The following is a 71,507-nucleotide window of genomic DNA, read 5'->3' on the forward strand; positions in this document are numbered from 1 at the left end:
AAGAAGGGAATCAGTGAGTCCTTTTTTTTTTTTTTTTTTTCTCATTTAGGAAAATCTGCTGCTTCTTGTTTGGGGAAGGTAGCTCTCTGGTCACATCCACATCCAATTATAACCCTTTGTATTAAATTTGGAAAAAGACAACACATTTTTTTATTACCCTGCTTTCTCTCATTTTTATTGTGTTTCCTGTTTGACTGAAACGTTCGGTCTCGAAGAAGCCTTTGAAATGAGCTAATATTGTCGTAGTAGAAGCTCGGGTACTTGCCAGAGGACACCCACCTGGTGAGACCTGAGCAGCCATCTGAACTGGTATGAGCTTTACCTAAAGTGACAGTCTCGGGGACTGCTACAGCAGTCACTGATCTTGTCGCAGAAATCCTATTTTTTTCAAATGAAAGCCCTGCTGTCAGTTTGAAGCAGGTAACTTTTGACAAGCTGGGGACAGGGACATTGATAGACTGCCAGCCCCTGAGCCGTGTGACCTGACATCATTGAATCCCTGACATTCTTACCACAGCAAGCCACAGGCCAGCCATACAGCATGTGGCCATGGTTTGAAGTTGACTGTAGAGGGGACTCTCTGGGACCCAGACACCAGAGGGTCAGGTATGTGGTATGAGTAGGACCGACCTGAGCCACAGGGAATGGAGTGATTTGATAAGGACAGTGCTTCATTCTATTAGAAATGTCCCTATGAAGAGAAAGAATTATGCACCTGGACTAGCCAGCACCCTCCACTCTTGCAGAGTCAAGCCTGTGCCAGCACACCATGGAGCCACTCTGGCTTGTGAAAATGCTCCCGATATGCTCGGCTGGGGAACAGGGGCTATCTCTGAAGATGAGATGTTTGCCTCAGAGCGGGCTCTCTCCCCTCATCTGAACAGCTGTGGATCCTGGCAACAGCCTGAGCAGGAAACACAGCGAAGAGAAGAGATGACCCTGGGAAGGCACTGGGATGCAGAGCCTTGTGGCTAGTAGGATGTGGGTGAAGCTCCCTTTTTCAGTCTTCCCTTCTGCAGGTAAGCGGTCGGTCCGTTGGAATTCCTTATTCCCTTGACAGCACAGCAGCCATGGGCTGTGTCAAATGAGCCCCTCACACTTGAGTATGAAGCAGTTTAATCAACATGCACAGTCAACAATGAACTAGATCCAACACCCAGGGGCAGTGGAAGGTATTAGGGTTATTCAAATCCTGCTACTCCAAGTGCTCAGCCTGTCTGCTTGGGTTTCTTCACTTGACAGGTGGGAAGGGTAACCGTTGTCTATCAGTTCACTGTGTTCGTGTCACTGTGTTAGCTCCCCCCATATGCCGTGACAAAGTACCACGAATCAGTGGCTCATGGTTTGAGGGCCTGGGAGTCCAAAACCATCATCTGAGCAGGGCCATGTTTCCTCTGAATCCTCCTTTGCCTCCTCCAGCTGGTGCCCTCCCCCGCTCCCCCCCCCCCGTCCCCGCCTTCCTCCCTCCCCCACCTTCTCGGCTCACGACAGCATCACTCTAGTGACCACCCCATCTTCTTACGGTAGCCTTCTCTCTGTGTCTTCTTCCTTTCTCACAGGAACCCCAGTCACTGGACTCAGGACTCACTCTAATCCGGAATGCTCTTTTTTTTTTTTTTTTTAATGTGATACATATGCAAAGACCCAAAAAAGACCAAGTTCTCCAGTTCCAGGTGGATGCGGATTTGGCAGGCACTACCATTACGCCATGGCTGGTTGAGCGGATCCGTGGAAAGGGACAGTTAAAAATACTCCATGCGGTACTTGCTCCTCATCAGTCCGCAATAAATAAGACGAGATCTTGCTGCTTTTGTTACTTTGCTGGTGTAGACACTGTTAGCGTCTTTTTAGGGAATATGGGGGTGTATTGGTTTGAATGAGAATGTCCCCCATGATCCCAAGCATTTGAATACTTGGTCCCCAGTCGGTAGCACTGTTTAGGGAGGTTTAGGAGGTGTGGTCTTGCTCCAGGAAGTATGTCACTTTGGGTGGACTTTGAAACTAAGAGCCTCAGCCAGCCCCCGTGGGCCAGAGTAGCAGGTGCCGCTATGATGAACAAATATATAATGGAGAGATGGGAAAGACAGAGTGCATGGTGGAGAGATGGGAGATGGAGAGAGGTGGAACTGAGGATGCAGTGGTGAAGAATAGGTCGATCTGAAGAGCCTGTGCTACCACCTGGGGCCATGGTGATGTCCAGGCTCAGGCTGCCACCTAGGGCCATGGCTGGGTCTGTGGCCTTTATGGTGGCTGGAGTCTGTGTTGATGACTGTGTCCTGTGTTGCCACCAAAGGCCAAGTGGATGCCTGTGGTCTGTGCTGCCACCTGAAGCCGTGTTGATGTCCAAGTGCCTTGCTTAACCGGTCCCGCCCCTCACCGGCCACAGGAGAGCCTGTCCTGCTTCGTGATGTGGGTGTGGAAGAGTTGGCCCTGCCCCTCATCAGCTGCAGCACCTGGGAGAATGGGCCACGCACCTCACCTGAGCGGCACAGTAAAGCTGGCCCTGGTGGTGTGGGTGCAGGAGAATGGGCAGGCTGACCAGCTCAGCTACCACCCAGGCCCAGATCCAGTGCTTTGAGTTGGTCCTCCCCAACATCTACACCATCTCTGAACTGCTGGAGCACATGAAGGGGCCAGTCCTGCAGAACCATAGCCACAGGATCTCCAAGACACAGGGCAACAACAGGATGTCCAAGAGGAGTCCCACTGACGACCCAGTATTGATAGCGCAGCAGAAGTCAGAGGCTTTGAACCAGACCAAAGGGTCATTGCAAGAACATTTTCAAGTAAAGGTGTTCGGGCAAAAGGGTATATACTGTGTGACACACCGAGACACACTGCAGCTTCTACAGCGTGGTTGTTGTTGTTGTTGTTGTTGTTGTTATTGTAGGTTTGCAAGGGCCAAGGGTGGATATGGAGGGATGGGGAGATGAGTTGGATTGGGGTGCATGATATGAAATTCACGAAGAATCAAAAAAAAGTTTTTTAAAAAGTTACACACACACAAAGAAAGGAAGAAAAAAGAAAGGAAGGAGGGAAGAAGAAAGAGAGAGAGAGAAAGAGAGAGAGAGAGAGAGAGAGCCTAGTGAAGTTTCCGGTTTCCATCTCTCGGTGCTTATGGCTGCAGTTCCGGATGTGAGGTCTCAGCTTCCTGCTCCTCTGGCCATGCCTGCTGCTTCTTGCGTGGCTCCTCTTTGCCGTCTGGGACTGTTATCCCTCTGGAAGCCTGAGCCAAAACAAACTCTTTCCCTTAAGTTGCCTTGGTCGGCTACTAGATCACAGCAAAAGACAAGAAGCCAGGAGCTTCCTTTGAAGCGGGAAGGGCAAGGCTGGAGAGCAGCAGGGGACAGAGACAGTAGGAAGGCCCGGCTGGGAACAGGTTCAGAAAAAGGGAAGATCACAAGAGTTAAGTAACATTCCTCCAGTGGACGTGTTTGGTTCCTGTAGTCTCCATGACAACACTCAGGATAAAGTTGCTGGAAAAGAGACCCTGCACCTGGCCCCTGGCTGGACCTGCCTGATCAGTGTGGTTTTCCTTACTTGGGAGAAAGGAAACACAGAGACAGGAAAAGAAAGTGTGTTTAAGATCTCACGTCTTCCTCTCCTGTTAAACATATTTCAGAATTTCTTCAAGGAGGAGGAGGAGAACAGATTCCTGAAGCAACGCCGCCAGGGTGCCTGGGGCTTCTTGCTGAAAAGGAAGCGGTTCTCGGTGCCTTTAGGAGATTCCTGAGTCGTGGCAATAAATCAAGTGCAACAAAAATGTGGAAGCAGCTGCCGGAGTGGGGCCTCTTCCTTCCCAAGGCCAGACTTTAGTTAGTAATATGATCTGAATATACCCAAATCTCCGCCTGAGGTAAACTGTGCTCTGCCAGGCACCATGGCTAGCAGTTTTGATATAGGTATGGCACATGCTGTTGGAAAAGACAGAAAGATAAGATCTGAGTCACAGTTCCTTCTCCAGAGACCGATCGGGTAGCCTGGTGACTGGATGCTCTTGATACTGTTTGTAAATTTTGGATCTGTTGACAGTGTGGTGAGGTCCATGGATTTCTTCTCATAGAAATGCTTCAAAGTAAATACACTTAAAATGAAATAAAACAGCTCATAACGATTCAAAGCGAGCCAGTGATATGAAAAGGTAGTTATTAAAATGTCAAAACAAAACCAACAGATTTGTGATACGGTTCTATGTGTACTTCTGTATTAATGTCCTAAATAACAAGAACCAGCAGCGAGGTTTACAGCTACTGCAATTTTAAAGCAATGAGAAGTGCGAGCAGTATTTCTTGCTGTCCAGAGTGGATCTGCAAATATCTGTGACTTGCCACATTCACAATTGAATCAAACTCTAGATTTCAACTGGAGGTGAATGAAAATCAGCACGGTGTTTTTTCCCCAGGTGAGTACTCAGAATTCTGTCCATGGAGATTTGTGCCTCGCCCCAACTTAAAAGCAGCCCCATGGTAAACTTCCCAGGCAACCAATTTTCGGTGGAGTTCTGCCAGAGAGGAGAGCACCAATCATTATGTTAGCAAAGGCTGCCCTCTGCTGGCTAAAAGATTCAGGCTGTTCATTTAATTGGCTGTGTTAGAAAACAACGGATCAGGCTATTAATTCCCATCAAGAAAAGGAGCGGGAGGCAACTTGTCAAGCCGGGCCCCATGGCATCCAATCAGTACAGATTTAAAAGCTCCCTTTGGCTTAACGGGCAAGTGCTGGTGGCTGGTACTGCTGGTCATTAGCCAAGTGAGCCAAGGTGCCAGTACGTCGGGCTGTTTCTGAGGAGGCCGCCCTCCTCAGTTCTGAACAGCGAAAGCACAGCTTGCTTAAGGTTAGATTTCCCAGTGGGCTTGTCTGACCAAGGTCTTCAGGATCTGCTTTCTGTGCTTGGGGCTTGGGGCCATATGGAGAGGAAGGAAAATGAATTCCAAACTAGCCGAGTGCCAGAAACCAGCTAAGTATTTTCACGTGTGCTGTGGGGCTTAATTCCTAACCGAAGGCTGCTTGTTACTGTTATAATGAGGGTTGAGGGCGGTAACGAAGGCTTAAGGAAGGAAGTGGGCATGGTCACTCTCGGTGGCTGCATAGGTTGGGGAGCCTGGCTGCTTCCCAGTCTCTGCACTAGTGGGTAGGCCAAGATTCTCACAGCAATGCCCACTCCTGTTTGCACAGTGTTCTGCAGCCTGTGGCCTGGTTTGAACCCCAACTTTACCAATGGCACGAACCTAGACAAGTTTATAGATCATTTGACGCTCCCATTTCCCTATCTGTAAAATTAGGATAACGATGACCCCTCTGTAAAGGTTGTTGGAAATAGTGAGTGTAAGTCCCTAGAGCACTATAGGCACTCGCTGCACGGTGACTATTATTATTATAAGACAATGTTGCTCCCTAGTATTGGGAAAAGAGTAATCTCCCTGTCATATAAAAGGAACACACTGACCCAGCAGAGTAATTCAGCAAAGTAATTTCTTTTTGTAAAAAGGGTGCTAACTAACCAACACTCTTGGCCAGAATGGCTTCTGTTATAACAAACTTTTATCCCCAAAGTAAGTAGTGACTGTGTCTCACCACATTGGTGGAAGCTGGGCTTCACAGTCAGACATGATTGGCTAATTGCTGCAGAGAGGAAGGGGGAGGTTGAGGAAATGTGAGCCCTTGTTTGGGCTGACTACCTCTCTTTGTTTGGTTTAGTTTAGTTTGGTTTGGTTTTTCGAGACAGGGTTTCACTGTGTAACTTTGGCTGTCCTGGAACTCACTCTTTAGACCAAGGTGGCCTTGAACTCATAGAGACCCACCTGCCTCTGCCTCCTGAGGGCTGGGATTAAAGGTGTGTGTTACCATCACCTGGCAGAGGCTGACTACCTTTAATAGAAAAAGAGAGTTTCTATTAACAGCCACAACAGCAGCTAATGTTAATTTCACTGATCCAGAACAAGACCATGGGGCTGGAGAGATGGCTCAGCAGTTAAGAACACTGCTCTTCCAGAGGACCCAGGTTCGGTTCCCAGCACCCACATGGCAAGTCCCAAGTGTCTGTAACTTCAGTTCCAAGGGATCCGAAAACCATGGCAAAACACTAATGCACACAAAATAAAATAAAGTAAAATAAAATAACAAAGAGAATAAGAACACTACCATAGTTTAAAGCCAAATTTGAAGCAAGCTTTAATTAATACTGGCCAGGTGGATGGGCTCTGGCCAGGTCCATACCCAGGTTCCTGGGAAATGGCCTAGATTCATGGTTTGCATTGGCTTAAGAAGGAAACTCATAATTCACAGTATTTCCCATACATCCTGACATATTTCCTGCTCATGTACCTCTCGCCCACATGTGATTAGGCACATTCAGTCTAGATGGGTCAAATAAACTCGTTTAGGGGAATTGTGGGAGCCCACAAAGGCGTCTTAGTGAAATCTACGCTTGCTTTACCCAGCAGGACTACATAAGAGAATGATTGGCCCTCAGGCCTGGGTACCAGGTGTTTGGAAGGGTCGACACTTGGTTCTGTCAAGCAAGGGGGAGGTCTTTTGCCTTGTCCTTTGGCATTGTTATAAAAAGCCCTTTTGAATAAAGTTTTGGGCCAGTGGATAAGGATCCAAGCCCTCCCAACCTGTCCTGTGTTTCTATCTGTCTCTCTCCCCTCTAGCCTTCTATATTTCTCACTTATCTCTCCTCAAGAGTATCCTGGAGTAAAAGTGGGAGTGGGTCTCCCACAAGGAATGAAGCCATGTGAAAACATATTTTATCTCCCATAAACAGTAGCCTCCAGCATTTCAGGAACCATCTGTCCTTGAGCAAGGTGCTTGCAGATCAGAGGCATTTTTGTTTTATCCATCTCTAAAGCATAGTAATTAAAACTTAACATGTAACTTTGGCTCTCATACTAACTGTTCAGACAAACACTTCTTAACATTTAGGACTGTCCGGTCTGGAGGTTTTGGTTGTCGATAGAAAGGTATCTAATGGTCAAAGACTAGAACACTGTTAAATATTTTACAATGCACAGGACAGCACTCCCTGAAGCCCCCAGTGAAGATTTATTGAAGGCTTCTAGTAGGTCTGAGCTTGGCAAACATGGCTCTGGCAGGCCTTGCCCTCCCCTATTCCCTCTCCCTTGCTAAACCATAGATTACATCCCTAAAGCTAGCCACCAAGGTCTCTTTCCTTATTTGGCCACTTCCTCCTCCTGAAGCTGACCACCAAGGTCCAGCTATCAAAGTACTGAAGTCCAGCAATCACAAGTCCCCCTTTGGCTGCCCTAATTAACATGCTCAATTAAAACAAACCAACTCATCCTAACACAGGTTTCCCTTTATAAACTGCCATTTGCCTATGGGCCACATCGATCTCCTTTCTATCCAAAGACAGACCTTTGTCCCTCTGGGGCAAATACTCTTCCCTCCCTCTCCCCTGTTCCTTTTTCCCTTCTCCCTCATCCGCTGTCTCCTGCCTTTGTCTCTTATTCCCTGGCCTTTGTCCCTCTAGGGCAAATAAATCTCCTCTGCGCTGAGAACTTGGTCTTGGGGTGTCCTGCGCCGACTCTGGTCCTTTCAATGACGTATTCTCCAATGTCAGTAGTCTGAGGCCAGGTAACCCTACCCTGATGGAACACTAGTGTAAGGAGAACGTACACAGTGAGGCGCTGAAGTGAAACCCTGATGGGCACAGGGCAAACAAGGCTAGACAACAGACAGAAAGGACAGACAGGTGGACAGACAGGTGGGAAGTGCTTCTGGGTGTCAGCATGGAATGATGGCTGGGGTTGCTTTCTCTTGGATGACCAGGGAGGTCTTCTCAGAAGAGGTGGAAGGACAGGAAGTGACCAGCCCTTGAAGCCCTGGACAAAGGGCAAGGGGACATAGTTCCCTGCCAAGGAGCCCAGTAGGGACCCGATCTGATTGAGGCCCAGAAAGAGGGAGATGAAAAGTCAAAGACACTTCCAACAAGGCCCGTGCAATGGCATCCATTGGACAGCACTTCTGCTTGACGTGGGTCCAAAGACAGACTTGATATAACTGTAAATTTTTTTTTAAGTTTTTTCATTTTGGTTTTTTTGTTGTTTTGCTTTAAAAAGCAATCATTGGAAATCTCTTTCTTAGCAATGGATTGACTGACAAGGTCAATCTTTGAACTACTCAGTTGAGGTTTACTAAACAAGTAATTAAACTCTGACAGATGTGCAATACACTGAAGAATGAGGTTTCCTTTTCTGTTCGTTTGTTCCTTTTCTTCTTTTGTTTTTTTGAGACAGGGTTTCTCTGTGTGGCCCTATTTGTCCTGGAACTCACTCTGTAGACCAGGCTGACCTCAGACCCACAGAGATCCCCCTGCCTCTGCCTTCTGAGTGCTGGGATTAAAGTCACGTGCTACTGTCACCTGGCTGAGGTTTCCTCTTCTGAAGATGGAATGAACTATATGGTGCATTTCCAGCCAAGAGGTGTTCTTGGTGGGAACAGAAGAATATGAACCCCCAGAGCTCTGGCTCTGACACTGGGAATGATATTGAAACAGCTCTGGAAGGAAGGGGCTCTCTTTGGGTACTCTATTTTATCTTAGCTTTACAAATTATTTGGCTATATCAGGACTCTGCTATTGGTGAAATTATTAAGGCCACTCCACGTAGTTAAAAGGAGATTTATTTAATGGTGTAACTTACAAATTAAGGGATAGGTAGGTCGTGGGGTCTGGGGAAGGTGTATCACAGTCCAGCAGTGTTCTCTGGAGCTCTACTTGGTCCACCTCCACTATCCAGCGTCCCGGAACCGCCAGAGCGCCCGCCTATCCAGATCTTGGGTCCCCAGGCGCCTCCCTTGGCCCCGCCTTGTAGGCGTGACAGTTGCCGAAGTCTCAATGGGGGTTGGAACTTCCAGATCAAAGCTGGAATGGCTACCCACTACACTCTGCCCAGACTCCAGCTAGAAGACACCATGGGATCTCTGCAAGCTGCTATTAGTGAAACTTACGGACACAAGTCTGCTAGCCGGAGGTCAGGATCTGCACTGACTCATGATTCAGCCAGCCCAGGCTGCCAGCTGTCAATGCCAGATAACTAATCTTTTTCCTTCCTTCCTTCCTTCCTTCCTTCCTTCCTTCCTTCCTTCCTTTCTTTCTTTCTTTCTTTCTTTCTTTCTTTCTTTCTCCCTTCCTCCCTCCCTCTCCCTCTCCCTCTCCCTCTCCCTCTCTCTCTCTCTCTCTCTCTCTCCCTTTGTTTAGTGTGTGTGTGTGTGTGTGTGTGTGTGTATGCACATGGGGTAACCAGATGAACAACATTAACTATAATTCTCATAACCAGCAGGATTATCTGGCATATGACTAATCCCTAGGATTAATTATGGAGATTAAGTATATGTTTTTGGATGGATTCTAGTCAGTATCTTACAAGACAACTGGTATCCTTTCTTCCCTTGCCTCTGTTATACACCCTGGACCATGGGGTTCTGTCTGTCATTTTGTACTATGAGAACAGGGGTCCTACCCTAAGAAAGACTACAGTTACTAAAGGGAGACGGGGTCCCTGAGGACTCTGTGGAGTTGGTACACTAGCCCAATGCATCTTCTCTCTGGACTTGCCCTAGTACCAGAGAATGACTTCTATGTTACTTAAATCACCATTGTGTGTGTTTGTGTGTGTGTGTGTGTGTGTGTGTTTGTGTGTGTGTGGTGGCGGTGGTCTTTTGAGATCAGGTCTTGCTATGTAGCCCTGACTGGGCTCAAATTCATTATGTAGTCCAGGCTGACCTTGAAGTCATAGCAATCCTCTTGCCTCAGCCTCCTGAGTGTGGGATTCCAGGGATGAGCCAACATTCCCGGTTTCGGTCACCAGTTCGAAAAGCTTCAGTTTCGGGCAGTCACAGCTAGCACCAACTCTTTGTACAATCCGCCCATATCGGGAGAGTAAGTGACTAAGATTAAGCACTCACATAAGGTCTAATTTACCTCAGTTTCTTAAATCATTACTTTGAAACAATGAACAATTCACGATCAGATTGACATTATGTAAGATGTTACATGAACAATTTTTGCATCATATGGTGCTCCGCAAACCCAAGGGTGGGATTCAAGTTGCTGCGGCCTTTTCTTCAAAGCGTTGAGGAACTGTAGTGCCTACAAATTATCAGCTGGAATTACCTAACAGATTTAGAAGGTTCCTTTTGTTCCTGAGACTCTTGCTACACCTGGGGCAGTGGTAACTTCCCAGGAATGTGGTAAATTGTTCTTGGAACCTCCTGGTTGATGGAGTCATGCTCTAGTCAGGGAACTTCCTCACTGCCCAGTTCAACACGTAATAACTCATGGGAGACCCTTCAGAGTCGGATGTTTCATTTACTGTGGTGCCATGTGGTGACTGTCCTTTAGGCTGTGTTCGCAGTGGCAGATAACTACTGTACACGGGCCCAGGTGTCTCTTCCCAGACATACAGTATGGCAAAAAAAATAAACCTTTACTTTTGTTTTGATCCATTGGTTATTGTTGTATGTGTACTGTTCTGACATGCTTTACAGTCCAAAAAATAGCTTTCTGAGAGGGGGTGCAATGAGAGAGATGGAATGCTATAGACTTCGTTTCCAGCCACCACAGAAAATGTGAGGAAAACCTCCTCTACTTCGCCTCATGCCAACCTTTTCACATGAAGTTAACTTTCATCAAACCTTTTTAATGAAACAAGTTATTACATATCTTTGCTACAAAAGACTGTCAATAAGCAAAGCAAGCCTCCTTTCTTCAGTGACTTAAGATCTTACCAAACTCAGTGCCAGTGTCGATATTTAGATTCCACACACAGTTAGCTCCACCATGTGGTTATTTGGAATAAATGACATTTATTACCAATCATAAAGACAAGATCATGTATTCAATACCACATGCTCTTTGAGAAGGGATTGCACATAATTAAAAAAAAAACATCCAATTTTCTAGGACACCAAAGCAAGAGTGAGAGGGAAATTATTCCTCTTATGTGAACTAGGATGTTCAAGAAATGAAGGGTCATAATCTGTACACTCAGCTAGCATCTACTGAGTTCTACTCTGTAGGGCCTGGCAATACAGTGGTTTACAAGTTCCTGCTTCTCAGTTAAACAGACAATGGGATGATAAAATCAGGGTCAGAGTATAGGGAATGATGGAGGAGGGGTTATTCTAAATAAAGTTAACAGAAATACCATCTGTCAGTCCAAACTAATAATTACAAACTGTTAGTTAATTGCAAAGGAGAAAAATGGCTTTCACAATTAAGGATTCTCACTATTACCACCTTAAACAATGCAATAATGAGAAATTATGTAGCACTTAACTTGATCTAGTATAAGGTGCACAAATAGCTTGCAAGATATTCTTGCCAGATTTTTAAATGTACAAGTTAGCTTTAGGTCTAACTTCCAAGTAACAGAAATGGTTTCATAACAGAATGATCATGTGCACTTATTCAGGAAGTGAGGCATGCCGTAGGCCTGCAACTCCAGATTCCTCAAAATTGTAAAGTCATAGAAAAAAAGATGAATATTCTGAACTTGTTAAAAGGACTGAAGGGACATTGTAATTAAATGCAATACCTAAATCTTCCATTTTAAGTCATTTTAAAGATAGTGTAATTTTAAATGACTTAAATATTAGGGAATATGGGATTATTAATTTTCTTATGCTATGCAGGATACCACCCTATTCTTGGGAAATACAGGTCTAAATATTCAGAATTGAAGTATTTAACAAGATTCTATTGAAGTCAGGCAGTGATCAACTGTGAGAAATCCCATTGTTCTGGGAATTTAATCACAATCTTTTCTAGTTAGCATAGTCTGCTCTATTTGATCCATTGGGGCATCCAGAAGAGACCTCAGAAATGCTATTTCTTAATAATGAGACCATCTTAGTTACTTTTCTATTGCTGTGATAACACACGATGACCAAGGCATTTATTTGGGGCAGTGGGGCGTCACCGTTCCAGAAGACGGTGGAGTCCACGAGCATCATGGGCAGGGAGAACGGCAGCAGACATGGTGCTGGAGCAGAAGCCAAGTGCTTACATCTGATCCAGAAGCCGGAGGCAGGGAGAGCAAACCGGGGATGGCCTGAGCTTCTGAAATCTCTCAGCCCACCCCTAGTGACACACCTCCCCCAGCAAGGCAACACCTCCTCATCCTTCCCAGACTGCTCTACCAACCGGGACCAAGCATTCAAACATGTCCCCACAGGGGCCATTCTCCTTCAAGCCACCAGAGAGATTAAAATGCACAGGGTGAGAGCTGGCTACTCTAGAGCCTAACAAACAAACCGACTCAGATGCCTAACGGGTGAGTAGAATGAATGGTACCACCTTAAGTGTCCAAAACACGGAGCAGTTATGTGTGATGGTTCGCGCTGTCAGTGTGATAGGCTCTGGAATCACCTCTGAGGGATTGTGTTGCCAAGTTATTAGGGTGGAAATGCCCATCCTAAAAGTGGGCAGAGCCACTCCCGGCTTGGGTCCTGGAGCGAATGGAAAGGAGAAAGTGAACTGAGCACGGGCGTTCATTCTGTTGGCTTCCTTCTTGTGTTTGTACTGAGACCAACTGCTTCAAGCACCCACGAGAGTGATAATACCTGTGGCTGTGATAAAATATTCTGACGAAAGCAACCGAAGGGAGAAACGGTGTAGTTGTTGGCTGGTTTTGTTTGTTTGTTTGTTTGTTTTGTTTTACTCTTTGGGGGCCCATCACCTAGCTCCCAAACAAATACATTGAGTCTTATTCTTACTTATGAGTGCCTGGCCTTAGCTTGTCTTATTTCTACCCAGCTTTTTTTAGAGTTATCCCATGTACCTTTTGCCTCTGGGCTTTTATCTTTCTATATTCTCTATTCCTTTCTTTTCTTTTTACTCCGTGGTAGTGTGGCTGGGTGGCTAGCCCTTGGCATCCTCCCTTCTCCCCTTTTCTCCCTTTTCTCTTCCTTTTCTCTTATTCATTCTCTCCACCTGCCAACCCTGCCTACTTCTCTCTCCTGCCTTGCTATTGGCTGTTCAGCTCTTTATTAGACCAATTAGGTGTTTTAGATAGACACAATAACACAGCTTCAGAGTTAAACAAATGCAATACAAAGGAATGCAACATATCTTTGTATCCTTAAACAAATGTTCAACACATAAAGGAATGTAACACATCTTAAGCTAATATTCCACAACAAAAGGGTTTATTTGGGTTCACAGTTCAAGGGTATGCTTCACCACCATGAGGCTGTCGGGAAGGCAGAGCTCCGGTCTCCTGGTTACATTGTATCCACAGTATGAAAACAGAGGACCCATCCCACTCTCTCTTTATTCCGTCTAGAACCTCAGCCCAGGGACTAGTGTCTTCCCACCATCATTAGTGTTCTTTAGAAACTCCCCTACAGGTGTTCCCGAGGCTTGTCACCTGTGTAAGCCTAGATTCTATCAAGTCCACAACCATGTTAACCAGCACAAATGCTTCTTCATTCTGATCATTTTCTATAGTGAAATTAAACACCAATGGTGTCCTAAGTATTCAAAAAAAAATGTTCTTGTGTTTGAAGAAACTAATGGCTTCCAAAACTGATGTGTTGCCGTCGGTGAGATCCCTGATCTCACTGATGCTCACACTGGCCCATCTTATCCAGTAGCAACCCTTTCATGTCTGTCCTTTGAACATCATTCTAGGTATCTTTGATGTTTTTCTCATACAAGACTATCTCGGGTAATCTTATTTTCTGCACACCAGGAATTTATTGATCCTAAAGAATTCTTCATTTCCTTGAAAACACAAAGACCATGATCTAAACATCAGACATTGTCCCCACCCTGTCTCCAGCTTTACTGAAGTATAATTAACAAATAGAAACCCATGATTGTAACTCACTTTCCTCATCCATTTTAAAAATCTTTGGGGATATATCTTAAAACTTGATAGCAAGTGATAATTGGCTGCAATTTTTAGTCCTATCTACTTTAGCTATTATCTTTTCCATTTCATCTAGGTGTATTTCATCTATGATGTATTAAATGAAATTACATGAAGATGAGATCTAAGTTTAGAGGGAATATAGATTAGGTTTTTAATACTTTACAAAAATAGAATCATTTCATCTTAATTTTGTATAAAACACGTTCTTTCTATAGACTTTAGTTATAATCTGCACAAACATAAAATAATATAGCACAATTCTCCCATTTTAAGCTGACTTTGAGTCATAATTGTATAAAATCATGTAACCACCACTAGCTGATATGCAACATTTTTAATCACATTCCCAAACCTCCTTTGGATACATTAGCAATCAAAGCTCCACACTTACCCTTGCACCCCAACTCTGGTTTCATAGTTCCAAGAACCCACTGAGTTATGGTTTTTTTTTTTTTTAAACTTTTTGCAGGGCCCAGCTCCAAAATAAATACATGGAGTCTTATGCTTACTTATGAATGCCTGGCCTTAGCTTAGCTTGTTTCTAGCCAGCTTTTCAAAACTTAAATTACCCCATCTACCTTTTGCCTCTGGGCCTTTACTTTTTCCTATTTCTGTATATCTTTCTTTACTTCTTACTCTGGGGCTTGCTGTGTAGCTGGGTGGCTGGCCCCAGGAGTCCTCCTCTCCTCCCCCTTTTATCACTCCTTCTCTTCTCTTTTTTTTTCCTATTTATTCTCTCTGCCTGCCCCAACACCACCTATCCCTTTTCCTGCCTAGATATTCATTTCAGCTCTTTATGAGACCAATCAGATGTTTTAGGCAGGCAAAGTAACACAGCTTCACAGAATTAAACAGATGCAACATAAATGAATGCAACACATCTTTGCATCATTAATGTTCCCCAACATAAACGAATGTAACACATCTTACACCAATATTCTACAACCCTGTCATTATAGACTACCTTTGCTAAAATTCCTCAGAAATACAACCATACAGTTGAGTAAGTAGTCCTCTTTGGCTTGTGTAGCTCTCCACTTGTTGTATACTTGAGTATACAACACATTTGTATACAAACTTTCCAGTTTGGAGGCAATAAGAAAAACAAAACAAAACAAACAAAAAACCCTATACAAATCATTGCGTAGGAGAGTTTTCACTTTTCTGGGGTAAATGTCTGAGAATAGAATTGAGGGATCCTGCATTACTTTTCGTTGTTGATATGAAGCACCAGAGCCAAAAGAGACTTCTACAGGAGTTTATTCTGGCTTACAGTTTCAGATGGAGAGTCCATAATGGCAGGGGGATGGGGGCATGACAGCAGGCAGCCAGAGCAGGAAGCTGAGTGATCATTTCCAAACACGACGCAGAGCGAACTGGAAGTGGAATGATGTTATACTCTCAAAGCTGGCTGAGGTGATGTACTTCCTCCAAGGCTCCACACCTCCCTTTGTTCCATAATCTTTACAAGCATCACCAATCAGGGACCCAGTGTTTAGTGTGTAAATCCATGGTGCGGAGACTTCTCATTCAAACTCCCACAGATCCTATGGTAAGTCTGTATTTAATTTTGTAAGAAGCTACCAAGCTCTCTTCCAAAGTACCTGCACTATTTTTGCCCATTGATCAGCAATGTACAAGAACTCCAGTCACTCCCTGTCTTCAACAGTTGGTAGCCGTTTTGTTAGTTGGCGCACGGTCTGAATACTCGTAGGTTGTATGAATGACAACCCCATTGCTATTGTGGTTTATGAAGAGAGTTTAATCTCTAGTGTTTGGAGGCAGGGCCTTGATTAAGGACTTTGGGTGGAACCCCCATGACTGCCTGGTGGCTTGTAAAGGATCCACACACACCTGGGTGCTTCCGTATCTCTTGACAAGGTCCTCTAAGCAGGCCATCACCAGGTGCAGACACCTTGTACCTGCCAAACTGACCCCAAAGTAAAGCCTGAGGACTCAGCCAGTCTGGTGGCTGCCACCCACATATCAAGACTGAAGGAACAGTTGTCACTAGCTATCCTGGGGAGTTTGTGGTGGTTTGTGTCTTTTTGTATTCCCAGTGCCTGGGGTGCTGACTTAACTTTCAAAGAGTAATCCACTTCAAACCGGCCACGCTGTTCAGTGTTCTGTGGTGGTATTGTGTTCCCCAAAATATTGTGAACCCTAATAAACTTATCTGGGGTCAGAGACAGAACAGACACAATATTAAACATAGAAGTTAGGCAGTGGTAGCACACGCCTTTAATCCTGGCATTCCAGAGGCAGAAATCCATGTGTTCAAGGATACAGCCAAGCATGGTGACTCACCTTTAATCCCAGAAAGCAAGCCTTTAATCCCAGGGAGTGAGGCAGAAAGTAGAAAGATATATAAGGTGTGAGGACCAGAAACTAGAAGCATTTGGCTGGTTAAGCATTCAGGCTTTGGAGCAACACAGTTCAGCTGAGAGCCATTGGGATGAGGACTCAGAGGCTTCCAGTCTGAGGAAACAGGATCAGCTGAGAAGTTGGCCAGGTGAGGTTAGCTGTGGCTTGTTCTGTCTCTGACCTTCCAGCATTTACCCCAATAACTGGCCTCGGGTTTGATCTTATTAATAAGAACTGTTAAGATTCATGCTACAGCGTTCTGTTATTGAACTCTAAGGATTATTTGCTCATTCTGGTTACACCTTTGCAAGACACAAGTATTCTGAGCATCTCACAACCTGGGAACTGCTTTTTGATTCTTACTGTCTTCTAAAGAGCAATGTCAACTTCGTTAAATTCAAGATTAAAAATTTCTTTTCTGGTTATGTTTATTGTCACACATTCAAAGAAAAAAACCCAAAACCAAAACAACAAAACAAATTCTTCCTATCCCAAAACAGCAAAATTTTCTCCTGCTTCTTACTAGAATTTCTACTTTTGGCTTTTTAGCCTATCACCCATTTTTTAATCTGAACTTTGTACCAAAATTGTGAGCCAAGAGCTTAAGCTCCTTTCTTTGTTCCATTTGTTGAAAAGATTCTTTTCCTTATTGATACTTTTGTAAAATCAGTTGTCCAAGTATGTGTGGTTCAGTTTCTGAACTCCATTTTGTTCAATGGTTCATAGCAATTCTTATGAATTGTGTCTATGAGTAATAAAGCTTGTTCATAGTTTCTCTCTGAAAGCCTTTTGTCACATTTTCTATAAAGGTCGCATGTGTGTCAGTGTTTAAAGATTTTATAGATATCTACCACTGCAATTTGAGAGAAGTCTGTATTCACTTTCAGCTCGGCCTCTGTGTAAGAAACATCCATCCCCAACCCCCAGCTTCTGCATTCCAGATGTTTCTGCGATATTGCCTGGCTTCTGATAATTTTATTGGTGTATCATATGAGGTTTTTAAAAATATACTCTCTCCTACACAATGATATACAAGCAACTGAGAAATGCTGAATGGGAGAAACAGCCTTCTCCAAGGAAGAACCCATCAACTGGCTGTCCAGTGCCAAATGGTCAGCACTGAAAATATACATACACTGCAAGTAACAACAATTAATGAAAAAAAAAAAGACCGTGAATTTGAAAGAGAGCAAGGAGGGGTATGTGGGAGAGTTCAAAAGAAGGAAAGGGAAGAGAGAAACAACGTAATTCATCATAATCTCAAAAATAAAAGAAAAAATCATTTAAAAAATGTGTTATCTTGCTTGTTGAGTTTCTTGGCTCTGTTGGTTTACAGTTTTCATCAATTAGGAAAGCCTTTAGCCATTTTTTTCTTAACATGTTCTTTTGCCCCCTGACCCAGCCTTCAGGAGTTCAAAGTCAAGCATGTAAGACTGTCTTCGTGCAGTTGGCTGGACCCACTCCTGATTTTTTAGTTCATCCCTATGCTTCAAGTTCCCTAAGGAACATTTAGTTCATTTTTTTTTTAATTAATTTTTTAAGTTAACATACCAAGTATTGAGTTTCACTATGGCATTTTCACACACACACACACACACACACACAACTTTATTCGTACTCATCTCTGTCCCCCACTACCCTGATGTGCCCTCTCTAGCCCTTTTTTCCCCAACTTAAACCTCCCTTTCAGTATATCCCACGTCATGTGTGTTCTATGATCCTCCTCCCAACACCTCCCTCCCGTCTGTGAGGACCCTTTCTACTTTCATGGTCTATGCTGACACACACAAATTTCAATATAGACTCTGCATATAAAACATGCAATTTTTTTTGTCTGAATCTGACTTATTTTACAAGACACAGTGATCTCCAGTTCCATTCATTTTCTTGCAAATGTCATGAATTCATTCTTCTTTACAGCTACATAAAATCCCATTGCATGTATGTACCACATTTCTTCATGTACTCTGGTGTCGGTGGACATCTAGGCTGGCTCCATTCATCACTGGTGTCAACAGGAACAAACAGGGATGTTCTACAGAGGGCAGACTGCTATGGTTCTACCCAGTCTTTCTTATCCAGACAGTGATGGAAACAAGTCAGGCAGCAGCAACTTAAAATCTCATAGAAAATTGGATTGTTAATTTAGCGATATATAAGTAGTTTCAATAATTCATGTCTATAAAATTAGTTCATAATATATACACATACAAAACACGAGAACAACACCAATGCGGTGCTGTAGTTCTGTTTTACTTTGACCTCCTTTAAAGAACACTATCAATTTGTGAAAATGCTTTATTGTATCATGTTGATATACTACAAGGAATATTTCCAAATAATACAAAAGTAATCCACAGACTTAATTAAGTGAAAATCAAATGATCCAGAAACGTTTCTTCCTTAGTTTTTCACAGCAATTATTAAAAGTTCACACCCTGATTTTCTTCCAAAAAAGATTATTCTAGTAACTTTGAGTGTTCAATCCGTGCAATAGTCCAGTCAGGCTTTACTCCTTGTGTGAATTCCCTCTGAAATCTAGGAAAAACATAAATACTGTGATCTTTCACCAACTCAAATATTCTCAGATAACTATACAACTGCCAAGCATGAATTACAAGCAGTATTTAAAAAGAACCTAATTCAATGGTTAATGGTTTACTCTTTTAATTTAATCAGAATACCATAATACTGAAGTACACTCTTAACTCCCAAATTTTTAATGGTCTGATCTATATTCAACACCCACTAGCCCCTGAAAGACACTTGATCTTGTTACTAACTACTCACTAAAGTGCATGCCCACTATGAGCAGAAGGGAACTGGACTCTGGGTATACAGATAGAACTTTAGATATCAGCACACAGGGCAGACTGTAATATCACAGTTACCAAGTTAGTGAAAAATCGTGGAATTTGGTTCAGTTCATATACATTAAATCAATCTTTTAAGTATCAGGTTTTTGAAAAGGATTTATTTTTATTTTTAATTGTGTGTGTGTGTCTGTGTGTAAGTATGCGGATGTGGGTGTGGGTGCACATGGGGGCCAGAGACATTAGCTCCCCTGAAGTGGATTACAGGTGGTTGTGGGGCCTAGAAACTGAACTTGGATCTTCTACAAGAGCAGTATGTGCCCTTAACCACTGAACCATTTCCCCAGGCCCCAGTCTTAGCATTTTGAGCCACCCTGGTCTTACAAGGAATATTAGAAGAGACAAAATTTAGTACTGATGATACAGCTCTTAACTATAAACAGACATTTTAAAAGAGGCAATTAATAGATTTAAATTAAACAAGTATTGAGTATCTAGGGAATATTTTGGATAATTATAATCAAAGCATAAAAACAAAACAACAACAACAACAAATGTTTCCCAGGCCAGAAATGATGGCAAGCTAATCCCAGCACTCAGGAGACAGAGGTGAGTGGAGCTCTGTGAGTTCTAGAGCGGCCTGGTCTACAGAATGAGTTCCAGACTAGTCAGAAATACATAGTGAGACCCTGTCTCAAAACAAACAAGCACTCACAAACAAAAAACTTTTAGACAGGTGAAAAAAAGAGGATATGATTCTTGTGAGACAGAATACATCTTCCTTCCTAGGACATTTTGGCATTTGTTTTGTTACTTTAAAATAAATGTATATATTACTGGCAAAATAACAGCAGTATTCTCTTACAAAGTGTGTCTCCACTGACTTGCTTTAGCTGCTCATCTTCCCAAAAATTACAAAATAATGTCTCTTCTAAGTCTCTTTAAGGGCAGGCAGCATCCCTTCAATTCTGCATCTGACTTGGAGTGTGTAGCATATGAAAGGTTATAAATAAATGTCTTCTGAATGAATAATACCTATGCCAACTATGGCAGACCTGAAGTTCTAAAGATGGGGGCATCTTATGTTTCCTCCCATACACACCTCTGTAATGTGACACTGCTATTTATTGTTCATCAAAATGGGGACTGGGGTGTCTCTAGACACCCTTTAAATTGAACCAATCCTGGGACTAAATGTTGCTTTAGTTCTGTTTATGGGCCCATCACTTTCCAAGTTCTACCTCTTGGTATCCAGTCACCAGGCAAATGGTGTCATAAGCTAAACTGAAGCTGCAAGCCAAGCTGTGAAAGTCCTGGAGAAAGAGCTGCCAGAGAGAACAAGATGCCACACAGGCCAGCTGAAGCCACCGTGGGAATCAATCCTCCTGTCCCCGAGACCCTCCCTGATGCGAGTGAGGCAGAGGCAGCCCAGAGCTCATACAGCAGTGGAGTACAGGCAAAAGAATGGCTGTTAGAAGCCACTGACTGCGGGTTAGTTTTTTCTTCTGAAACAGTGTGTAGTCCTGTGTAGCCCTGGCTGGTCTGGAACTCACTGTGTAGACCAGGCTGGCTACAGAGATCCACCTGCCTCTGCCTTCTGAGGGTTAGGATGAGAAGTCTGTGTCATCATGCCCAGTGAAATGCTACCACTTTCCACTTTTAACAATTCTATTTCACATTCAGTTTTTCTTCATAAAGAGCTTGTCAAATTCCAATCCTTTTCTTTCTAAAGCTCTCTTCAGTTTTCACACTTTTCCAGTGCCTTCCATTTTCTGGACAATGGAAACGAACCGCACGATCATACTTACTCATAGCTTGCACTAAGCAGTTGTTTAGTCTCCACGTTCTGGTCCCCCAGCTTCACCTGAAACACACTGGCTCCACTTAAAGTCTCACTGGGGATGTCGGCACTAGTCAGATACCAAAAGCACATCAGGATGTTAACGAACTTCCTTCCTTAGAGAGAAAACACACACACACATACACACACATACAAATCAGAATCATCTATCAGCTCCATATCCAAAACAAAATCAGAAACAGGCAGTCTGCTTGTCGCAGATCAGCCTTTGTGCATATTCCGGAGTAACTGAAAATACATGAATTAACGCCATTTTCTTCTCCAAAAACTGTCTTAGGGCTCTGTCCTCTTTGCATCTTGGTAACCATCTACTGTTTGTTAGACACAGACTTTACAGAGTGTACTACATGGATTAGTCTCCACTTACACCATTTCCTAAAGTCGAAACACTCTTAAGGCAAATACCTGCCCCCCCCAACAAAAGAGAGGCCACACCCACAATTCTGCCCCTGCTCAACTGTTCCAAAGAAAGGCCTTTCTTCTCTTACTGTTGTGCCTTAAGTCTCACAACGTAAGTATAATTCAGTTAATAACTAGGGTGCTAAAATGGACTCGGAAATGTTAGGGAAGAATAAAGTATCACCCAAGATAGCTTCCAATATTTCAAAGTGACTCGCATGTGAGCGTATCTATTCAAAGTCCTCCACTGTCACGGCCTTAAGGATATAAGCAGAGGCTACTGCTCTCGTGTGCCCGCCTTGTGATGCACACATACGAAAATCTGTAAATGGATTGAGTGAGCAATAAACTTTTGGTGTGCTACTGGAAAAGGACCAGATAACCAAAGTTCCTTCCAGCTTTACACCGTTACCTAATGCAACCTGGGAGCTTTGTAATCTTCTTTCTTAGCCGTCTTTATCTGATACTGTTCTGGTTTTCTTTTATACTTTAGTCCTTCTTTGTACCACACAGCTGGGAATGTAAAATACTCAAGTTTTCTACACTTTAGGAAATCTGATATATAAATATTCTTATTTGAAACATGGGAGCAGCCTGTTCGAAACAAACTATTTTCATCAACATTTGTGAGAATTTTCTTTTTGTTTTTGAGATAGGGTCTCTCTATGTAATCCTGACTGGTCTTGAACTCAAGAGATTCTCCTGCCTCTGCTGGGATTAAAGGTATGAGCCATCACACCTGGCCTTGAATTTTCCTGCTGTAAACAGTAACCGGGCAGAGATCTAGCCAGAACTCACTACCAGGCACCAACTCTTGCAGAGTTAGGTATTTAAACAGCAAATATGGTATATTTTTCTTTCTTTTTAAATTCATATTTTTTATTTATTGTGTATATTGGGCTGGTTTTGCAAACTAGAAAAATGATACAGGCTTTGAAGGGCTACAAACGTCAGCTCACACAGACATAACTCCTCTATCCTGCGGTACTCACTGCTTTGGTTTTATTTGAACAATTAATGGTCATGTACAGTTGCCTCGGCCAACATTACCTTTCTCATCATAGTAAATGGAGATGTCCCCTGTTGATGTATAGACAATGTCATCTATGTTCGCAGCAAGGGCACTTTTATGGTTATCAGACAGTGAAGCGACCTTTTCTTTTAATACCTGCAGCACCTGAGTAGGAAAAAGAAGACCAGCAATTTACCCATTCAAGTTTTTAATTATTTTATTTTTTATTTTTTCAATTATTAATTTTTTCATTTATTTTGCATACCAACCAGTTTCCCCTCCCTCCTCTCCTCCTGTTCCCTCCCCTTTAAAGTATTTTAAAAAGGGATGTTTATCATGGGATTTTCTAAGACCTATTTTTAAAATATTTTACCTTATCTACTCATCCTAAAAAATAAAAGTTATTCAACTAGGTAATTCCTGACAGCACATAAGTGAGACTATGTTTGTATCATTCTATTCCAAGAATCATACACTTTTGAAATGAAAAGAACACTTTACCTCTTTGGCTACAAGTTCTTCCAGTAGATCAAATTTACACTGTGACAGCAACTTAGATACATGAGCAAAAGCCTTGAAAAAAACAGAAGGGTAAAGATGACAATTATACCATACAACATACATACGTCAACGGTTAATTTAACAGAGACCTGCTTTATGGCAAATGTGATATTAAAAACTATTATAATAATGTTGACCATGACTGCTTTTAAGTTGGTTGACTTTTTTCTGATAGCATGACCACATATACAGCTGCAAACGAGCCAACTACTAATTATGAATCCATTTTTAGGTCCTGGGGAATGACAGTGTGCGGCATGTATAGACTAGATACCGCAATAAAAAATTACTGTCTATTTTATTTTGAAATGATGATGTAAATAACTATGATCTACCTCTTAATCATTTCTAGACAACAATTAGAAAGGAGGACACTTGGGAGGAGGGATGAGAGGGGGATCTGTGGTTGATATGTAAAATGAATAAAAAAAATTTTTAATAAAAAAAAATAAAGAATGTAGGACAATCTAGAGTCTAGACTGTACTGGAAGTTTAGAGAGCTGGATTATAGACAGCACCTCTCTAAGAGATATAAGGTAGGTTTAGGAAAGTGGGAGAAAAGAGGAAGAGTTTATCATCAACAGTGATCTCCACCTGAAGTATGATGTCTTATTTTAAGGAGAGGGAAGAGAAAGCACAATTCTCCACATTCCCAGCAATGAGGAAAAAAGTTGGTACATTTTAATCCTGTGTGTATTTCAGGAGCTCTCAGTCTGTTGAGAGAAGACAAGTTCAATAAGCACTGGATGGTAAGAACAGTGGGGTAGAAGAAGTGCACAAAGAGCCATCTACTCTAATCTGATAGGACCACAGAGGGTTCCCTAAAGGAAGTAGCTGAGATCCAAAGAACTGGCCGGAGAAAGGAGATACACAGGCATGTCAGAGAGAGAACACTACAAATCACTGGTTCAACTGCCCTCTCTGTCATGCTTCTGTTGAAGCCCAAAACTGCTTTGGAATGTGATTCCATTTGGAGACACCCCTTTAAAGAAGTAATTAAATAAAAAGTGAGGTGGTTAGTGTAGGTCCTAATCCAGTACCACTGGTACCTTGATGACAGTAGAGATGCTGGACATAAACAAATGCAGAGGCCTCGGGAGAAAGCAAAGCTTCTGATACCTAGACACTGAAGTACTTGTGTTTAAACTATTCAATCTGTGGCCTCTGCTCTGATACCTGGCACACAACTACAATACAAGGCAGATGACTTTTGAGAGAATGCGCATCTACAAATGGATTCAAGGTCTCCCTGAACACTTACAGAGGTGCTTAGGGTCACAGATCTTATAACGCGTGGTGAGCTCTCACATGCAATAGGAGTGACAATCTGGACAGAAGGAACTATAATCACTATGCAGAAACTGCATCTCTAGTTTGTGTGGTTGAGATCATACCTGAAAAGTTGCCCTAAAAAGTAATCATCATGAGGCCACCCTGGTAAGATTGCAGTGACATAGGAATGTCTACCTCAAGACACTTCTGGAAACAGCCTTCTTTTTTCACAGGAAATGCTGAACAGCTGTACAAGAAAGCTCTAAGAAACAGTACATGGCTCAAGGGTAGTTAAGAAGATAGTTATACATACCAATGGCAAGTGGGTGCATTAGAACATGTACGTCCTTATCTCATGATAAATATTTGCCTAAATTATCTGTACCCATTTCAACTGCTGGTGACTCTGGAGCACCAAGGCTGCTTTTATTGTTAGAAATTTATTTCTTATTTTATAAGTGTTTTGCCAGAATGTATGTCTGTGCACCACATGAGCACAGTGTACCTCCTGAGGCCAGAAGACAGGGTGAGATTCCCTGGAACTAGAATCACAGACATATGTGCTGCCATATGGGTACTGGGGATGGAACCTAGGACCTCTGGAAGAGTAGCCTGTGTTCTTTAACCACTGAGCTCTCTCTCCAGCACCAAGGCTACTTTTTGTGGTTACTAGAACACTAAATTTAACCTTTTAAAACTTGACTTCATCATGTCCAATAGAGGATTAGATAAGAGGCCCTTTCAATTGCATGTGATATGATGATTTCCATTCCTGACACATAAATATAGTGTAGTCATGTACGGATGATAAGGTAGACTCACACACGGGTACTGCAGAGTGTAGGACCATACCAATTTATCTCTACAAGCACAACTGACACAGAGAACAACAAGCAGTAAATTTACCCTTCACCATGACACCGAGGTAGGCATGATTACTCAAGCTTGCTCCTTTCAAAAAAAGATTTATTTATTTAATATGTATACAGTGTGCTGCCTGCAGGCCAGAAGAGGGCAACAGATCTCGTTACAGATGGCTGTGAGCCACCATGTGGTTGCTGGGAATTGAACTCAGAACCTCTGGAAGGGCAGTCAGTGCTCTTAACTGCCAAGCCATCTCTCCAGCCCATATTTTTGTGAAAACACATGTACTGGCCAAGAGTTGACTCAAGGAAACAGGAGTTAATACTGACACTTGATTAAATGAAGTTGAAAACACTAATTTATAACTAATATATCACATGAGTTGATATAAATGGCTACAATTTGGGGGAAAAAATCTGAAATAAGCCAGGAGTAAAATTATAAATATCAGCATATAGTTAATTATAGTCAATGTTATTAAATTATTACGCTGATGGTCTTTGGTGATATGAGCTGGGGAATAAACTATGACTTATACCTTTGTTTCAGTCAATAGTTCTGAAATACTAGGGATTGACAAGGAAAATTGAAGGGAAAATTAAAATAGCCTTCCATCTTAGAAAGATACGTGGACACACAGTCTGTAAATAATCTCCGGATTCAAAGCGACCACTCTTAGGTGGTATCATTTGTCCTTCAGCAAGGTCATGACTGGCAAAGTCAGAGCTAGGAATCACAAACGCCCAAGCATCCCAGTTTGCTGGGTCTGGGCACTTAGCAGACCAGCAGCCTCAGCAAACTCTTTGAAAGGGTACAATTGCTCAGTCCCATCTCCAGCCTCATGATCCTTGAAGGAACCTGTAGGTAGAGGAGGAGGAGGGCAATGCAGCTCTGTCAGAGAGCTCATACCTAAAATGTTATCATAGTACTCGGGCAGTGTTATCTTATTCCTCACCATACTTTATCCACTCAGTTTCACAAATACTTATGAAGTGCCTACTCTGTGTGCTAGGCTCTGTCTCTGATTTTCTAATTCTGGGGGAGGGGCGGGGGGGGGGGGGCGGAAATCATACCCAGGAAAAGGCTACATAGCTTTCAAGTGGCAGGAACAAACAGGCTTTGAACTTACTTCTGATTCAAAGCCTGAAGTGAAAAATACTGGGAGGCCACCTTCACCCTGGTTTCTTAATTGAATCCCTCCTTCTTGACGACCACGGAAACACAGCTCTATGCTTACTAATGTCAAGAAGTGGCTGACAGACTCACTGTCTGCGTCACTACCATCGTTTAGTAACTTGGATGGTAATGATGAACTTCAAAACTTAACACCTGAGCATGTAAGCGCTGAAACGCATGAGGCGAACAGGTTAGAGAAGCCAACCAACCTGCTTCGCCCCCTCAGAGAACTCAGCGATACTGAACTCCTTGTCGAAATAGGCCCAGATAAGGAAGGCGTAAATTCGAGTCCGGACCCAGTTGATGGGGCTGGAGAAGCCCAGAATGATCATTCTGGTTTTCTGCCGTTGCTGGGGCTGCTCCTCGGTGCTGTAGCTGCGGCTGGGACCAGCGGGGAAGGAAGCGAGGGCTGGAAGAAGTTCTGCCCGGCCGAGCAGGGGCCGCCGGGGGCCCCAGGAACGCAGCGCCGGGGTCGCCCAGGCCCAAGCGCAGCGAGGGACCGGGACCGCGCTGGAGCCCAGGCAGCGGCGGCGGCACAAGCAGCAAAATCCAGTCAGCGGCAGCCTCACCTCGGTGGCACCGAAAGTCCGGAGTCGGGTGACCCGGCCGGGCAGCGGCCGAGAAAGCAGGGGCAGAGGCAGGAGACGGGCGGCCAGCGCCATGTTGGTGACCTTTCACCTCTGCATCGCTGTGCAGTACCGAAAGGAGGCCGGAGGGAAACCAGCGCGGCGGTGCCGGGGAAGCGGAGCAAAGGCCGCCTGCTGCTGCCACCTCTGGTGGGTCCGCCCATCGCGGCTGTGCCACACGCCGCCCCGGCAGCCGGGCCTCGGGCTCCCCGCCCCGCGCTTCGAACCAGCCGCCCTCTGGCGTCCGTCCCCCTGCGCGGCCCTTTTCTTCTGGGGTTGTGTTTACGGGAGGATCGGTCGTGACGGACACGTCCCGCCGCCCAGGCCTGTGCAAACTAACCTGAGCCCGGCATGGCGGAGCAGCGCCTTCCGGTGCCCCGGCTCCGGGGCGTCTCGCGGGAGCAGTTCATGGAGCATCTCTACCCACAGGTGAGGAGGCCCGCCGCGGGAAGCCAGCGGGGACACCCCGGAACCTCCTGGAGCTCCCGTCGGTTTCCTTGCCACCCCGAGTGTGGGAGGAAGAGACGGCGGCGGACAGCCGCTGCACGCCGGGTGGCTTGCCGCCCGCCGGCTTGGGGGAATTCAAAGCCCTGGAGAAAACGGCCCCTCGTGTCTGGGGAGCAGGATGACCCCAGAAAGCTGGGTGGCGTGAAGCATTTTGCCAAAGCTCTGAGATGAGCGGCCTTGGAGGGAGTCCTGTTAAAATGACGAGTGTGCTTGTTCTGGCCTCGCGTGCGCCTCTTCCGCGGGGTTTCCTAAAATTTAGTACAGGATCCCCCCCCCCCCCCCACACACACCCCCGCCTTGGTCCTCGCAGTCCCTGTCTATTCCGAGAAATAAATTTTTGAAGCGCAACATTTTAGTCCAATGAGAGATTACTACAGGGAAACCAATGGGAATCTATCTTCCCGTGCGTTTCCTCTGGTACAGGTCTTTGATTTTTAACTTGGACCGTAATTAAGGCATTATAAACCCTTTAGTTTTTTAAGGGGGAAAAAAAACCTAGCAGAAACTAGGTTTTTTTTTTTTTTTTTTTTTTAAAGGTTGCTTTCAGGACTTTGCAAGATAGTCCAAGTTTCAGGACAAGCAGGAAGGAAAATTCGAAGGGAGAAGGTCTCTAAGGTTGTGTTAGTGGCAGTGGGGTGGGATCTGGAGATACAGCTACTCCACGCTGCTAGTGCAGCCTGAAGTGTACCTTTGAGAGCTCTCTGCTCAGAAGACAGAATTCCTGATTGCACTACAGATAAGAATTTCTGATCAAGTAAATAGGAGGCAGAGTTTACGAAGAGGGTTTTTTTTTTTTTTCTTTTTGTTGTTAAAGATTTATTTATTTATTATATATAGTGCTGTGTCTGCATTTTGCCTGCAGGCCAGAAGAGGGCATCAGATCTCATCTTAGATGGATATGAGCCACCATGTGGGTGCTGGGAATTGAACTCCAGCCCTACTAAGAGGTTTTAAGGCCATGCTTCAATAGAGAAATGCTTTGGATAATATTACAGTTTTATCGGATAAAACCGTCGGTCACTAAGGTTGCACCAAGAGATTGAGACCTGCCCTTTACTGCAAGTGGAGTTTTAGTCTCGCTCATGAGAATCTCAGAAAATAGCTAGTTTACAGGTTCGGGAAAGGAGAAAAGCTATACTTGGTTATATATGCTTTGGCCTTAGACTGATTTGTTGCTATAATATTTTTACTTGAAGTATTTCCTTATAAAAAGGAACATTGTCTCCATGTAGGCAATCTCCCAGCAAATTTTGTTAATTGTGTTGGAATGTTTTTTTGGTTGGGGGTTTCAAGACAGGGTTTCTCTGTGTACCCAGGGCTGTCCTGGAACTCACTTTGTGGACCAGGCTGTCCTCGAACTCAGAAAACCACCAGCCCCTGCCTCCCCAGCGCTGGGAGTAAAAGTGTGCACCACCACGCTGGTCTAGTTGTGCTGAATTCTTACCTCTCAGCTGGTGAGAAGAGGCTTGAGACTGCAGGGTGAAGGTCTCCCATCCTTTCCCGTGTGTTTCATTTACAGTAAGTCTGTTTGAGATAGAGCACAATGAATCAACAGAAAAACACAGCAGTTTGTCATCAACGTTTGTGTCTGTGAACCAGGCAGGGCTGCCCACTCCTGCACTGAGATACTAATTTAGGCCACATACCTTGCCTGAGAGTAAGACACTGATAACTCGCCCTTGCTGAGGATGTGTTGAAATAGCAGCCAGGTGATTTATACCAACTGATTCAACCATTGGTACAGCTCACAAACTACGTGTTTACTTTATAATCCAGCAGGTTTTAAATTTGTATATTGTTGTTCTCTGACAACTTTGTACATGACGTAATGAATTTTGCTCATTTCACTCCTGTCCTGAAGCAACCTTTCTTGTCAACAAGTCTCTCCTACTTCGTGTCTTTGTGAGTAGTATCCCCCTGAGTTTAATTATAACCAAACAACTTCTTATTTAGGATTTTACTTGGCAGATATTTCTCTAAATATATGATAATATTTACAGGGTTCTATTATACTATTAATTATTAGAAGTAAACTAAGTATACATGAGAGGGAAATTAGATAAATTATAACTAATTTATTCTTTGATACACTAAGCTATAAAAACGAGTAACATAGAAACTGATAGCAATAATTTTCAAAGTATATGTTTTTAAACTTTTAAAAAGAAAATATGTAGTCTTGGGGGAGGAATCAAATGTGTGTTGGGAGCACTTTGAATAAAAGAAATACAGGCAGTGGTCTACAGAGTGAGTTCCAGGACCACCAAGGCTACACAGAGAAACCCTGTCTTAAAGAAAGAAAGAGAAAATGAGCAACAAGTGAGCCTACTTGCGGGTGAGTTACCTTTAAAGGATGGAAGGACTGAGCAGTTCAAGCTAGGAGACTTGTGTTTTATGGCCCTGTTAATGAGCAGTTGGGAAAGTGTTTGCTGGAAATTCTGGAATTTTGCAGATGATTAAATATCAGTGATGGGAAATAAATTTTGTTGAACAAAAATAGTTGCAAAGAGACAAACAAAGGCTAGATTTAACTATTCCTAGTACATTAAGTTTATGTGTATGTGTACATAGTACATACACGGGGAGAGGTAAAGGTAAGTAATTGCATGTCTAGATTTGTCTGTTTGGGAGTTACACACATGTCCTTACATGTTTCTCAACTCTCACCATTGAGAAGGCAGAAGTTATGATACAGCACTGAAAGAGCCCCTTTGGGGTAGATAAATATAATAATTATACACATAAGTAAAATGCCAAAGAAAAGTTTCCACTTAAAAGAAACTAAGGTTTCTTAAAGAAATGGTGGTTTGCAGGGCTGGGCAGGGAAATGAAAAAGATAATTAGATTGTTTTATTTTGTTATGAAATAAGGAAATGTTTAGTTTTAAAAGTCACAGGAACCAGCCCAAAGAGACCTACTAGTCAAATCTGTGATAATGTGAGCGTTAAAATTATGCCAGTAAACGCGGAGGCAGAGAGACTGAGTAAATGTCAGGGCAGAATATCACGTGCCACTTGATGTGACTGGAGGACCACTCCATTCCTTCTGTAGAACATTCCTTACTCAAATTGCATAACCTAAAATCTAATCATGAAGAAACTAAATAAACCCAAATCCAAGGGTATCCAACAAAATAATTGGTTTATGTGCTCAAATATTAAGGTCAGGAGACAAAGAAAGCTGATGAACCATTCCAGATGGAAAGAGATGTGATCACTGAATCTGAGTGGCATCTCAGCCTGAATTCTGGGCCAGGGAAAGAACTCTAAGGGAAATTATTGGGATAATTAGTGAAATTAAATGTGCATGGTGGATTACATAATACTGTGTGAGATACAACTTTGATAATTGCTCTGTAAGAGAATAGCCTTGTTTTCAGAAAGGCTACTTCAGTTTTAGAGATGAGGCCATGTTAACAATTTAACTTTGAAATGGTTCAGAAAAATGAGGTTTAATAAATGTCTGTCTCTAAACACTGAGTGTGTGAGCACGTGATAACACAAATGGGACTACATACTGAATAGTTGGTGAGTCAAGTAGAGAGCAGATGGAAATTCTTATGTTCTTGGATTTTTTAGAAAGCTTAAAGTGATATCAAAATTAAAAGCTACAAAAATGAAGTAAAATTTAAAGGTATTTCTGCCATAAATAACATGAAAATACTTTAATATTTGAATTTCTTTTATCTGTTGATGAGGCTGTTTTGTTTTCCTAATCTTGGGTTTTTCTAGGTGTATGATGGAGGTAATCTGTATGTTTTAGTCATAGCACAAACTGTTAGATGCTTTCTGTTGGAGCATCTTAGGCTCAGCTCAAAGCCACACTCCGATTCCAGGCGGCTCCTGATGGAGTGTTCGTTTTCACAGTTGTGTTGTATTTTCCCTTCTTTATAGAGAAAGCCTCTTGTGTTGGAAGGACTGGACTTGGGATCTTGTACAAGCAAATGGACAGTGGATTACCTGAGCCAAGCTGGAGGGACAAAAGAAGTGAAGGTTCACGTTGCTGCAGTCCCACAGATGGACTTCATTAGTAAGAACTTTGTGTATAGGTATTTTCTTCTGAGGTTACTCTGGGGACACAAGTAACTTTTTAAACCTTTAAAAATATTTTTACATCATTATATAAGACCATCTCATCTTTAGTTTATGTAACATGGAATAGCTTACTGTTTTTTAATGAGTGGCTTAAAAGACAAGAATTCTGAGTTTACATAATTGTACAGAGACATTTCCACAGTCTTATTTTTTAAATATAGGGTGCACTCTGTATCCTTTGGAGTCATGGAACAGAGCATTTCTATTCTTGGAGTTAGGTTGCCTCTGAAGTTGTGTGCTGTGTTCAGTCTTTACTGACCCATTTCTGCTGCCATTGCCTGGTGCAGTTCGTTGTCCAAAAGGCTGATGTTTGTTTCTGCCTCTCAAGAAGCACAGGACAGCCTGTGTCTGGTGTGCACAGTCTTCCTTTTAGTAACATGTCAAACCCGAGCTGAGCTGTGAACGCCCATAGCTTCTTCCACGCCTGCGTATGCTGTGCAGTCTCTGGCAGGTACATCAGCTGCTGAACGTTCGAACGCATTAAATGGCATCTTGCAGATCTCATGTGTTATTTATTCCCATGAAAGTCACAAAAAGTGTTAGATTAAAAAAACAAACAACTTTCACATTCTGAGCATGTGCAGTACCCAGCAAATTAAATTTATTGAAAGGCCCTGTTATTCACAGGAGATTTAGAGATGAGCTAAACGGGGTTTCTGGTGTAAGGCCATTCCTCTCTCCAGTGCCTTCCAAGCTTGTGTGGTGATTGCCAAAGCACTCCTCAGTTTCCGGTTGAGTGGTCACCAGTATAGTTTTGGGTGACTTCACAGGCCATGGATTGAACTTAATTGCCGTAAGTTTTTCCAAGTGTAAGAACTTTGCACCCTTTATTCAATCAGAAAAGTGGAAGAAAGTGCTGGAGGGATGAGTGTTTTTCAGCCTGTAGTTAATAGTATTTATTTTCCAGAATCTAATGCCATAACAAGTGGGTATTGAAATTTCATCTTGAATGGTTTGGATGTTTTTTCATGTCTTTCAAACTTTTCAGAACTTGCTTTTAAAACACATATTATGTAATAGTTTCTATTCCAGCCTCTTCAAAGCCTTTCACTAGAGCTACTAAAAACATGAAAAATTATTTTTGTGCAAAGAAAAAAGTAGACGTAGTTTGGGTTGTTTTTTTTTTTTTTAAGCATTTACTAAGCAGTAGGAAAGAAGGAATTTAATCTAGAGATATTGAAACATCAGAAATCCTGTAGCTACGTCACATGCATTGATATATAATCACTTCAGTTTGAGTTGCTTTTATCCTTTCTCAGATGTCTAGAGGTCGTGCCTGAACAAGCATTAGCGTTTCCATTTCTCTTGTTTGCTACCGCTGATTCCTAATCCTTCCCGGTCAGGATGTTCTCAGCAGGAGCACCACGTAAGCCGAAGCCTGGCTCTGGAGCCTCCACTTACTGCACCACCTAATTCTGTCCCCATCCTCCTCTCACCCTCTCAGCAAACCTGGTGTCGCTCTCCTAAAGCAGCCATTCCAAAAACAGGACCGGGCGATGCATTGAGGGATTTTGTTGTCTTTTGTTTTTAACGATAGCTACTTGTATGTTGCTAAAGGTACATTGTCACTGTTGTTACAGTGTCTTAGGTACTGTGGCAATACTAGGTTGTAGTTCCCATTTAAACTATAAGATGGTCTGTAATACAGATGTTCGTAATGATTTTACAGATGAGAAAACGAAGGTTTAAAAAAAGTAATTTGGGGGCTCATGACATGGCTCAGGGGATAAAGTGCATGTTGCGGCTTTGATGACCTAAGTTTGATGCCCTGCACACTCATGGTAGAAGTACCGACTCCTGTCCTGTGACCTCCACACACATGCCCTGGTGTTAATACACCCACCCACATCCAGGCCCTCCCACACAAATAAATGCATGTAATAATTTTTTAAATTAAATTAAAAATGTTAAACTATTTGTTGTAGCTAGAGTTTTCTCTCCGGTCCAGCCAAGCCCCGGCATTCCAACAGCCCACTTACAAAATAAACACACAGATGCTTATATTACTTAAGCTCTTTGGCCTAATGCCTCAGGCTTCTTGCTAGCTGTTCTTATATCTTAAATTAACCCATTTCTATTAGTCTATAAGTTGCCATGTGGCTCGTGGCTTACTGGTACCTTGCATCTCGCTTGTCATGGCAGCGGCTGGCAGCGTCTCTCTGACTCAGCCTTCCTGTTCCCAGAATTCTCTCCTCTCCTTGTCCTGCCTATACTTCCTGCCTGGCTACCGGCCAATCAGCGTTTTATTTATACAGAGCAATATCCACAGCACTTCCCCTTTTCTTTTTTTTTAAAAAAGGAAGGTTTTAAATTTCACATAGTAAAATTACATATAACAAAACAATTATCAAGCAAGAATTACAGTTAAAGAAGATATCCTATCTATCCTCCTATATTGTAGCTGGAGTTTTTCTGGTTTTGCCTGGTCCTTGGTCTCTCACCTGCCAGTCCTGCAGCTGCTCAGACCCAATCAAGTAAACATATAGAGACTTATATTCCTTACAAACTGTATGGCCATGGCAGGCTTCTTGTTATGTAGTTCTTCTATCTTAAATTAACCCATTTCTATTAGTCTATACTTTGCCACATGGCTCGTGGCTTTCTGGTACCTTACATCTCGCTTGTCATGGCGGCGGCTGGCAGTGTCTCTCCGCCTCAGCCCTCCACCTCCCAGAATTATTCTCTCTCCTTGTCCTGCCTGTTCTTCCTGCCTGGCTACCGGCCAATCAGTGTTTTATTTATTAACCAATCAGAGCAACACATTAACATACAGAACATCCCACAGCACTATATTTGTGAGTCTAAGGTTTTATATCTAACTTATCTTTTATCATAACTGAGGAAATTTATAACTATCTAGTCTTCAACTACATCAAAGACCTCAGAAGGATATAATATTACCTGAGAAACGGGAGAAGGACACAAACAACTTTTGGGAGTCTTGCAAGAGTAGACAGAGACAGCTGGCAGCCTGAACAGTCATCCAAAGTTCTCTTGTAAAGTTGGGGCATCTGTCTTCAGCCCACAGGCCTAGAGTCTCTCAGTCACTTTTCTCTGTGTCCTGTAGAATGTCTGGCAGTTTCCTCTGTGAAGCAGGAACCTGAAGGACCATTTTGTCAAGCAAAGTTCAGTGGTCACCTTCCTGTGGGTCCTGCATGTCCAGTTGATCAAGCAGTCCAGGCAAGAACAGTTTCTTGCCCAAATGGCTATTTTTACCAAGAACAAGATAAACTCCATATAGAGTGTCTTCAATCCCAGCCTCCTCTCTGAAGTAAATTGGTGCTGCCAGGAGCAGACATGTCTCATTGTCCAGAAAGTCTAAATTTTTAAAACATTTTAAATGCCATATTCTGTAGGTCTTTGAAATCTCTCAGTCCCCGAGCTACATCTAGGAAGTGCTTTTGGTTCTAGAAGGTACTAGGATAACAAGAGCAAAGGTAGCCCTCTAACCTGAAGAGTATGGCGTAATGGAAACAAACATTGTTTCTAAAATGTCTGACCATTTTCTCAAGAAGCCGTACGATGGCAGGTAAAGCAGGAGGGGAGAGCAGTGTTGTTGCCTCCTGTGCTGAGTGGTGACAGGCAGGAGAGAGGGCTGGACTGTCTTCACTAGTCATCTCGTCACACTTCATTGCTAGTGTGAGACTAGGGGTTGTCCCTTCATGAGAGTTACTTGGCCACAGCCCATAAGGACAGGGGGCAGTCAGAACCTCAAAGTTTGTGTTCTTTACTCTTTTAACTGTATTTTGATTTTATGTGTCTGAGTTGTCTGCCTGTATGTAAGTGCACTGCATGTGTGTCTGTGCCCATGGAGGCCAGAAGAGGGCATCGAATCCTCTGAACCTGGAGTTGTGGATGGTTGTGAGCCACCCATGTGGGATCTGGGAGCTGAATGCACATTGTCCTCGAGAGTAACAAGTGCTCTTACACACTGAACTCTCTCTTCAGCCCCAGTTTGTATTTTCAGAGTACTCTGATACCATGGAAACATCTCCCTTAGTAACTTGGAAAGAAGGATATTGACCTTTGAAGATCCATCTGAACCATAAGTTTAAAATCTTTAAGTCTAAAAATTCAGGTAATAGGTCAAATTTATGTATTGCTAAATGAATTTTGAATATTCAGAATTCCATCCACATGGATTATACTAAAAACTGGATATTTCAAAGCACATGGCACTCAACTGTGCCAAGCCTACATGCATTATGATGGCATCACTAGTTGGTATGTTATTTTTATGTCTAAGGATTCTGTTGTTTATTGCAGAACATTACCATTTAACAAGCTGGTCCAGAGAGCAGCCGAAGAAACGCATGAAGAATTCTTTATTTCAGAGGTAATTTTTTTTTTAGAAGTTGTTAATAGCCATATACTAAATGGATTTTATGTGTGTGTGCATGTGTGTGTAGGCCAGAGGTTGGCACTGGATGTCTTCCTCAATCACACTCTACCTTTTTTTTTCTGTTTTTTTCTTGAAAAGATCTCTTGGAACCTGGAAGGCTGGTTGACCAACAAGCTCTAGGGTGTCTCCTGTGTTTGTCCCTAGTACTGGGATTATAGGTATATACGCCACATGCAGCTGTTTTTATGTGGCTGCGTGTTGGGGGAGCCATCAGATACATCTATACACACCTGGCGGTCTACCAGTTCTCCGGAACCCTGAGCAAAGAGTCCATCAGAGGACTTCTGCATAGGTGGCAGCTTCTAGACCGCTTGCCCTCTTTGGCTGTTGCTTGGGTCTACCCTGTGTGAAGAATGTAACCCTGGGTCAGATGCTGAGGTGAACCTGAAGAAATCAACAGCTACAGCCCTGGATTAAATGCATTCTTTGTAAATAAGCAAAGAGCCCTTTCTTGATGAAGAGTCTGAGTAGTGTGTCTTGCTGAATGACAGTTCAGATTTTGAAGAACATACTTTGAAACCTATTTAAAGAATCATTTCAATGTGTCATTAAAGTATGAAAACAACTGAGTTACAAATTTATTAGTGAAGATTAATAGTTTATTTTAAGGTTAAATAAAATACAAAGTTTATGTTACAACAGTCTGTATTGGTTTCTGGAAGGCAGAGTTCTTGAGTTGGATTGTGCCTGTACTTGACCTGCCAGATCTCAGTTCTAGGAAATGCACACAGTAGTGGGTGGTTTTGTGTTGTTTGTGGAGCTAGGGAATAGAATTCCAGGTGTCGCAGAGGCAGGGCCAGTGTTGGAACAGAGTCTGACCCCCAGCCCTGTGGTGACTGTTTCATAAGCAGTTCTCTTCATTAGCTACTCAGGTAGTCAGAAGTGTGAATGATAGCTTATGCAATTTCGCTCTCATAAAATGATGCATTTCTAGATCGTGCATGAGCTGACTCTTAAGGATTTGGTGTGGAAATGCAGGTTGTTGGGGGTAGGCATGGTCTGGTATAATGCAGTCTCCCTGTTCGTTTTGTTTTTTAATGTTCCAAAGGATAAGGGTTTTATTTATCTCATTTCATAGCTGCATTAAGTTTGTTGTTGGACTCATATGATTTATCAGATGTTAAAACAGTGAACATTGAAGTATCAGTTAATTGGGTGGCTTCACGCTTGCTTATGTTGCCTTTAGAATGTCTTTTATTTACTGGATCTAGTCATGAGCAACATATAAAGACATTTCTTTATGTGGCCACCAGGGAGCATCAGTAGAAAGGGTAAGACAATTGAACTTTTTAGATGACTTAACTAGGCCATATTTTAAGATTTACTCCATTTCTTATTTCTTACTATTTTTTAATGACCACTGATGCTGTTTTTCTTTGGGGTGTTTAAGGATGAGAAATACTACTTACGGTCACTTGGAGAAGACCCGAGGAAGGTAAGAATTATGGATTTAAAGCAGTTACTTAAAATGTCTGTGAGCATTTTCACATTAGCACTATAAATTTTCTATTATTGTTGGAGACATAACCCATTTCATCCTCTTCTGTTTCTTTAATGACTTGTGCCCCTGAATGAGGAATCTTTAAAAGTTGATTATTTAATTACTCTGAACTATAGAATCTTAGAGTCATCTAATTTCTATTCAATAAGAATTCCTATTGCTATATTTTACAGATGGTAGTTCAGCTAATAAAATACTTACCTAAAATTACTGAAGACTTTTTAGATGAGCCTTTATGTGTTTTCAGAGCCAAATGAATAAGGCTAGACTGGATATGAATTGTGTGAATCTTGCTGTGTTGGTGAGTCTATTCAAGATGACAGTAGTGATACTTTAGTCTGTTCCCCTTCACTCAAAAGGTCACAGCAGTGGTTCTCAACCTTCCTGATGCTGCGACCCTTTAACAGTTCCTCATGTTATGCCCCCAGCCATAAAATTATTTTTGTTGCTTTTCATGACTGTAATTTTGCTACTGTTAGGAATCGTAATGTAAATATCTGCTATGACCCCAAAGGAGTCGTGACCCCCAGGTTGAGAACCACTAGGTGGGCTGTTGGTGATTGGTCACATCACTGGGCTTTAAAGCCCTGAACAAACACTTGCCTCTCACGTCCTTACTACTCACTATGCTGTTCCTTACAGTAATTGTTATGCCAATGTTGCTTATTACTGAAATTCTTTCCAGATATTATTTTGAATCTAAGTATTTTTTGTATGTCTGTCAATGCAGGATGTTGCAGATATCAGACAGCAGTTTCCATCGTTAGGAGGAGATATTAAGTTTCCAATATTCTTCGAAGAGGAGCAGTTCTTTTCCAGTGTTTTTCGAATTAGTTCACCTGGATTGCAACTCTGGACTCACTATGATGTACGTTACAAAATAAGAAATGTGAAGGTTCAGAAATCGATTGCTCTTAGGGTCTAATGTTCATAGAGTGAGCTTTATGGCTCCTTTAGAGATCTGTACAGTGTCATTGACTGAAACATGGAGCCGTGAGAATAAGCCATCTGTAGGACAGTGGTAATATGGAGTCAGCGGATAGCAAAACCTAGTTTTTCTGTTTCTCTGTGGTCTGGTTCTTGACTATAGATGGGAAATGAGTTATGGCTTGGTGGGGGGAGATGTGGAAACACAGTGTGGTAGAAAGTGTCTTAATGAAACATTTGACTGGCCATCAAAGTTGTTAGTTAGGGGAAAGGTAGAGATTGTGGGAATGACTTGCAAGAATAAGAATTTGGGGTACCTGAAGGCCCAAGGATATGTATCCCTTGAGAACACTAAATATTTGCTGATTTGTAGATGAGCAGGATGTATAGACTCTGATCCTGCTTCTGTGTTCTCATTGGCTTTATTTGCTGACTATGTGTGTAAGCATAGTAAGCAAATTTTAAATGATGTTGTTTATAGTTTGGTATTGGCAGCTGGAGAAACAAGAAGCTATGCAATACCTGTTATATTTCCAAAAGCTTTTGCTGTTTTGAAATAGGAGTTGTGTGTTGAAGCCCTGGCTGGACTTGACCTTAGATCTTTCTTTCTCTGCCTCCCAGCTGGCAGGAATTCAGACAGATGACAGCACGCTAAACTGTTATGCCATGTACGTGGTTCTTCTAGAACATTTTAAAATTTACAGGGAATTTCAACATAGTAACTCTATAGTTAGATGAGACATAGATGGAATCTTAGCATTTTTTCAAAGCTTTATCTGAATGATTGGTGAGAAATGATGTGCTTCATAGGTTTTTAACTTTATAGATTATGCTTTAAATTTTAAGTAGTTTACTTTGACCTTGAGTTATAATAGAATATATAATACTTAAGAAAAAGTCAGAGGAGTAGTAGTTATAATTACAGTTAGTGCTTGCTAAGTAAAGGGTTACTGCTAAAAGAAGAAATGTGTCAGTAGTAATGATTGATACCTGAATGACCGTGCACACATCTCGCTCAATGTATGTCTTTATTCTTTAACTGAATCATGTGCCTTTTTGGCTTTTAACATTTTTCACAATCTGTACCAAGAGAGAATTCTCTTTGTATACACAGGGAAAGTTAACATTGATTCATTGTAGAGCATACTATGGGAATTTGCCTGATTGTAGTCCTATCTAAATAGTCTGATAATCACAGTTTTCATAACCACGGTGTGGGTGGACGTGTATGCAGTGTTGAACAGTAGCTGCATTGGTGCTTTCTGTCTGGCCCAGGGCATTCGTGACAACTTAGTAAGACAGACATTAACCAAGGGCAACCTCAGGTGCACTGACGCTCTTACTCCACTTCACGTTTTCCTCATGTGCTAGGCTTTCCCATGTTAAGAAATATGGGAAGAAACGTCTTTAAAGACATAGTTGTATATGGAGTACAAACTTTTCATTGTTAGGTTTGAATTACAAGAGTCTTGTGTGGGTCAGATCTCACAAGAGGAATAGGGTTTAACATGCAGTGACACATACCTGTGATCCCAGCTACTCAGACACTGAGGCAGGAGCATTAGAATGCCAGTTTGAACAACATAATGAGACCCTGTGAACCCCACCTCACCCCCCCCCCCAAAAAAAAGAAAAAAGGACAGAATAGGTTTGAAGTTAACTGTTTAGAATGTCATTAGTTCTGTTGATTTGAATTTTAGATACTGCTTACACATCTTATTGATCTTTAGGTAATGGATAACTTTTTAATACAAGTAACAGGAAAGAAGCGAGTTACACTGTTCAGTCCTCGAGATGCACACTATTTGTATTTATCAGGTATGATATAATTTTGTTTCTACAGTTTATTCTATTATTTTTAAATAATATAGGAAGATCACATTGTAGGATACTTCTTCCTAATTATGTCCGGTATTCTCATTGTATATGTGTCGTGATGGTAGGCAGTATAAAGTATAAAGGCATGGTGGTGCTTGCCTTTAATCCTAGCACTGGGAAGGCAGATCTCTGAGTTTGAGGCCAGCCTGGGCTACAGAGTGAGTTCCAGGACAGGCTCCAAAACACCGTTTTCAGATTCTTTATTTTATTACATGGATGATAGATGTCAGTTGTTATGTTTAAAGAATGGTCATTGAAAATTACCTTAGGTTTCAGAAGAATGGTTAGTTCTCACAGTGTGAATTCAGTAATTGAAAAGAATTTTAAGTTTCAAGTTTATATTTGTGATTACTTTTTAAAAAATGCAAACTTGGTTCAATCTGTATGATATCTCTTGGGAACTTTCTAGGTTCTAAATCAGAAGTGCTGAATATTGACAGCCCAGACCTGGATAAATACCCACTCTTTGCTAAGGCGAGGAGGTATGAGTGTTCCCTTGAGGCTGGTGATGCTCTGTTCATTCCTGGTAAGGTTTCTAGACCACACTAATGTGTTTTCTGTCTTTATTTGTGTCTAGATATACTGGACATACATTGTGGCACAGCTGTCCTCTGTCTTGTCTTCAGGACAGTAAACTGCTGTACAAGCATATACCCTGCAATAGGCTGTACCATCTAGTAGTAATTCCATCCGTGTTACTAACACAGTGATGTATTCTCAATGTATTCCTGTCATAACCTGTTAAGATAGTATTCTAAGTTATTTTACGAAATAACATGAAGTGTAATTTACCTTGTGTTGGGGGAAAGTTTGTACCCAGTTGTTTTTTAAAAATCGTTCTATTTCTAAAGTATATAGGCATTTCAGAAATGGTCAAAATTTTCTAAGAAGACTATAGATTTGTACTAAATATGAAAATATAATATCAACATCTGAAAACTTTTTCTATATATAGTTTCTATGTTCAATAAATAAGCATTAGTTAGGATGCTCATAAAATTTCCATGTTGTTAGTAATATGGTGATATAGTTATTATCTGTTATTAACACTTAAGTGAATACCTTAAGATTATAAAGATCAGCTGGGCGGTAGTGGCACACCTTTAATCCCAGTACTCAGGAGGCAGAGGCAGGCAGATCTCTGTGAGTTCCAGGCCAGCCTGGTCTACAGAGTGAGTCCCAGGACAGCCAGGGCTGTTACATAGAGAAACTCTGTCTACAAAAACAAAAACAAAACAAAAGATTATAAAGATCATAAATAATGGGGTTTATTGACCAATTTTGCTTACGTAATTCTATTTGCATTAATTCATAAATTTGTTCATAAACTACTGATACTTTTATTCAGTGATAGAATTAACTTTTGAAGCATCTCTAAACAACAAAAATCAGGTGACATACTTGAGGTTAGATTGTAAATTCCTTGAGCACAAGGGTCACATTCTTGCTAATCTTATATTCCTCAAAGGGCAGCGCCCTTCATACAGCTGATCAAAGCCATGATGCACTGACTTAGTACTGTACTTTGTCAGCAACTGCTCCTTTATCTTAATCTATTGCCATTGTATACATTCAGGTTTTGGTTTTCGTGTCTTTAGAACATGATTAGAGCTATGTAGTTTTCTCTTACTGTATTCATTTTATCTAGAAATTAAGTATTTACATATATTTTAATGCAAAACAAGATTTCCATCTTTTGAGTTAATTATCAGAATGGTTAGCTTTTTCTGATATATTAACAAGTGAATAAAGGTTCTGAAAGACCTTATAACTAAAACAAGAACATTGACGACTACTTTTATAAATAAAAGTATTGTTCTTCCGTGAACTCCGTTAGAGTGTGTGTCTCTAGGATTTAAGCCCCCTTTCATAAGACTAAACACTTCTGGCATGATTAGCATTCCATCTGTTACATTGAGGTGTTCTTTAGTATTCTTCCAGCACTTACATTTTGAAAATGTTAGTTGAAAACAGTAAACTTTCTAGTGAAAAGGAAAGAAATAGCTAAATAACATGATCAAATTTCTTCTGTACCGCCACCACCACCGAAGGATTTGCTGTAGTTTTTCCTGACTATGGTAAAGGAGCTGAAACAGAGACTGGATCTAAGAGGCTTAGAAACCTAAAAACTGAAGCTACAGTGTGTGCTAGCTTAAGTAAGGGAACCAGATTGCCTTTGGAATAGGAAGTTTCTGAGAACAAGTACTGTATTGAATCACAAAGGACCAGGCACAGTCTTCAAATAATTAAAATGCTCTGTGTACAAAGATACTACATGTTCTGATGTGGTTGTGTGAGTCAGAAAGCGTAAACGTGTAACACAAAAGACTGCCCCAAATTGGAGAATCACAAAGCAATTACAGCTTTATTATGTCTTTCAAGCTAGACGGGAATAATGAAAATTCCTAAGGGGTTTAGAACAAGGGCGGTGCTCTGTCACTGAACTGGCTGGCCATTCAGAGTGACTGGAAAGCAGGGATGGGCAAGCGGCAAGCTTGCTACAGAGGATGTTTCTTACATTGGCTGTATGCAATTCGTGATATTTCACTGACATTTGTTTTTTTTTTTAACTTGAGGTTTTATTTTTAACTTGTTTTTTTAAAAAACTTCCTACAGCTTTATGGTTCCATAATGTAATTTCTGAAGAGTTTGGCGTGGGCGTGAACGTCTTTTGGAAGCACCTTCCATCGGAATGCTATGACAAAACAGATACCTACGGCAACAAAGACCCTGTAGCAGCATCCAGAGCTGTGCAGATCTTGGACAGAGCTTTGAAAACACTGGCTGAACTACCAGAGGAATACAGGGACTTCTATGCACGCCAAATGGTCTTACGCATTCAAGACAAAGCCTACAGCAAGAACTTTGAGTAAAAAAATGAACTCAATGTAGTAAAAATTTAAAAATAAATAAAAATCAGCTTAAGTATTTGAAAACTATAACAAGATATAAACATTTAAAGATGTTTTTTAAAAATAGGATAAATTAGTCTCAGATTTATTGTATAAAAAGAGATGCATATCTGATTTCTACTTGGTACAGATTGAGAATGCTTAGTAGACCCATTCTTTAGCTTTACGATGTAAATAACTAAAATTCTGACAATAAAAATCTGTGTTGAATCACACTACATAAAGTCTACTGATGGAATGACCTTCTTTGGTCTTTGCAGTGATTCAGTAGTGCCACCAGAAACTTTTGATCACCCCACCCCCACCCCACTGTCTTTCAGCCACAGGATTGGCATTATCCTAGGTCTAGCTCCCCTCGTGGTCATGGGATGGTTGCCAGTAGCAGCTGGGGCCTTGTGTGTCTTCATTTGTATGCAGTGGAGTCGTCTGGCTGGAATCCACAGGCACTGTCTTACATGAAGCCGCTTTCCAGAATTCCCTACCAGGCCCTTAGCCTTAATGCTCTGAAGTGGCTTAGCCCTGTCCAGCAATGAGCCAGTCATCATCACATGCTATAAAATTAAACACGAGTGGGATGCTCTTCCTTAGGGCACAGAAGTGTATGAGGGAACAGAAAAGATATTTAATAAAGCTTACAGGATGCTAAAAATGAGTAGATTTGATGGTGTGATAGATCATGAGTTCTGGATTTACCCAAATGTCTGACCCTGGCCTTTCCTGCCCCTCAAATGTTGTCAGCCTCTCTTTAGTTAATACTTACATCTAAACTTTAATCATTGTTTTCCTAGCAGATACTTCTGTACTATTTCTAGATTTTTGAATAAATACTTATTTTCATGATGAAAGAGCCCACTAATGTAATCTCTGAAGAGAATGAGCCGTGTGTGTGTGTGTGTGTGTGTGTGTGTGTGTGTGTGTGTGTGCGCGTGTGTGTGCGTGCGCGCGCGCGCGCGCGCTATTCTTTGAACCTAATCACTCAGTGTCATTGAAGAACAACTCTTTACTGACCATCTAAAGTAATCTACAGAGGAAATAGTTACTTTTGAAGGTGATTCATTCATTCATGCCCTGTTTAGAGTTGCATTCATTTCAGGAATTTTAAAGTATATAAAATTAAGACTTTTCTTAGGATCTTTGGAAGATAAATTGAATGAACAAAGGTTAAATGTGTATTGGGAAAAATGTTTTAATATGCTAGCCAGGTCTAATCAGATTTTTTTACCTTCTTAGTCTGAGCAAAGCACTTAATGATTTTTCTTAGAAAGGAAAAGATGTAAACCCTTAGTTCATACAGTAATTAGCTTTGAATAACCTGACCAGATCACACAGAGGGTTGGGAACACAATGGTAGAGCACTCACCCAGCATGGATAACTGGGTTCAAACCACAGCACCAAAAGAGGGTCATGTAGAAACGTTATTAACTAGAACCAAATTGACCTACACAAAACTCTTGTTGGGTAGCCTAGAAGGAAACTGGCAGATCTGTATTGTCTTTATCTTGAAAGTGTAACTGATACTTAGAACACACTACAAAAACCAGTTACAGACCAGCACATAATGACTGATGCTAGTCACTGTATTCTTCTAAGACTTGTTAACTCCTCTTGAAGTGTGTTTGCAGCACTGCAGTGAAGCCTTGGAGAAGTTTTTAGACAATCTCGGTCATATTTTTAAATGAAGATTTTTTTTTTTTTTTTTTTTTTGGTTTTTCGAGACAGGGTTTCTTTGTGTAGCTTTGCGCCTTTCCTGGAACTCGCTTTGGAGACCAGGCTGGCCTCAAACTCACAGAGATCCGCCTGCCTCTGCCTCCCGAGTGCTGGGATTGCAGGCATGCGCCACCACCGCCCAACTTTAAATGAAGATATTTTAATCTTTTAAGGCCAAATGAGTAACATATACGTTAACTAATTCATTGGATTTGAAGTATTTTATTGAATGAATGAATGTTAGAAATTATTTAATCACCCTGGGTTGCAGAGATGGCTCTGGTTAATGAGCTGCTGCAGAAACTGAGATTACAGTGGTCGTGACAATATTAGTCCGACCCCATTCTTCCAGCTGATATGAGGCTTAACAAACTCGTTTTCTCCCAACAAAACTTCCTGTACAGCTCACTATATACAGACACGGACACAAATAAAAACAGTCAATGGGAAGACGTCAGAATATGGTACAATATTTGCAACCCAGGAGTCTGGCAGTTACATGAGTTGGCATGGGATTTGTCCAGTTCAGTTACATAAAAACCTTAAAACTCTGCCGCCATTGGTACAATGTATGCTCTGTGTAAACGTTTACATAGACAGAATTAGCTCTGCTAGGTACACAACCAACCTAGTGATAGCAATTGCTGAGATGGGGCTGAGTAGTCACAGGAGATACATCTGTGGCTTTGTACATTTTGTTCAAAAATATATTTCACAACACTATTAGCTTTTCATGACAATATTTGTCTTGGCATATTTCATTAAGAGTACTTATCTCATCATTTCAAAATGTATGCAATACCAAGAGACGGCCAACAAGGCTAAATTTCTTCTATCCTTTGGTAGCAGCTATGTGAACATTTGCAAAGAATCCAATACAAGGCATATCTCATACCTATAAAAAGGTGAGGTTAAATCTAAGGAGTTGTGGAGTAGGGTGGGTCATTTCAGGGAGGTGAAAGGCAGGTTGTGATAGAATTTGGGACTGTGCCTACATGGCTCCTTCCTCCAGTGTTAGGAAACAGATGGGTCAGGAGAAACCGACAGGCTGGCACTCTGGTGTTAACCTTGTTTCAAACGTAGAAGTCGTCAATGGGCATCTTAAACATACCAGGAGACTAAAATGATTCCTGAGTACCTGTCCCCACCACTGACTGAGACTGAGAGGCCCCCTTCAGTTAAAGCATTGTGAGTCACAGCTGAGGCCACTTATCTCTTATTCCTTAATTCATGTTTCTCTAAAAGGCCTTCAAATGAGATACAATACTTTGTTTCAGGTGTTCCTAAGTTCTAGGCTGTTGGGTATTTCTCTGCTAACATGGGGGGACTTGAGTTAGATCCTTGTTGCTTAGATTCTCTTTATACAGGCGGTGCTTGGACACTGCATAAATGAAATGAAACAAATCATTATATTCCAACGGTCTTTTATGGGGATAAAGGAGTATAGACAGCTAAGATGTCAACAAAGAAAAGGGAGAGGTTTTTAAAGGACTTCCTCTAGGAACCCAACAGAAGAAATGAGTATAATGCTGGCAGTTATGAGGTGTACTCAATGAAAAGGAAAGTAGTTCACTTGAAAAAGACAGGGAAGTAAAAGCAGACACACAAAATGGCAAGGTGTACAGTTTCCTTTCCAATGATCTAAGACATAAATCCAAACACCATTTCTGTGGATTATTATTTTTAATACAGTTAGACGTTCATGCTGTGGTGGTAACAACTTTCCATTTGTAAGACCACTTCTCCAGTGACTCTTTACAAAGGCACGATCAAATAGGACACACGCTTACAATAACAAATTTAACATACACAGTTTTAAAGAAACTTGGGAAAGGACCAATTTGTAGTATTATACAGAAATACCTGTGTGTGGGTTAACAATCATTTCCACTCCAAAGTGTTTGTATTATTCAACACTATCTCCAGAAGCGATGGCAGTTTCCAGTGTCCCTTGGGTCATGTCCACTTTAACATATAACAACTGATCATTCACGTGAATGGAGAGGTGAGGAACTAACTCAGACATTTAAAATGAATTCTTAAAAAAAACCCTTCTCTTTCCACTTGAGTTAATCCTGTGAAAACAAACGCCTTCCCTCTGTATGACCACTCAGGAATTCAGCTGTTTTATATTAAGTGATACATTTGACAACCATTAAACAAATTGAATGTAGCCATCCAATCCTAGTGCTTAAAGTTAAGGAAATACACAATGAGGTAGAAAGAAGCCAGGTGACTTGTTTCTACAACGGGAAGTGCTGGTCTTAAAACATATTCAAAGAGAAACAATATAAAACTATTTAGGAAAAAAAAAAGTACAGACACTTATCTGTAGTTGATAGAACCACGTTCATTTTAAACATCTGGTGTGAAGGAATCCTTTCTCATGAGCGAATATTGGGAATATATTTATAGGATGATTAAAATGTAATTTTGGAAGAAACCAAGAAATTAACACTTTTCATACACTAAGATACTAATCTTTAGTATACATTTTCTTTTTGATCCCAAAACAGCATGTTATTTCCATGTTTGGTTATTCCATGACCTAGAAAGCTTCATTTATTTATTCATAAATAAAAAGTGCCACTTTTATAACCACACAGCTTTGTTCCAATATTGTTTGAAATTCGTTAGATTTTGGTTTTTCAAAATGCATTTATCTAGTGAAGAAAAATGGGCAGAAGGAAACTTCACCCAAATTATGTAGCAGTGTTAAGCAAATTCAGTTTCTGGGCCAAAATTTAAATTATTTGTGTCTTCAAACTTTCCTTTGTAACCTTTCTTATCTCAATGTAATTTTACATTTGGCCAAAGAAAGCTATTTTCTCTTGGCAGACAAAACCATGCTTCTGAAGAAACGCTGATTTAGGTCTGTGGAATCTGGTTCCTTTTGAGAGCAAACTAACAGATAATTAAAAACTGTCAATTAAGAATTAAGTTACAGCGCTTAGTGTAATATGTTTTAAAAAACCAACTACACAATCTTATGATCTTAAATATGAGGGAATAAATAGATTTTGACTTTAAAAAACAAAACAAAACAAACACTTGGTGGGACACTGAGAATGAGTCTAAGGGATCACAAAACTTTCCCAGGAGGCAGGATGCAGGGTGCAAATGTCCCAAGAACCCTGGACAGAGAAAGAAGTGAAATGACTGTAGCCAACAGCTGAATGTTAGTTTAAAACAGCTCTCAGAAAATCAGCTATTTCCAACACCAATTTTATTACCTTTTAAAAAGACTAACACCAAGTTTCTTTCACTTTTAAAGGACATAGAATTATCACAAACTATCCTTCTAGACTTCAAATTAATTCTAATCCAATCAAAATTTAAAGCTGCGCACATTTACAAGCAAGGAATCCTACTGTATATGACACTTATTTTTGGAATGTGCATCTTCTTAGCCCACAAACTGACAATGCATCTAATTACTCTTACATCTCGTCATCTGTGTTTTAACGAAGTCCTTGGTTCTCCCACTTAAGCAAGCACATGAAGTCTCAGAACACTTCATGAACCCTGAAGTGATTCTCTATGGAGGGAGTTTCCTTCGCAAAATGAATTTGGCTAGTCACCTGCATACCCAAATCCCCAAGTATCTGAACAAATTTCTTGTGCTCCTTTCCAATCCAGGATCTCATTGGATCATGTACTTGATAAGGTGTTACATGAGTGTGAACAGTAATCCCTGTTTGAGCAAACTCTTTCAAGACTTCTGGATACGTGACCCAAGTATTGCTTCCTCCAGAATGACCACCGTCCAGCCAGTACATCGTTCTTATACTTTTGATGAAAGTGTCTAAGTTCTTGTCTTTCTTGGCTTCCTTCAACTCAAACAGCAACTGATTCAAAACAACACAGCCTTTACTGAATCCCACCAAAGTAAATGATGCAGCATTCAATGAGAGCTGAGCAGAACTCCCAGCAGACTCCTCCAGGTTTTCACAGGTCCTCTCTTTTTCCTCCTGGCCACCATTACTAGTAGTAGAAGAATTAGACTCACAGTTAGATGCTTTACAATCCTTATTGCAAACACTCCTGTTTTTGGACAGCAAACCGTTCTGAGTTAAGCTAAAAGCATTAACTAATAACATATACAAGTGCTTAAAGGCTCCAAAGTCCGGGGTGTGTTCTGGTGCACCAAACATGTTGCTCTTCACAAAATTGTCATAGCAGCTGAATTTGTGCAAATGCATCCGGGAACACTTTATTACCCAAATGTAACTATTGGGAAAACGGTGGGCTAAAATAGTGGCAATGTTCTCTAGACTCCAATTTTCCCATTGATAATTCTCAGGATGACGAGTCATAATTTCATGGTAATTCTGAAAAGAAAGAAGAAATAAGCATTAAAAGTGTATTTACCTATAAAAAGCTTTACAGTATTATTGAGGAAGTTTTGATGACCTATAGTTAATATACTCGAAAAAAAACCTAAAACCTGTTATCACTTTCTGGCTCTAAGATTTTGAATGAAACATTTCACTCAGCCTAAACTTCATTAAGAGACAGGGTAATAAAATATACTTACACTAAGTATTAAGAATTTCTGAATAAAACAATTAGAAAAATAAATTTTAGTTTTACAAATTATTTATAATTTTTATTTGGTACACATGTAATGAAGTTCCCTAATTCTACTGAAAATATAAATTTGATTCACTACAGATCATAATGTAAAAATAGTTCCTTCTCACTGAGCTGCTGTCCCACACATCTGTAATGAAATCTACACAGGCATGTGGATTCTGCTAGCAACCTGACTGCTCTGCCTGACTTCACGTTTTTGCTACAGAGCTGAAGCATCTTCACAGAAAATCTTAGTGCACATCTGTACCTACATTCTAAAATTCCTAGAGGTGCGAAAACTAGAAAATCTAAATAATCACAATTTAAAACTGGTGATAGAGACTATAAAATTGTCTTCCATGGTTTTCTTTTTAATTTGTTCAATTTCACAGTCATGGGATAGCTCAAATTTAGATGTATTAAAATTAGGATGACATTGAAATTTTGTTCATTTACTTATTACTATTTAGATTTTTGCTCTTGTCTGTCTATACTGTTTGCCTTTGTACATAGAATTTATTTGTTTCGATGCATTCTATATAAATTAATAATATAGTTTTGTTTTGACCATATAATATACATGTATTTTATTTTATTTTTATTAATGGTGATATTCGTTATCCTGTCTCAGCTCCCTGAGTACTAGGAGGCTGGAGGTAAAAAGGTAAGAGACTTTCACTTTGAAACTTTTCAATTTGAGTATTGAGTGATATGTACATTTTTCCTATTTTATAATAAATAGACTACTACAAAAATTTATGTACAAAGTTATAAAGAAAAATATCCTAAGTTCACCAGTATTAGAAATAATTAAAATTTAGGTGGGTAGCAGTTCAGAGTTCTTTAATACACATACACATATGTAATTACATATATAAGAAAATATTCTTTCCTTCTCTATTAAGCAACCATTAGCTGAGATATAATTTTCCCTTAAAAATATGCTAAAAGGGGGCTGGAGAAATGCCTTAGCGGTAAAGAGCACTACCTGCTCTTCCAGAGGACCTGGGTTCAATTCCCAGCACCCACATGGCAGCTCACAACTATATGTAACTCCAGTTCCATGGGACCCTTGCTGTCTGTATGTCAAATCTGTTGCTCTGATTGGTCAATAAATAAAACACTGATTGGCCAGTGGCCAGGCAGGAAGTATAGGCAGGACTAACAGAGAGGAGAACTGAGAGAACAGGAAGGTGGGAGGAGACACTGCCAGCCGCAGCCATGACAAGCAGCATGTAAAGATGCCGGTAAGCCACGAGCCACGTGGCAAGGTATAGATTTATAGAAATGGGTTAATTTAAGATATAAGAACAGTTAGCAAGAAGCCTGCCACGGCCATACAATTTATAAGTAATATAAGTGTCTGAGTGATTATTGTGGGACTGTGGGGCTTTGTGGGACCTGGAGAGAAGCTCTCCAGCAACAGACCCTCATACAAACATACACACAGGCAAAACACCAATGCACATAAAATAAAAGTAAATCAATAAAAAATATGCTAAAAGGCATGACTATCAATACAGATTTGCCTAATAGTTTTTAGACATCAATAAAATACCACTGGACATAACAGTAAAACCTGCACTAGAAATATACAAGAATGAAAAAAAAAAGAATGCACTGTTTTCCACATTCTTACTTAGCCTCAATGCTAATGGTTAATTTTTAAAATTCCTAAGATTAAGCAATGCTCTTGATTTAATTTGCATATTTGACTTCAAATTAAGTTAAACATTTTTCTGTCTGCTGGCAATTTTATTTTTTATTTTTGTTAACTATGTTTGTGTCCTTAGATAATTTTCTCATTAAAATTTTTAACTCCCTAATAGGTTTATTTCATTAATAATTTGTTATGTGTGTATATTAGTAGCTTGCTATGCATGTTTTAAATATATACCGAGAGGCGCTTAGGTTGACTTTTTATGGATTTTGCCATTACCTTCTGCACACCCAGGGTTAGTATACAAAACTCATAGCATAAGCAGCTTGGATCTGGAAGGGTTTATCTGTTACTTTGTGTTATTGTTTTTAAACATCATTTTTGTGGGCACCCACATGTGTGGGGGTCAGAGGACAGCCTGCAGGAGGGGTTCTCTTCTTCTACCACGTGAATCTTGGGGACTGAACTCAGGTTGTCCAGTGTGACAACAAGCCCCTGTACCCAGTAAGCCACCTTGCTGGCTGGTTTTTATTTTGTTTCTTCGAGACAAGGTCTCATGTAGTTTAGGCTGGCCTTGAACTCATTCTGTAGCTGAGGATGACACTGAGCTGCTTTTCCTGCCCCCCACTACTTAATTCATTTTTATAAGCTAGCTGTGGTAGCACGTGCCTATAATCTTAGCACTTAGGAGGCTGAGCCCAAGAGGATCCAGAATCCAAGATCAGCCCATCGAGAAGTAGTACATAATAATAAATGATAAATAAATAAGCAAGCTTATTATCCTTGTGAGCCCCAAAGTCCTGAAACTATCCAATCACTACATTAATTATTTAATGAACCCAAGTGAAGCAGATTTTACGAGTCTCATTTAGGCCGGACCTCACAGAAGGTGCTTTAAATCTAAACATCTTTCCCCCCATTAGCCCCAGGTTACATGATCGAAAAGGGAGAAAATGTTAACACTGGGGAACTGAGTAGCAAAATGAGAACTGGGGTTGTTACGGCTACATCAAAGCCCAGATCCAAGAGCCATGGGTAAGAGCTTCCACACCCTGAGATGAGGGCCAGACACCCCCTAGTCAAACTGATTCTGCACCAGGCTGTTAACTATAATTAACCTACCGAATGGAGTTTTCACCTTACTGGGGATATAATGCACTTACTATGCTTGCAGGAAGTAAGGAGTAGAGGCCGAGGCCTAGGAGTGCTCAGCCCCGTTAGATGCTTGCCTACCTGCAGAAACCTGGTGGTCCGTCTCATATTACACTGAAGTGGGATCCAGAGAATCTTTTCAGAAAAGTTCATGTTTGCAAGAGTTTAGAAACATTCATGGTACAGGACATATTGTGTACCCTAATAAACTTTGCCTGAAGATCAGAGAACAGAACAAGCCACTAGATTAAACATAGAAGCCAGGCAGTGGTGGCACACGCCATTAATCCTAGCACTCGGAGAGGCAGAGATCCATCGGGATCTCTGTGAGTTCAAAGCCACCCTGGACTACATGAGATTGATTCAGTCTGGGAGAGAAACAGAGCCAGGCAGTGGTGGCACACACCTTTATTCCCAGCACTTGAGATCTCATGCCTTTGCAGGACTTGAAGCAGATGGACTAGCCTCTGGACCAGCTGAGGAGAACGAGCACTGCACTGAGGAAAAGCTACACTTCTCTGGAATGCACCAAGGGGACCTCTTTACAGAACATCAAGTACACAGCCCAGTTAAGGGTGAGCAAGGGGCCAGCTGAAGGGAACTGCCTAAGAAAGTGCTCCAAGACCCAGAGAACAAGATCAAGACACACACTCTCATGGACATTTATCCTTCAGGAAAGCAAGATCTGATGACGTCTGCACTCCTAGGACTTGAGGAGCTGGCTCTCACTACCGAGGAACTGAGAAGCCATATGGAGGGTTTTGAGAAGGGTGGTATAAGGAGACCGATGCTTTTAAACCACTGTTCTCCTCATTTCAGACACACGACGAGGGTGGGGGCACTTCATTTGTTACTGGATTAGAGATGAGGTACGACATCGATCTACAGGATGACGTCAGATTTCTAGATTGAGTGCTAAGTAGGTATTTTCATTAACTTGAATGAGGAAGACTGCTTAGGAGTGAAGAGATGTTCAGTTTTAGGTGGCTACTAAATATCCAAAGGAAGTAACTGGCATGCAATTGGAGAATCCATAAACATCCGGCTTATGTCTAGACTAAATAAACGCCAAGGGCTGTCAGGGCACAGGCAATAGGTGAAGCCACAAGATGGAAAGAGGTCACTGGAAGAGAGAAGAAAAAGTCCAAGAACGGAGCACTAGAGTACCCAAAGGTGAGAAGGGGTGGTACCCACTGAGTTATTCCAGTATTTAACCTTGACTGGTGCCCTGTGAACTACTACTACCCCATTTTATAACTGAGGTACTTCAATAGTGAGCTCTAACATCTGTACAGACTTTAAGCTGGACAGCACAGGATGGGGTGTTAAATCTAGGCAGTTTGGTCTTGCAGCCTTGTGGTGCGCTTCCTTCCATCTCTTTTCCAGAAGGCCCAGGACTCTGTAAAACTCCACACTCTGCACCAATGACCAGTCCGTCGCTGTCCAAAGAGCTAACGGAATGGATGATGGTGATTCAGTCTGTATACAGTACTTTAGGCCCCATCCGAAGACAGGTGGATGTTCTGTCTGGCACACTTAACCAGAAAGTACTCAGCCGCCATGACCACCACCACCGCTGGAATGCATGACCTCTGGAAGTGTCAGAAACAACATGTTTGTTTTCCATTCTGAATACAAAGGCACCGACTAGGTAGATTTTCTTAAATCTAAATCCGAGGTTTTTTTTTTTTTTTTCTCCAGTTTCCTTTAGCGGTCAACTGATTGGTTTGAGAGCAAGAGAAGATTCTGAGTACCACTGTGATCTTTAATTTCAAGTACCAAGTTCAAAACAATCACAGTTTCCTAGCCTGAGGAAAACACCTAGCTATACCCTAACTTGCACGGCTACCCTAGCGCTAACAGAACTTACTGGGATGGCTGATGTTCTATGGAATGCTGTCCAACGTGGTACACACAAGTCCTCTGTGGTGACTCAACACTTGGGAGATCCAACTAGTGAGACAGAGAACCCTGAGTCTTCATTTTCACCAATTCAGATACCCTCACGTGGCTAATGTATTCATTACACAATGCAGTACGTCTGTCTGTCTGCAGCTGAATTCAAACGGTCCTCACCGTCACTAGCACTGGTGGCAATCGCATTCTTCCACTACCGTGTTTGAGGGTTACGGGAAAGGTCAACACTTTAGCGATGGGTGTGTTTTAGTCAGTCAGCGTTTTCTCAACACTGTCCTGTGCCCAGCACACACACACACACACACACACACACACACACACACAGTCGTCTGAGACAAGGCTGGAGCTGTGCGTGCCTGTGTGCCTGTCCCATCCCGGGTCGCGCCTCTCCTCGCACCCCGCGGCACCTGGATTGACAGTTGCTCTGGGAGACCGCGGTCCTCCCCAGCCCCTCCCCACCCCCACCCGGGGTGGGAACCCGCGTGGGCGTGTCGGGGAGGCCGGGCCCGCATTACCTGCACATCCCCGGGGAAGTAGAGGACGTGGTGCCGCGGCTGCTCCGGGGCGGCTTCCTCCCCGTCCCCGGCCGCCAGCAGGAGCAGTTCGTTGCAGCGCTGCGGGTCGGAGCCTGGCACGGTGGAGCGCTGCAAGCGGTGGCCGTCCGCCGGCGAGCCCCGCGCGCCGCCGCCGCCGCCCGGGTTCATGGCTCGGGCCTGCGGGCCGGACGCGGGGTCTCCGGAAGCGAGCAGCGGCCGCAGGAGCAGCAGCACCAGTGCCGGGGACCGCGGCCGCCCGAACACCCTCATCGGTGGAGGGGGGGGGGGGTCGAGCCGCCGGGGCCGCGCACCCGGGCGGCGAGGGCGGGGCCTCCGCAGCCCCAACGGCCCCCGGCTCGCCGCTGACGTCAGCGCGCCGCGTGCGTCGGGAGGGAGGGGTGAGCGAGGGGGCGTGGCCCGCGGAAGGACGTTTGCGGTTCGTGGACTCGGTCCTGGCCGGGAAGTTCGAACCGAGGTCTGCAGAGCTTCGAGTCTGGAGCCGGCGGCAGTTTGGGCTCATGCGCAGTAGCCGCCGCGCAGGGTCGCTGTGCAAACGACTCCTGTTTGAAAGTGGTGGTAGGTTCATCTTCCTCACGGTGAGGTTTAGCTGGTGAGTGAAGGGCATCTCCTTCATCCTGAAGTTCCCAAGCAGGGGATCTGTGGTTCCACATCCAGGCTTCTGCATTTCTAGTTGGTAGAAGGAGAGGAACGCCTCACTTTTTCGCACATTTACTGTAGTGGGTGTTTACAGCCAGGAGGATTTTCTGTTTAGGATTTTGAAACCAGTTTGAAAAGTATAGAAAGCCCAGGCGGTGGTGGCACACGCCTTTAATCCCAGCACTGGGGAGGTAGAGGCAGGTGGATCTCTGTGAGTTCCAGGGCAGGCACCAAAACTACACAGAGAAACCCTGTCTCAAACAACAACAACAAAGTATAGGAAGAGCATGAGAACAAGAACTTCTTGAGCTGCCTTTAGCCCCTTTAATTAACAGCCTTTCCTAGCCCACCTGTGTGCCTGAATGGCCAGCATCCTGGTGAATATCAGATGAAACATTTGGAATGTATTAACTTAGCAGGGCACTAGCTTCCCCCAGCCCAGAAGCTAAGAATTTTATCAGGTCACATCTGGGGTCTGTAGCAGAGATCTTCCACCTGATGTTTCCACCAATGTATTTGAAATGTCTTCATTTATAGAAGATTTTCTGTCTTGGTGTTGTAAAATTTCAGCTCGCTTGTATTCAGTTTTCCTTGGAGGTGAGAGCAGCTTCTTGTGTCGACAGTACATAACCCCCTCTCCATCTTGTTAGTGTTTTTATTTAGTGACTTACTGTTTGACGGCATCTCAGGGAAGCTGGAGCTCTTGGAGTAGGCTGCACTGAACTAGCCAAGGACCCCCGAGGATTTGCCCGCCTGCCTGCCCAGCTCTGGGACTGCACATGTGGGCTGTGGGGTTCTCTGCATTTTGTGGGTGATGGAGATCTAACTCAGGTCCTCACACTTTGGGGAAAAGAGTAGGGCACCATGCCAACTAAGTCACCTCCCAGCCCTATTCTACCCTTTACAAGTTCTTGTGTCTGTAGTCAGAACACGTTAGCAAATAATAAAATAGGATTGCCTTAGTGAATTTCACTAGCCACAGTTTTCTTAGTGGCTTCAGACAGGTATAATTTGCCAATCTACTTTGATATAAACTATTGGGTTCCATCTGACATAAATGTAACTGAGGTGTTCTCAGTGAGAATGACCCTCATAGACTCCTATTTGAACACGTAGTCCCTATTTGGTGGAACTGTTTGGGAAGGATTATGATGTGTGGACTTGGAGGAGGTATGTCACTGGGGGTGGGGTGAGGTTTCGGAAACCCACACCATTCTCAGTTTGTTCTCTGCTCCTTGCTTATGGATCAAGATATTAGTTCTTGGCTACAACACTAGTGTAGACAAATTTCTAAACAGTCATATTAAATAAGAAACACAGAGCCAAATACAGACGTGAAAGCCATAGAAATCAGTGTAATAGCCACCAACTAACCTTAGCTTACCATGTCACTGTAGCTTCCCAAGAGAACCAGCTTTTTCCTGTCTACCCTGTGCCTTTATTGCGTTGCTGTTCTGCCTTCTCATTGGCTCTTAGCCCAGCTGCCTCACTTCCTCGTCACTGTCTGTATACAGACCTCCAGGTCTCTATGGTTGGTACTGGGATTAAAGGTATGTGTCACCACATTTGGCTGTGTCCTTGAATGTAGCTAGAGTTCTCCTGCTTGGCCCACAGTCAGGACAAATCTCTCTCACCCACCAGTCCCACAGCTGCTCAGACCCAACCAAGTAAACACAGAGACTTATATTGCTTACAAACTGTATGGCCGTGGCAGGCTTCTTGCTAACTGTTCTTATAGCTTAAATTAATCCATTTCTATAAATCTATACCTTGCCACATGGCTTGTGGCTTACCGGCATCTTCACATGTTTCTTGTCATGGCGGTGGCTGGCAGTGACTCCTTCCCCCTTCCTGTTCTTTCTTTTCTCCTCTCTGTTAGTCCTGCCTATGCTTCTTGCCTAGCCACTGGCCAATCAGTGTTTTATTTATTGACCCATCAGAGCAATTTGACATACAGACCATCCTACAGCACTTGAACACATAGACTCTACCTGCCATGTGATCGGATTAAGGTCATGTGCCACCACCGCCTGACTTCTGTTTATGGCTGGCTATGACTTCTCATCTCCAGGCAAACTTTATTAACATACAAATAAAATATCACATTTCTGCACAAATAAAATATCACCACACACTGCATGCTGCCATGCTCCCCACCATGATGGTCATGGACTCTAACCCTCTGGAACCACGAGCTCCAAATTAAAATTAATTTCCTTTTATAAGTTGCGTTGGTCATATTTTTTTTTCTAAATCACAGCAATAGAAAAGTAACAAAGATAGAAACCAAGACAAAAATTATTCAATTCCTATTATAAAGTAGATCGATAGCTTTCTAAAAATAGCTAGTTAAGAAATAGAGGTTAATTGTACAATAATGATGTAATCCCACCAAGGAAGCCAGTCTTCACTATAGTTCTGCAAATCCCACGTTGCTCTCACTACGCAGAGGAAGTTCACAGACAGATGGACATGCCTTGCTAATGGAGCTTTTGATTCTTATGGTTTGGTTTTCCAGGTTGACCGATGAATGAAATTGTCATGTGTCGAAGGGAACAAGACTCTGTATCTCTAAGATAATTGAGGCCTTTGGGAAATACAAAAGAAGAGCCGGGGAGCTAAGACAGGAGCTGAAGTGAGCAGCACTCCAGCTGCACAGTCATGCACATTTGCATAACCTGCAGGAGACATTTCCTGGGAAGGCAGCAGCTCTCCCTCAGTCCGTCATTACAGGTATGGATGTTGCTTATGTGCTATGTCACAGACTTAAAGCTCCCACCTGTGTGTCTCCCTGTTATTACTGTGCTGTCTTCTCTCATTTCCTCTGTCTTCTTCCACAAAATCAGGGATGCTACCCTCTGAGTTTTCCTACAACCATCCATCTAAGTGGACTCTACCTTCTTGCCGCTCAGAACTCTCTCAGAACTGGACTTTTAGTCCCAATAAGAGGTCTTCAAAGGACAAAGTTGCTATACCCAGTTGAGTGAGTTTTCCCTTTTCCTAACTACTTGTGGGCATTTTATTGTTTGTGGTGTGCAAACTGCTACAGCCCATGTCTGGCCACTTCCCAGTTCTCACAAGGTTTACTAGTGAGTCCCCAGAACGTTTTTTTCTGCCACTCAATATAATAGAGGAAAGTTTAAACTTTTAGAAGGAGTCTGAGAAAGACTTGTAAGGCCACCAGTGAGAACATGAACCCAGATACCAACAGAAGCCATGTGTCATTATCAGTAGGAAAACTGGCTATTTCTAACACAGCAGGAAGTGGTAAAGACTGGGAGGACTGAAGGGATGGGATGTGCACAGTTGAAAGAGGAACTCACTCTTTGTTGTGAGGCAGCTGAGAGATGAAGGCAGTGGTCTGCTGGTGTTTCAAGTCCTTATCTGGAGAATTCAGAAACACAGATGTTTATTATTTGCTAACCTACAAACATTAAAATTTAATCAAACTTATTTTGTATCAAATTAAATGTATGCACAGGTAAGATTTGGCCGGTAGGCTACAAATACTCAACTTCTCTGCTAAATGAATATGTAAGACCAGGGGATGGAAAAGGAGACAAGGTCTTTAAATGTAGCTTCTTCTAAGAGACAGAGAAGGAAAACTTGCGGAGGGTAAAGATTTCAAGTTCTTCCATGGGATTTAAATTGAATCCCAGTTGATATTCTACCAAATACTTAATTATTTTCAATTATTCTTTGTTTTGAATTGGTAGTGGTGGCAGTGGCGGTGTGTGTATGTGTTAATAGGTGGTGGATGTGTGTATACTAACAAGCCTCCATGCTGAAACCAGACCCTGAGAAGACCAGAAATTAAATGAGATGTGCCACTCTAACATATAATTTTGCCCCAAACACTCTAGATGAAATAAAGATACAGAATGAGTCCATTTAGGGATCTGAAAGCTTATTTCAGCAAGTTTTGCTAGCTAAAATGACACATTTTACACTTTGCTTTCCTATAGCATGACTTGAACATACACTTTTCTAAATTATAAATCATGCATATCAAGATTATATAGATGAGTACTCATCAAAACCTCCTGCATACAATGGTTAACTAACAGTATTTGCATACATTATCCATTACTCACTGTCAAAATGTAAGCAAAATATAATCAATTCAAAACAAGTTAATTGTCAACAAAATATTATCATCAGGTGAAATCCAACAATTTGTAAGGAGAGTTATGCATCATAACCAATTGGACTTCTAGCTGGGTATGATGGTGTACACCTATAGTCCCAGTGCCCAGGAGGCTGAAGCAGGAGGATTATGAGTTTGAGACCAGCCTGGCTACATAGTAAGACCCTGTCTCAAGAGGACACGACAAAGAGATTGCTTCCTCAATTCCTGAGATTCAGTCTAGGAATCTAAGATTGGTTTCACATCTGAAAATCAATATTCTATGCCATATGAATATCATAAAACTAAAAATACCATAGACATCTTAATAGATACACACAAAATTATTGGCAAAATCTAGCATACTTTCATGATGTAAACCATTCAGTGAACTAGGAATAGAAGAGAATTTCCTCAACATAATAAAAGTCCTTATGAAAAACCTACAACTAATGTAATACTTGATGGTTAAAAGATTGAATATTTTCACTCTAAGAATAGAACAAGATGAAATGCCTGCTCTTGAAGCTTCTAATCAGTATCATGTTAGAAGTTTAACCAGAGCAATTAAACAAAGAAAAAGGCATCCAGATTGAAGACATAAATCTGTGCAGATGCCTTGATACTGTATATGGAAAAATCCTAAGGAACCTACTGAAAGTAATAAATGAGTTGAGCAATGTTACAAAATCAATATGTAACAATCAAGTGTTTTTCAGTTCATTGGTAATGGAAAATCCAAAAATAAAGTAATAAAAATTTCATTTACTCTAGTAAAAATGCATTTATGAGTACATTTAATGAAAGAAATATAGAATGTGCATACTAAAAGCCATAAAGCTGTTTAAAAATTAAATAAATAGAAATAAATCCAATGTCTGTGGATCAGAAGATGTTATATTGTTAAATCTGCTACTTCTTTCAAAATCGATCTGTTAATTCAGTGCTACCCACATTAAAATCCCATCTGCCTTATTTTGCTGGTCCTGAGATGCACATTAAAGGCCAGGGATTCAAAATATACATCCTTCTTGGGGAAGACAAAAAAAGTTGCAAGACTCACAATTTTCCATGTCAAAACAAGTAATGCTGTGTTCGCCAAAGTGGTGTCCACAGTCATAATGGTGAGGGTTAGGGTAACACGTGACTCCTTACAGCCCAAGTTCCCATGAGGCTGAGATGCCTGCTGTGAAGACCCAGGATGGCAGGATGCAGTTCCTGCTGGAGTCCGGCCCTGCCTAGTCTGACAAAAAGATGCTAGCCAGAGTTAGAGGCCAGCCCACCCTCTTAGGACTCCAGTCTCAAGAAAATACAGCAAAAGAGAGTGACAGACGGGTTTTTGGAGAGGGAGCTTTGGTTTTGTGCTTTCTCGACTGAGAGAACAAGCAATGGTGTTGCTTCCAGAAGTCTCTAGAAGCCACCAAGCTCTCTGGACTAATGCTCGCCACAGGAAAGTGAAAGTTACTGAGCCCAGATAGCCAACATTTTTTAAATAATATGAAATGAAAAAGAGTCAAAAGGAAAAATAGACAAACTGAATTTTAGCTAAATAAAACAACTTATTTAAAGGGATATTGATTAAATGTGAAAAAGACAATCCCCAGAATGAGTGAAAATATAGTATTGGGAAATTACATACCTAATAAGAAATATATCAAAAATGCATTAGAAATTTCTGGCACTCAATAATGAAGATAAAGCAGTTTTAAAAATAAGCAAAAGTTCTACATAGACATCTTAGAGAAGACGGACCAATGGATGGTAGTCATGTTAGCAGGTGGCTCACATTAGTCATCAGGGAAGTGTAAGTCCAAACCATCACAAGTTTCACTTCCCATGTGCTGGTAGGGCTACAGTTTACAAACAACATCTACTAACAAGTGTTGACAGCGCTGGGGGAAAATGAGGAGGCTCCTGCATTGCTACTAAGAATGATGCAACTGCTTTTGATGAACATTTGGTAGGTTTTCAAAATAGTAAACTGCTTTTCCATGTGTAGTAAGGACAGGACACCAGACAGGCGGCTCAAGGACAGAAAGATGGACTGTGGCTCACAGTTTGAGGGCTACAGGTCCTCCAGGCCTAGAAGCAGGAGTGTGATCCAGCTGGTTACACTACATCCACAGTCAGGAAGAAATGCACAGGAGGAGGGGCCAGCCTATAAAACCCCAGGGCCCTCCTGGAATAACCCACTTCTTCTACCAAGGTTTCATCCACCTCCTAAAGCTTCCACAACCTTTCAAAACAGCACCATAGTCGGGAACCCAGTGTTCCAACGCAGGAACAAATGCAGATGTTCCACGTTCAAACGGGAGCATTGTAGCCCTGGTCCCCAGCGGTGTACAGCTCTCTGATAATATAGAATGCATTCAGCAACTTCAAAAGTCTGCATTGTGAACAAGCTCAGCTCTGTCCAAAAGACCAGAGTCTCTTCTGAGACTCAAGGCAATCTTAGTGCTCCCTATTTTAAAGGTGACATACCCCAGTATACATTGGCACAACATAAACATTCTCATTCCGAGAGGGAACAAGAGGGGCATAGCAAAGAAATACCAACTCAAAGCAAGACTGGCACCTGACGGGCAAGTGCCACATTCTTCAGTTCCATTTCTGACATCTGCGGCTTGTAATGGAATCATCTGGGCCCCAACGAGCAGCCTTGTGAAATCCCGCCCTCCAGCTCTGCCACCCACAGTATATGTAAGCTCTCTTAGTCTAGCTCCATACCGTACGTGCAGCTTTCCTCAACAGACATTCATGTTCCTGGTGTTGCAAATATCCTGAGGTCTACAGCCTGCATAGGCTTCATCTTCCTGACTTTGTGCAGTGTGCTCTTAGGGTCTCCTTGCAGGGCATCCACCCCTGACACATATTGCATGCCCTCATTGGCTTTCTGGAACCTTTGTGCAGACCCTTTACCCTCTCACTCTTGGATCATTCTTGTCTGCAAAACATGGCCAACGCTGCTGGGTTCTGCCAGCTGGAAATGTTGCCTGACTTCCTTGAACCATAGCTCCATCAGCCTCTCTCTGCCTTCTAGGATGACCTGGGAAAACATGTCTCTGGGGAGTTATTGTCCAGCAAGGAACCCCTTCAGCAGCAGCATCAATTTAGTGTCTCCTTTCAAATGAACTTGTGTTTTTCCAAACTGGAGCCTTAGATAGGTGGAGCCTACTATAGAGACCCACAGAGGTTTCCTAGTGAGAACTTACTCAAGGTCTGAGAATCTGAGCTTGCTTTACCCAGCAGGGCTGCATAAGGGGCTGATTGAACTACCTACTAAGTGGTTACCAGGTGTTTGGAAGGGTCTGCACTTGCCTGTGCGGTATGCTTTGATCTAGCAAGGAGGAGGTCTTTTGCACTGGCCCTTGACATTGTTATAAAAAGCCCTTTTGAAGAGGCAGAAGGGGCCAGTGGATTTTGATCCAGATCCTCCCAAACCTGTCCTGTGTTTCTGTCTGTCTCCTCTTTGCTATCTTTCTATCTAAAAGTTTCTTATTTTCTCCTCAATGGAACCCTTTAAAGGGTGGGAGCTGGTACCACAGATGTTACTCTGAACAGGGACTTGGATTCAAGGACCCCCACAGCATCTTTTCCACTGTCGTAGTGCAGAGCGGAGGGGTTCCGTCTAATACTGCCAATCTCCTTAACAATTAGAGATGCTTTTGACCCCATGTTGTCTGTGATCTTAAACTAGCCATGCTCCTGTCTTCATCACGCTGCAGTTTCATATCTGTTCTCACTGTAAACTTGCATAAGAGCTGTGATTAGTAACCATGACACCACCTGAATGCTGTCCTGTTCCAAAACTTTCTCTACCAAAACATTAGCACATTACTTTACAAATTGTGTGTGCGCGTGTGTTTTATATATACAGGCACAGTGCACACATGCCATGTTGACGTGTGACAGCTTCTAGGAGGTGTTTTCTTCATACATCGTAGGGATTGAACTCATTTTGCCAACCTTGTACAACAAGTGCTTTGACTCACTGAGCCGTCCTTACATCCTGAGTCCATCACTTGTCAGGTGGGCTTCACTCAGTTCTAGGGACACAGGCAGAATGTAGCTGTGTCTGTGGCCCAAGCTAACACAAATGCCTTGTAGCCCCCGTCCTAATACAGTTCTTGTGTATGTTTTGCCCATTTTTAAATTGAGTTGTCTGTTCTCTTGTTTCAGTTGAAGAGTTGTTAATTCTTTTGGATGCCAGTCCTTGAGCCGAAAGTGTCTTGCAGAAACTTTGCTCCCAGTTGCAACTTCTTTAACTCCATTAGCATCTTTTGCAAAGTGGAAAGTTCTAACCCAACTCTTAGTCCTTTTTTTTTTTTTTTTCTTCCATGCATCATCTTTGGATATTGTACCGAAAGGGCATCGCCAAGCCAAAGATTTTATAGATTTGTTTTTTCCTAGTATCTTCCAAGAATTTTATGATTTTGCATTTCAGATTTAAGCCTATGATAAATTGAGTTCATGTTTCTGAAATGTATATGTCCTGTGTCGACATTTGCTCATGTGACTGTACAGATAGCTAGTCTAGATGCTCAACCATGTGTGAAAAAAGTAGATTTTGTCCCTTTGTACTGTCCTGTGCCTTTACCGAAGATCGATCACTACATTGGTGTGGGCCTGTATCTCTGTTTTGTTCCACTGACCTAGTCAGTAGTCTTGTAACAATGTATTTATTTCTGCTAATTTAAGTTGGGTATTTATTCCTTGCAGCTGAAATAAATCACTCATTTATTTGAACACTGAAAAATCTCATTATATAAATTTAATAAATGAGGAAGTGTAGACTTAGCAAGGTTAAATCACATGTTCAAGATCATCTTACTAATAACTAACAGAGCCAGTATTTGAACCCAATCTGCTTGCATGTCTACATGTTACTGACTATGAAAGATGAAAAGTGACCTTGTTCTTTCTCACCTGGACTGGCACTATTGTTGAAATAGTCTTCTCTTAATGATTGCCTTTCGTCATACTGCAGCTCCTTCTAAATGAGATCTATCTCCGTCGCCAGCATTTAATGCCCAGCTTGTGTTGTCAGCTTTTTTCCACGCTCTACTGTATGCTCAGTGGGACTGCTCTCTAGCCTTCCATTACACGCCATTTCATGCAACCAGTATTGGAGCCTGAAGTAGTCCTCCGACCTGGGGCATCTTTAAGTATTGAAATTCCACTTGTTAGTCTTCTCAATTGCCCTGTTTTTCTTGAACTTTTCTCAAGTTTGTGCCCCCGTTATATCCTAAAACTGGAATGAAGCATTCTTTCCTTAAAATAACAACAAAATAAGAAGCCCTGGCATTTTTTAGGAGTGTATCCTGTGCTTTCTGTTTTGGTTCTATGTATTTGTTTATCCAGACTCTCCTCAATAGATACACCACATGGGACCTGGCTTTTATTTTTAAAAAAAAGTTGATCATATAATATTTACACCCAAAATTTTGCTGAGTGTTGGAGTTTCAAAGACATAGCCATTGCTTTGCTAATAGCTTACAAGCTAGTGGGTGAGACAGGAGAGCAATTTCTTTCCCGGAGTTCCTCTTGTGCTGTGAGCCAGAACAGAGAGCACAGCATACTTCGTGCTGTTTGGATGTTGAAAGGGAAGAGTACAGGGTAGCCAACACTATCAGCAGTATGTGTACTAGCAGGAAGGTCTAAGGGAGCGTCACAGGTTAGACTTCCAAAGTTTACAGTGCTTCAGTACTGGGATCTGAAAACATTTTAAGGGATGCAACTGGAGAGGTAGGATGTAGCTGTATCTTTGAGAAAGTTTTGCTAGCAGAGGAGTTTGTTGATCTTAAGCAAGTAAGTTTCATAATGTCCAAAATAATTTCATAATTGCTAGAAGTCCTGATAGGGCTGAATTCCCAATGCAGCAGTGGCTTTGCTGGACATGGGAGTGGCCTCGACCAGTCTTAGTGTGGGTGCATCAGTCGTGACAGCGACACTCACTAGGCCAGGTCCATGGAGATCTTAAGCATTAAAATGAGTAAGTCTATTGTATCACCCTTCGCTGCTTCCCGGTGATTCTCTGGGTTTCCCTGTCTTCTTTCAATCAACTTCTTTCTGTGCTCTCAGTCAGAAGAGTTTGCACTGCAGATCTTAAGCAAGTAAATTTCATAATGTCTTGCTTACATGGCTCCCACAGCTCAAGGACAATGAATTAGAATGAACTGTGGTTGACATCAGAAAGGGAGACCAGCTGGCAGCATGTAAAGGTGGGTTCGGTAAGTGCTATTAGGGTCTGAATAAGCCAAAAGGGAAAACTAATGTACTTGAAAGATGTTTAGGAGATCCAGTGTCTAAGACACTGTCTTATTCATTATGAAAAAGATGAATCATGAGTGTTACACGGGTTTGTGTTATTGTCAAAGACACTGCTTTAGTAAAGAAACCAGGAGGGGAAGGAGATAGATTACAAGTCAGTTAGTTCTTTTTAGGAATTTCAAATAAGATTGTCAAACACAAAGGTAGAATAGTGTTGTTTGTGAGGGGGTGCAGTAAAGAAAGTGCTGACGTCCATGCCCCATTGTTAGGGGGAAAGGATTTTAGTGTGCATAAGAGAGAGGGTATGTATGCCCAGAGCAGAGAAAAAAGAAAAGCAGACTGGACATGGTCAGGGCTAGGAAAGCCAGAGAGTAGGGGAGAGAGTAGTGGAGAGAGAGAGAGAGAGAGAGAGACAGAGACAGAGACAGAGACAGAGAGAGAGAGAGAGCATTCCAGGAGAGCAGGGAATGGAGGAGTGGGGAATAACAAGAAAGAGATGGGGCGTGTAGCTGAGCAAATCATGCAGTTTCTGAGGAAGACGTAGCTGGTAGGAGGAAGGGCAGGAGGCTAGTATGCACTTAGATGAAATGTTTAACAGGTACTTGAGGCCTGCCTGACTGATACGCTGATAGGACTTTGATATGTCCCTTCACCCAAAGGTACGGGAAGAGACTCCTTTTGGGAGAGGGGAACCAGTTTCCCAAGTTCCTGAGGAATGCTGGCTTTTATCTACCTGCCAGAAATCCTTCCATCGTCTAGCTTGAGCTCACTTTTACATGTAGGAACTGTCTGTAAGAGTGAACAGGCCTGCCAGCTCTTTCTATTAGCCGTGAGGCTCAGCACTTCTCAGGCTGCCACATTGGCGTCACTTGTTCCATCTGTTCCTTTTGTCTTCTTCTTGAGGTTCTTGAGGTTTTTTTTTTTGTTTTTTTTGTTTTTGTTTTTTTTTCCATTTTTTTGGAATTTTAAAGCAACACTAGGCATCATATCTTACATCCTTCATGTACTTCCAAGTTAGTTCCATTAACACTGTCTGTATTTGCTTGCTCCCATGGAAGGTCATTTCATCTGTTCTGTATTCTTCCACATGTGAACTGTAAGAACACTTTATATGTCCCCTTACATTTGTATGACCTAGTGAAACATAGACCAACTTGTAGGTGTTGAGTTGACTGGGCCACAGGGCGTATGGTGAAGCATCCTTTGGAATGTGTCTGTGAGGTTGTTTCTGGATAAGATTATCATTTGTATTGAGAGGAACAGATTGCTCTTCCCACTCTAGGTGGGTTTCATTCAGTCTTTTGAAGTGCTAAGTAGAAAAAGCCAGGAAAGGAGAATGTGTTCTCACTACCTGTGTTTGAACTAGCACCTAGCACGCTGGTCTCATGCCTTCAGACCTGGAGTTAGTCGTCCCGACTTTCAGTCCTTCAGGCATGACTGGGACTGCCAGATCTTCTTTATCTCACACATGGCCAAACACCGAGCTTGAGATGTCTTGGCTTGCATGATTGTGTGAGCCAATTATTTATAATTTCAGCCCCCTCTTTCTTCTCTCCATATGTATGTATATCTGTATATATTTTCATATGTACAATACATGTATATCCTACTAGTTTCTTTGGAAAATCGTAATATACATGGCTATTGTTTTTATTAGTTCAGTAAATATGACTATAGTATGCCATGTAATTATTTCTGCTTTCTTTTCATATAGCTTCTTATCTATATGCAATGTAATTTTTTAATTGATATTACACTAAATTCTGCTATTTGTACAATTTTCTTACCTAATCAGAAGTTTATATTTGTAAAAATAAATCATAATAACACCAGTAATGTTCCTTACTTACCATATGGAATACTTACCATATTCTGAATATTAAATTTAGGTCTGTAAATGCCCTTATCGGCAGAGTGCTGCAGGCCTGTAATCCTAGCCCTCAAGAGCTAGAGGCAGGGTGATTGAGTTCAGGTCCAGCCTGGGCTACATAGTGAGTTAAGGTAGTCCTTGGAAGTACAAGGAAATCTTGTTCCCCCAAAACAAAGTGAAACATTTCCAACAGGTTCTTTCAACACCAGATTTATGAATTCAATATGTAATTTGATGATAACATAAAGCATATCTTCAAGATTTCAAATTCTCTGTAGCTGGGAATGCACCTAGAGGCCACCTCCTGTATAAATCACTACGCCCCATCTTCCTTCTTACCAACAGCTGTTTTGCCAAGAGAACCTCAGCTGCCTAAGGAAATCCAGGAGCTTCTGCCTTTTTATCAGAGGTTTGCATGCTGCCAGGAGAGAAGAGAAACCAGTGCACTCTGATGCTGAGATTGAGACATGTGCTTCTCAATGGAATTTGCAATTTTCTGGAAACTGTGTTAAAAGATATGCATCTTAGGCACATCATGTAGTAAGTGGCTTCCTTCCTGTTCTTAGATTGTTTATGGTACTTCAATTACAAGTTCTAAGTGATAACAACTTCCTTCTCCTCCCCATCCTCCTCCTCCTCCTCCTCCTCCTCCTCCTCCTCCTCTTTCTCCTCCTCTTCCCCTCTACCTCTGACTCCTCCTCCCCCTTCTCTGTTGCTGCTGGTGGTGGTAGTGGTACTGGGACTGGAATTAGACACAAGGTTTGTGTTTTCTAGGCAAGTTACCAGTGAGTTACATCTGCAGCCTACAAACTTCCAACATTTTTTGGGGGACTAAATTGAGGACTTCTTACATGTACCGATGCACCAACCAATGTGGAGCAGTCACTGAGAAGAAGGACCGTTTTTTCCTGCTGACATTGGTTAGTGTTGATTGTAATGAATCTTTCTCTGTCCCACCAGCCAGCTCCCAAATAATGACACTGAGACTTCTATTAATTATGAAAGCTCGGCCTATAGCTTAGGCTTGTTCCTAACTAGTTCTTATAACTTAAATTACCCTGTTTCTTTTAAGCTATGTTTTGCCTCGTGGCTTTTTGCCTTTCTTTCATTCTATATGTCTGACTCCCTCTGTCTCTCGTTGGTGTCTCACTCGCCAGCATCCTCCCCAGTTCTTCTCTTCTCTCCCACACCCCAAGAACCACTAATCTCTCCTGCTTAGCTATTGGCCATTCATCTGTTTACTACACCAGTCACAGCAACACATCTTCACACAGTGTACAAACGTCCCACAGTGGTTGATGCATCATGGCAAGATTCTGAAGAGCAGACCTGTTTAGTTGGCTTTATAACTGCATTTAAATTTTCTCACAGATAACACATATCTAGTTTCATCTCCCAGAGCTGATGCATCCACACCATTCTCCAGTGCACTGTTTGAAATCCTGATGCTTCTGCATGAATGGGACACGGGGAAATAGAAATTAGAGTTCTTGCAAAACTAACAATATTAGGAAAGGAAATGGCCTGAATATGAATCTTGTCCTCTGTTTTACCAACAAAATGACCTGGGACTTAGTTTTCTCATGATTAAAATCATTGCAGTATCTGTTTTGTGACTATCAAAGACTGTAAAGCAATAATGTTTAATATATACTCTTAAGGAAAAGTAATTCTTGTCATGAACATTTTAACTTTTTCTAGTATCTAAGGTTTTAAAAAATGTTTTTTTCTTTGTTTAGGAATCTTTTTTTTTAAACCATACATAATGTGATGGTCAATTGTTAGCTTGATAGAATCTAACACAGCAAGGTAGGAAGTTGGGGTGGGGGAGCCTTGGGGTGGTGGTGGTCATATTGACTTTGTTGAGGTGAAAAGCCCTGCCCACTGTGGGTGGTACCATTTCCTGGCTTGGTCCCTGGTCTGTGTGGAGGAAGGCATTTGTGACTCCATCTTTGCTGAGTGTGGAGCAGCTGGCTCAGCCTCCCCACCATGGAGGACTGTACCTCGAACTGTGACCAATACTAAATACTGTCATCCAGAAACTGCTTTTGTCAAAGGGGTTTAATCCCAGCATTGAAAAAAGAACGTAAGAGACACACTATGTGTTGCTTCCTCAAGGAGAACCCTAAAAATACTTTCAGCCTCTTAAACAAGGATGCAGATCTGTGGCCTCGGCTTCACCTGCAGAGGTGATTTGGATGTTAATAGCTTAAGGGAGGGAGGCCGCTAAAATCCAGTTTGTATTATAGGCACCTGATAGGGCAGAATTCCCAATGCAGCAGTGGCTTTGCTGGACATGGGAGTGGCCTCGACCAATCTTAGTGTGGGTGCATCAGTCGTGACAGCGACACTCACTAGGCCAGGTCCATGGAGATCTTAAGCATTAAAATGAGTAAGCCTTTTGTATCACCCTTCACTGCTTCCCAGTGATTCTCTGGGTTTCCCTATATTTTTTAAATAAACCTCTTTTCTGTGCATTCAGTCAAAATAGGTTCTGTTATGTGTAACAGGCTAAGAAATTATAATTTGAAACAAAGGTATATATTGAAAGAAAACAAACCCTAGTAGAAATTATATGTAATATTAAAATGTTTCCCAAGTTTCTTTTTTCTCTAGTGGTATTAGGAGCTGGAGACACCTAAACTTTAATGTTCCCTATGAATCTAAAAATGTCCAAAATAAATTGTCTAAAAATGTCTAAAAACAAAAAAAAAAATTAATCCCTGGATATTGATTCTGCACAAAAATCCCAGGTGAGTTTATCAAGTCAAGTCAAAGCCAGAATAAAAATAAATCAGGCATTATATAGCATATTAAATTTCTGGAGCTCAGCTCAGCTCCCTTCACCTCTTAGGACTGGCAGTAGTGTAGAGCTCTTATTCACGGCAGTGGGAAATAACAAAGCAAGAGGAAAATTGCCCTGGCGAAATGAAGCACATCGCCACATTTCCATCTACTGCATTATACTTCACGAGTCTCCTAGGAGCTAGAAAAACACAGGGAAAGCTTTAAAAGTGGATCCAGATGTCAGCTATCAGCACCGCAGTACTTTAATTATCCAAAAACAAAAGAATAGCTCCTTAGGTACGTTCCAGGCAGGTGTTCCTTCCCAGAAAACAGAAGAGCTGAAGGAACAGCCCAGGCATCCTGTCTACTTCAGTCTAAGAAGGAAACAACAGCCTGAAGAAGAGACGACCCTGAGGGGCCCAGAAAATTCATCACTATTAGAATGCTGCAAATACTATTCTGTGCTGCAGAATAAGTGGTTAATATTAATTACTCCATTTTGCAGATGGGAAAACTGAGTGCCTTTTGTCGTCATAATTTCTAACCCAGTGTTGTCGGTTTTTTGACAAGTTTACTGTGCAATGAATTTATTTTACAAGATCCTTTAAGCTGTATATAGAATAGGACTGTTTTTGAACAATTATACATTTTTGACATAGTCTATTTTCACTGAAGGAATTGAAAATATAAATAAGGGAAACTTTAGATGATATTTACCAAATTCTGATTTTTTTCAACAGATTTTAAATTGAGCCCATTATTTGGCTTTATAGGATCTGTGAGCCTCAGAATCTGAGCTAAAAATGACTGCATTTTCAGAATGAGAATCCACTTACTGGTTAGCATATTCTCAAGGGTCTACTATTAAACATGGAAGCCATTTGGATTTCACATTTGTGACTGGAAAGATTAACATTTATTATTGCCTGCAAGTCACAACCTGAGAAGGTAGCCTTTGCCTAATGTGCTAAATGGGTCCGAACAAGTAGTAATTTCCAAAATTTGTGTTGGCATTTGTACAATCTTGCTAAATTATAGAATGTTAGGAAGTTATTTTCTTTTTTCTCAAGGGTATGTGTTTCTGTGAAGAGCGGAGGTGGTGGACGAGAAGAATGGAGATGTTGGTGGAGAACTAGTCAAGTGTCCACAGGAAGCTGCAAGGTCGGGGCAGTGGTGTGCGGA

At 41.9% G+C, this 71,507-nt stretch overlaps 3 protein-coding genes across 4 annotated transcripts; 1 reads left to right on the plus strand and 2 right to left on the minus strand.

The window, feature by feature from the left end:
- Positions 1–18,136: 18,136 nt before the first annotated feature.
- Maip1 (matrix AAA peptidase interacting protein 1) lies at positions 18,137–27,332 on the minus strand. 2 transcript variants are annotated; one of them, XR_009382538.1, is made up of 5 exons: positions 26,430–27,332; positions 22,849–22,920; positions 22,386–22,512; positions 20,884–20,985; positions 18,137–18,800 (listed from the first exon to the last, which is right to left on the minus strand). XR_009382538.1 is itself a non-coding variant. In XM_059278100.1 (5 exons), exons 1-5 carry the CDS (start codon positions 26,880–26,882, stop codon positions 18,722–18,724), a joined length of 879 nt encoding a protein of 292 aa, XP_059134083.1. In that variant the 5' UTR covers positions 26,883–27,113; the 3' UTR covers positions 18,176–18,721. The 2 variants fall into 2 exon arrangements, 1 of the variants encoding a protein (XP_059134083.1); XM_059278100.1 differs by having other exon boundaries at positions 18,176–18,800; positions 20,884–21,031; positions 26,430–27,113.
- Positions 27,146–43,864, plus strand: Tyw5 (tRNA-yW synthesizing protein 5). The gene is made up of 8 exons (XM_059278098.1): positions 27,146–27,275; positions 31,247–31,401; positions 35,714–35,783; positions 37,240–37,284; positions 38,081–38,218; positions 40,008–40,095; positions 40,565–40,681; positions 42,772–43,864. The coding sequence occupies exons 1-8, from the start codon at positions 27,198–27,200 to the stop codon at positions 43,026–43,028; spliced, it is 948 nt and encodes a 315-aa protein (XP_059134081.1). The 5' UTR covers positions 27,146–27,197; the 3' UTR covers positions 43,029–43,864.
- A 2,575-nt stretch (positions 43,865–46,439) lies between these two features.
- Positions 46,440–54,963, minus strand: C13H2orf69 (chromosome 13 C2orf69 homolog). Its single transcript, XM_059278288.1, has 2 exons — positions 54,595–54,963; positions 46,440–49,106 (listed from the first exon to the last, which is right to left on the minus strand). Exons 1-2 carry the CDS (start codon positions 54,883–54,885, stop codon positions 48,282–48,284), a joined length of 1,116 nt encoding a protein of 371 aa, XP_059134271.1. The 5' UTR covers positions 54,886–54,963; the 3' UTR covers positions 46,440–48,281.
- Positions 54,964–71,507: the final 16,544 nt, after the last annotated feature.

Source organism: Peromyscus eremicus, chromosome 13, assembly GCF_949786415.1.
Source record: "Peromyscus eremicus chromosome 13, PerEre_H2_v1, whole genome shotgun sequence".
NCBI classification, from domain to species: Eukaryota; Metazoa; Chordata; class Mammalia; order Rodentia; family Cricetidae; genus Peromyscus; species Peromyscus eremicus.

Excerpts from the sequence above, each read along its gene's own strand:
- Tyw5 (XM_059278098.1), top strand. The coding sequence starts at position 27,198 with ATGGCGGAGCAGCGCCTTCCGGTGCCCCGGCTCCGGGGCGTCTCGCGG. Across the intron at positions 38,219-40,007 it reads AACTCTGGACTCACTATGAT|GTAATGGATAACTTTTTAAT; the intron begins GTACGTTACAAA and ends ATTGATCTTTAG. Across the intron at positions 40,096-40,564 it reads ACACTATTTGTATTTATCAG|GTTCTAAATCAGAAGTGCTG; the intron begins GTATGATATAAT and ends GGAACTTTCTAG.
- Maip1 (XM_059278100.1), bottom strand. The coding sequence starts at position 26,882 with ATGGCGCTGGCCGCCCGTCTCCTGCCTCTGCCCCTGCTTTCTCGGCCG. Across the intron at positions 21,032-22,385 it reads CATTTACTATGATGAGAAAG|GAAGGAAGTTCGTTAACATC; the intron begins GTAATGTTGGCC and ends TTTCTCTCTAAG. Across the intron at positions 18,801-20,883 it reads CTGCTTAGTGCAAGCTATGA|ATTTCAGAGGGAATTCACAC; the intron begins GTAAGTATGATC and ends TGTTTTTCCTAG.
- C13H2orf69 (XM_059278288.1), bottom strand. The coding sequence starts at position 54,885 with ATGAGGGTGTTCGGGCGGCCGCGGTCCCCGGCACTGGTGCTGCTGCTC. Across the intron at positions 49,107-54,594 it reads ACTTCCCCGGGGATGTGCAG|AATTACCATGAAATTATGAC; the intron begins GTAATGCGGGCC and ends CTTTCTTTTCAG.